General features: G+C 36.8%; 1 protein-coding gene across 6 annotated transcripts; it reads right to left on the reverse strand.

Annotated features, from left to right (window-relative positions):
* Positions 1-2114: 2114 nt before the first annotated feature.
* On the reverse strand, positions 2115-59619 carry PIK3R1 (phosphoinositide-3-kinase regulatory subunit 1). 6 transcript variants are annotated; one of them, XM_015814451.1, is made up of 16 exons: positions 59545-59619; positions 48263-48967; positions 29842-29934; positions 27093-27167; positions 25739-25870; positions 24572-24773; positions 24392-24468; positions 13414-13516; positions 12816-12914; positions 12539-12719; positions 11684-11809; positions 10109-10251; positions 9828-10004; positions 9670-9738; positions 8485-8655; positions 2115-6460 (listed from the first exon to the last, which is right to left on the reverse strand). In XM_015814451.1, the coding sequence occupies exons 2-16, from the start codon at positions 48594-48596 to the stop codon at positions 6271-6273; spliced, it is 2172 nt and encodes a 723-aa protein (XP_015669937.1). In that variant the 5' UTR covers positions 48597-48967; positions 59545-59619; the 3' UTR covers positions 2115-6270. The 6 variants fall into 6 exon arrangements, with proteins under 6 accessions (XP_015669937.1, XP_015669940.1, XP_015669941.1 ...); XM_015814454.1 differs by lacking the exon at positions 59545-59619 and adding an exon at positions 58119-58201; XM_015814455.1 differs by lacking the exon at positions 59545-59619 and adding an exon at positions 57932-58042.
* Positions 59620-72089: the final 12470 nt, after the last annotated feature.

Raw genomic sequence — 72089 nt, forward strand, 5'->3', positions numbered from 1 at the left:
TCACCTTAAGTGCTAACAATAGTTAGGAAAGGATGTAAATAATATTAGCAACTATAATAGATTCCTGTGAATGAGGCTGATGTCAAAAACATGTTCTTTGTTGCTGAACTATGTTTTATCAGTTCTTGTTATCTCTTCACATACTGTTCCCCTAGTTCCATGGGTAGGAAAAATTGCTATTTTTTCCTATATAGAAACCTCAGGAAAACAACCCTGGGGTTATTCTAGAATAAAAACCACTGTGATAGCTAAAAAAAGGCTGGCATATAGAAGACAACATTGATAGACCCAATTGGGGTATCTCTCTGCTCTAAAGCGTATGTCAACCCTGATAGAAAGTTGGATAGGGTTACCAAAATTGGCAGCCACAATCCAACCACATTCCAGCAAAGATACAGAACTCCTTCATGCCATCTAGTGATCTTCTGGATTTTTTTAGTCTATTTTTTTCCCCCAAGAATCTCTCCCTCCCCCACTAAAATACTAGTCATCATGTTATATACAATTTGTATGAAAGTTTGTCAAATTTCAGAAATGATTTATGTTGATAAATGCTAAAATTATTTATTATACCAAAAAGGGTTGGAAACATATTATCGAAGAGTTAGGAAAGGATGATATCCCACGATTCTAGATTTAATGTGATTTTAGAGCAAAAAAGAAAAGAAAAAACTTAAAATGTGAGTAAGTTCATTTTGTTTTATCTAAAATTTATTTGGGTGAAATGGTTGTCTAAAACAGGGCTTTTCAACCAGTGGTACGGGTACCACCTGTAGTACATTGGCACCTGGCAGGTGGTACGCGACCATCCTAGAAAAGTGGTAGCGGGAGAGGGGAATGAGCTGAACCGGTGGCAGTTCCGCACAAGCCTGAGCGAGAGATGGCTGGAGCTGCAGGGCTGTCAGGGCTCAGTGGAAGCGCCAGGTTCAGCACCAGGCTCCAGCTGGAGCTCGGCGCTGATCCTGGTGCTTCTGCTGAGCCCTGAAGAAGCACCAATCAGCTGGAAAGCAGCACTGATCCTGGCGCTTCTGCTAAGCCCAGAACTGCTGATCAGCTGGAATGTTGCATCTCCAGAGTCTTGAGATTTACATTCAGATGCTTGGCAACTGATTCATATTTATGACGGTCACAGTGCCCCAGGGTCATGTGAAGTGACCAAAACCTGCTGCAACCACCCAGCAGATGGGGGGGAATAAAAATCAAACACCCCCACCCCACCCCCGCTACCAATCCTCAACAGAAATGCTCACAATGAAAACCTTGGACAGGAGGAAGAGCACCGCTGGGGGGGCAGGCAGGTGTCTTGCTCGGCTGTGGCTTGGGGGGCACTTTTTCAGTGCCATTGTAACTTTGAACAGTCACTAAGCGAACTGTTGTAAGTCGAGGACTACCTGTTACTTTATCACTTTTTTCCTTTTTTTTTTTTGGTCATCAAATTTTTGACACCTTGCTAGGTGACTGATGGTACTCGGATATTGCCATATCCTAAAAGTGGTACAATGGGTGAAAAGGTTGAAAAGCCCTGGTCTACAATACCATTATATTATGCTTAAAATGAAAAGATGCACATATCATTCTTTGGAGTTCTTCAAAGTATTATGGTGTCAAAAATACATAGGAGAATCTTTGGCTGAAGAGCAGTTAAATCCAAAGTCTGTTGTGCTGACAATAGTAGTAGGTGGAAAAGAGAGACATAGCAGGAATGCATCTTTTTTTTTTTTTTAAGGGACAGTGAAGTTTCGTCCCTGTTCCAGGAAGGAGGTAACATTCAAGAAAACTGTAGCATTTTTGAAATGGGACAAAATATCCCAAATCCGACAGTATTAATTGAAATATGCCTGATGTGGCAAAGGAAATAGGAACTTATAGCTCTCCTTGATGAGGTAGGACAATATGGGGAGACTCACACCTTAGTATGGCCTTTGAAATGGATCCTAAGTTTAGATAAGGTTGTTGTACCAATGAGTTATTTTTTCTCTCATATTTGGAATTGAGGGAAAAAGGGAATCCTCTGCTATCTTTACTCTTCTATCTATTCTTAGAAAACAAGGATGTAAAGTATAAATATAAGGCAACCCCCTCCTCACTTATTATTGAGCAGTTAACACATAAAATGCAGTTTCAAAACAATCTTTATTCATGTTGAAGACCTAGTACAATTTTTAAAGCAACTTAAAAACAGGACACAGCTCCATCAATTTCAGAAAGCCAACAACATTTTTTTAGGAGGCGCATTTGTTAATATTGTCTTTTAAAGACAATGTGCAACATCCATTTAGCCTCTGCCTCCTTAAAAAAAATATAAATGTTTTTAATGTTTTAAAGACATTTAACAAAATAGAGCTTATTTTTTAAGGGGGAGAAACTAAGAATAAAAATAGCAGCATTTTGGGCAGCTAATGCAGTCTCATAGGGACAAATGGCACTGTAGCTCTTCCCTAATTTTGTATGTGACCTGTTTTCATCAGTTTTTACTAAAATTGTTTTGTACAAAAACTAAAAATATTATATTTTGAGCCATGTCCCATGGGAGGCATTGTGCTTGGAATTGCCCATTTCAAAAGCAATCCTGAATAAAAGTCACAATTGGAATTGCTTTCTCAAATGAATACCATGCATAGCAAAAGCAGTGTGTTAAATCTAACTGATTTTCTCCCCAGTGAAAAACATCACAATGATATTTTCCCCAAGCATCATAACTCATTGTTAACTACAAGACAAAGCAACTTTTTCTACATAACAGCTGACACTGAAACATAAGATTTGGCTTTACACATTAAAACAAATTCTAGAAACATGATCTTTTCCAAGCTCCATATACCTTTCAAATAAGATAAGGTCAAGTCTCCAATGAAACCAGCTTGATTCTTGGTGATTTTCTGGACACCACCATATATAACTTTCTTGACAATAATTTGGACATTTGCCAAAATAGTTTGCCACTGGAATTTTTTTTCTTTTATTACCCAGTCTAGCCTGCATACACCCATATATCATCAATCTTTTTTTTTAGTGAAGCTTTAGTTTGAAGATATATCAGTTTGCATGTTTCTTTTCAATAAAAGAGAAGTTAAAATATGCTGACTTTAATATGAGAATTGCACATACAGCAAACTTTCTCTTTATTCAAGTATCATTTATAAAATAAAAATTTAATTTTCTGAATTGAATTAAAATCTCCTATGATTTTTATTTCATTTAACATGAAAAATAAGATTACAGAATTCTTAAGAGTAATCATTAACATGAATAATAACTAAGCTTTGAAAGACCCTGTCAACGTAATTCCTTCCAGGCTATTTAGAGACTTAGGAAATTTGGAGAAAAGTTTCACTATGCATTTAGATTCACTGAAAACTGCAATCAGAACATGGCCCATTTATACACTCTCTCTTTCACAAACACATATACAGAAGTACATCAAAACCACAAAACTAAGCCTCAAGTTACAGAATCCATAACTTGTTTTGTCTGAAGTAGTTGTATTCATGGTATAAACATAGTAGTTCATATTTCAGAAGCCCTGTTATGTTATTGTTGTAGCTCAGAAGTTTTGGATTTGTCTCTCTGCATCCTCAGAGAGGGAGGGACATGCACACAAACAATTATTTTGTGCATGTACCAAATGTTGGATTGGTAACCATATATTAACGAGGGTCCTGTGCATGCAGTTCTCAAGACTTGATCACTATATTCAACCTAGCTCCTGAGGCTGCTTGTATGATTCTCAGTAGAAGAATACCAACAATGCACAGCACTAAATGGTAAATGAAACACTGCTGATCAGCTGGCTTTTGTTTTAACGTGGGAGGACAGAATCTAGGCCCCATCTATTCCTCATCAAAGGGACCTAGAGGTAATCAGAACTGATAAAGCCAATTAGATGATGACAAATCAGGTGTAGGACCCACTGATGCACATCAATCTCTCTGTCTCTGTCACACACAAAGTGCATGTTAGTAAATTAGTTTCTATTCAGTGACTGGTCATAATTTGCCCTTCCAAGAATAAACAAGAGCAAAATGCAGATTCCTTCCTCTTGAAAAATCTAGTGGGAAGAATAAACAAACTGATTAAATTGGCAAATTTGTCTTGATCTTTGCTCCGTGAAATAAAATGCAATTTTCAGTCTATTTCCTTTGGAGTAGATTTTGGGAGTAATTCCACTGAGTTTAGTGAGACTTTAGTGAGACTAAACACCAGGGGATTACTGCTTTATAGCCCACAAACAAACCTCTACTGGGCTCTCCAGTGCTTGTAAAATCCCCATTGGCTTTTGAAGTGTCTCAAGTCTGCATATTTCTCAGGAAATTCTAAACATTCGAAAAAAATGTTTCCAATATAAAATATACGGGTAAATAAAAACAAGAGGACTAAAGCTAATTTATTCATAGTGTTACCTAACAATAAAAATACATCTAGAATAGTCTTTAATGCCTCTTTAGAAACACAGATTGCCTACGGGATTGAAACCATAAAGAGCTCTTCCATAAGATCTACCTTCTTTTTGCTTATTCACTATATAAAAGTCTTCCAGAGTTCCTTAACATTAATCTGTGAAACTATAAAACACATCATGATTTTTATTGTGTTGGTCAAGATATGTAGAATTTGGTTAAATACTGTAACACTGAGGTTTATATTTCTTTCATTAACTTAATTACATGGGTACCTGATATATTTGTTCTTTAGGGTGACTTTTTAAATTTTTTTCCTTCATTTAAAATGTAAAAGTAACAGAAATTGATTCAGGGAAGTAAGTATCATAGAGACAGAGCTTCCTAAAATTATTCTGATTCTTTTACTCACAATAAAATGAAAATGTAAAAGCCAATGTATATCTAATTGTACATTTTTAAAGAGTAGCTGAAAAACAATTCTTCCATGGGATGCAAAATATATCTTGATGCAGTGTCTAAAATGGTTGTTTAAAATTACATGACAAATAACTCTGAAGGATTAAATTTGGTACTTTAGTAGTCAATGTTTTTCACCTGCTTATCTGCAACATTCAAAGTAGAATCTCTTTCCAATAAACACAATCAAGATAATAATCTAAAAACTAAATAAAATATAGTGGATACCATTATGTGAAGATATTTTTAAAACAATATTGTTGGACTCAAGTGATATTTTTGCAATAGTCATTTATTTTTATTGAATAAAGCAGCTTTTAAGCTTATCAGGCACTGCCCAACAAATATTTAGCTGAGAAATTAATCTTGAATTGTAACCTTGAGCTAGCAGCTCAATATGCTACCAAAAGGGGAAAAACCCTGTTAAAAATAGTTCATAGTTTTCATTCTGAAGCCATCTTTTGCCAATATCCTGTACTTTTATTTTAAAAAAAAAGGGGGGAGGGAAAGAGGACAACATGAAAACACAAAAAATATGAGCTATGAAAACATGTTGAGATGACATAAGAAAAAAAATAGAAACAGCTTATCCTTTAATTACATATGAAACAAATATAGCCTATAGAAAATCAAGTATTGCATAGCAGTGTAAGGATTCGGCTTTGGGGGGGGGGAATCCAAACAAAAAAGTGAATAGAATGAGTTGGTACTGACAGTATCCATCTATGATAGTCATCCCGAACTATGTACATATTATATACTGCTTGTCATAAAAGTCCAGTTCTCTTCAGTCTTAAATATCTTAAAACAAGATTTTAAATGTCTAAACAAAAACACTTCCTGGCACTTCTATTACCACGCTCATTTCTCCAACGAACACCCTGTCAGAGTCTTAAAGTGTCCCTTAAAATTGAAAGTGCCATTCTGCTACATATCATTCACCAGAAAATCAGCAATCCACAATGCCGGCAACTGCATCCACTGCACACTGCACACCGCATCATCCACGTCATGACTGAGAAATTCCGCTGCCATTTACATGGCTCCCGCTGCACGTTGGGGTCTTCAAAGTTCCAACTTTAGAGCTCGTAAAGCTTCAAAGGGATGGTCAGTAAGCACCATGATTAAAGGCCACTATGTCCCTGCAGGGAGACAGGTGTAGCATTTCTCTCTCTTTCGATGCATTTTTACTTTCGCTTAGTTTTTTTTAAAGCACTTTAGATTAGAAGTGTGTGTCCATAGCTCTCAACCTTGACCTCTCCCACTGCAGTTGTGAAGAAAGCTTCAGTTCCATTTGAAGGCTCTGACACCTTAGCTCCAACTCATAAGCCTTCTTTACCCAGAAGCCTCAAGACTGCCGAATTAACTTTGTGGGTATTTAATAAAAAGAGATAACCCCAAAGGATTAACATCTTCATCGCCTTTGCTGTGCATATACTGGATAGGCTAATGTGACATTGAGAGAGTCATTGTGCTGCACTAATGAAGTATGCTGATAATGTAGCACCAGTTCTTTCAGCGTGTTGTACAAGTTATATGGCTCTGCAAATCCATACCCAGTAGGTGTTTTGTTGATGACACAATGCTTCACTTCACTGTCCACACTAAAAAGGGAAAAAAAGGGATTTTAAAAAAATGTTGCTAAGAGACATTTTCTTATATAATTTGTTCTTGATATAACATTACAGCAATATTCTTTGGCCCATTACTGTAACCCTATCATTGTTTTTGTTTAATCAGTAATACTGCATTGCTCTGTCCTTCTATCATAGGTATATAAAGTTGCCTTTCTCTGTAATTCTTCCAGTATCATTCCACATATTTCTTATAGATCTCAGATTTCAGTGCTGTTCAAATTTACCAGTGCTTTGCAGAAAATTGGTCCCCTTGGCTGATGGAAGATTGTCTTTATCAGCAGTAGGAAGACAAGCAGTTTTGGCAAATGTTCCTCACTCCACAACCCTGCTCTTGCTTTGAAGAATTCCTCAATTCTCCAAAGAGTTTTGGCAAACTGCAAGAGGAGTCTGAGTGGGATGAATGAAACTGCTAAAAATCATCACATTCTGATGCAAGCCTCCACTGAATATGTGTCAGTTGGGGAAGCCCAACTGCACACAGCCCCTAAGGGCTTATAAAATCGACTGTTATTAAGGAAGCCAAAACCAAACCATTTTAAACATGAAGAAAGCTTATAAATTAATATTCTCTAGAAATAAATTTAGCCGCTAGGCGTAGAGCACAAGGCAGGGTTTGATGGGCATTCAGAGTTTAAATGCATGGCACCAAGCAAACAAATGCTTAATAAGAGAGAGGAACATTGCAAAATAGGGGTACAGTTGGATCTCTGTAATATTATGAACAAAGTTAGCTAGAGTAGGTTGGTGGAAAAAATACACATAATCCTCGTTCAACAACGGTTCAAAGTTATGAGATACTGAACAAGAGGGATTAATGAGCAGTCTATGAAGTTGTGGCTGTCTCAACATTCCACGATCATATGATCACAAACTCGGCCTTTGGTAACCAGCTTGCAGATGTTTGCAGTATCCCATGGTCATGTGATCACCATTTGCAACCTTCCATGCTGGTTTCTCACAAGCAATGTCAATGGTGAAGTTGGCAGGAGGTTTCAAGTTGTTCCCACTACTTTTTTTGCCAGCCTACTCACATTCCAAACCCAACTTTCCATGCTCTGCAACTCCTGCCTGTGGTGCCCACCTGTGGTCACTGGACATCTGGCTGCACTCTGTCTGTCTACAGAACCCACCTGCCCATCTATAGCTCTGTTTGCTTAGGATTTTCACCTCTTCCCATGTTAGTCATGTGAGGTCCTTGCTTAACAATCTGTGCAGTCCTAGAGTTACAATGGCAACCAAGTCTGCTGGGATTGCCATCACTAAGCAAAGTGATTGAGACTGTATCACTTAGCGACAGAAATTCCAGTCACAATTGTTGGACTAGTTCAGTGATGGCGAACCTTTTAGAGACCGAGTGCCCAAACGGCAACCCAAAATCCACTTACGCATCGTCGGGTGCCGGGTGGGTGTGGCCCATTGGCTGGGTGTGGCCCATTGGGTGGGCATGGCTGCGGTGGTAACAGCAGACTGGGTGGGACTAAAAAGTTCAATCAATCAATTCCAACTTTGCAAGATCTTTTTTTTTCCCGCGAGAAGTTGAAATTGACTGATTGATTGAACCTTTTTTTTTTTTGCACACGGCGGCGGAGGCCTAAAGCGAAAAGATTTTATAAAACCCAGCTGAAGGTCTAGGACTGGGGTGACGGCACGCGTGCCCACAGAGAGCGCTCTGAGTGCTGCCTCTGGCACCCGTGCCATAGGTTCGCCACCACTGGACTAGTTGTAATCTGGTAATTAACACACTTTGCAAAGAATATTTATATTTATGACCTTCACATAGCTTCACAATAACTGTTTGCTGAAAAGCTGTTGCCCATGTTTTGAAGACTTCATTATCAACTATTTCAAGCCAGAAAACCAGTATTACAATAATCCTTTGAAGAGCAATCCAATGAGATGCATGGATCCAAGCTTTGGTTAATCATCACAGAGAGGGAATGAGGGAGTTCAATACATTGCTGAAGAAACAGGGTAAACATTTGAATACATACATAACAGAACAGGCATAGCAACCCTGCTTGCTGCTTTCCCGAACAAGGAATGTTCCATCTCGTTTCCCGCGTAACAAATTTTCAGCTTGGCTTCTGTTGATATTTCCAACATTCCATGTACGTTCATCATGATGGGGCAAATCCTCATCATCTTCTACTATAGAATATTGGCTGTTCAGAAGCAACATGAGACAGTTAAAAACCAGAAATAATAAAAGACCAAGCATAATACAAGAATTTGTAACAAAATCAAAATCAAATTGTTTGACCCAAGGCAGTTTTGTCGACTACAAGGCCTATTTCTAGGTTTTCAGAGAAATCAATATTACATAGCTTGACATTGTTCTCTCTCTGTCTGATGTAAAAAAGATGTTGAGACTCTAGAAAGAGTGCAGAGAAGAGCAACAAAGATGATCAGGGGACTGGAGGCTAAAACTTATGAAGAATGGTTGCTGGGATTGGGTATGTCTAATTTAATGAAGAGAAGGACGAGGGGGGACATGATAGCAGTGTTCCAATATCTCAGGGGCTGCCACAAAGAAGAGGGAGTCAAGCTATTCTCCAAAGCACCTGAAGGCAGGACAAGAAGCAACGGATGGAAACTAATCAAAGACAGAAGCAACCTAGAACTAAAGAGAAATTTCCTGACAGTCAGATCAATTAATCAGTGGAACAACCTGCCTCCAGAAGTTTGAATGCTCCAATACTGGAAGTTTTTAAGAACAGATTGGACAACCATTTGTCTGAAATGGTACAGGGTTTCCTGCCTGAGCAGGGGGTTGGTCTAGAAGACCTCCAAGGTCCCCTCCAACTCTGTTGTTCTATTCTCTTTTATTCTATCCATAAATTTTAGATTTATACAAATAAATCTAACTGTTACTTTTTACTTTCCCGATATAACATATATATATATATTGGACAATTCACTATAATTCAATGAAAACTTATTAAGTGGCTCTTGTTCACTTGCCCCAAATAATTAAGGTTAAAACGCTTAGAAATAATACATTTAGATTTTGGAAAATAACAGGCCATTTAAAATAAGTAGGACAGTGCAATATTTTGGGCTTCATTTCAAAAAGATGCCTCAAAACATGTGGATAACCCACCATATTACCTCTATGCAATAATCAGAAACTAATTGAGATAACCTACACACACAAGAGAAATATTTTGGATACTCACTCTTCTGAATTTTCATTGCCAAGCCATTCATTCAGTTTCTTTTGCCGAACACCTTTCTGTGTCAGCCACCTACAAAGCAGTTTTGAAAACACAGTTAATCAAGATAACACTCAACTGAAAGAAGTGCACATAAAAGGCTGGAATTCACAAATACTTACATCAAGTACTGATCTCTAGTTTTTCGGAGCTGTATAAGATCTGGCTTAATGCTGTTCATGCGTTTGTCTATTTCTCTGTATTCTGCAGCCTGCTTCTTTAGGTCTTCTTCCAGTCGATGTCGACTGTCCACAATTTCACTGATTCGAGATTTCAGCTTTTCATAGTTGTGCATAATTCTGGACAAAATAATTTGGCATGTTTACATCCCATTCTGGTCTCTAGTTTTTTCTGAAGACATTTAGATATTAAATATATATACTTTTGAAGCACTCTAACCAACCTTTGTATTTCTTTTTCATTCCCTTCCCGTTTGAACTTTTCAATATATTCCTTGCTGTATCTTTCTTGTGTTTGGCACTGTTCTTCAAATATTTTTATGGTTTCATTAAATGCTTCAATAGCAGTTCTTTTCATTTGAATTTCCTGGATAAAAGGAAAAACTGTTTAATAATACTTTAAGAGTGACTAATTGTGTAATACTGAACCAGTTTTATGATATGATTTTAAAAAAAGAGTATCACTAAAGGATAGGACTCAAAAAGATGTCTTGTATAGCATTTATTAGTTCACTATTATCTTCTACAACAAGAGGTGACTTTCCAAGAGTTTAGTCTAGTCTAATGATGGCGAACCTTTTAGAGACCGAGTGCCCAAACTGCAACCCAAAACTCACTTATGTATCGTCGGGTGGGTGTGGCCCATTGGGTGGGTGTGGTCCATTGGTGGGCGTGGTCCATTGGGTGGACGTGGCTGCGGTGGTAACAGCAGACTGGGTGGGACTAAAAAGTTCAATCAATCAGTTCCAACTTTGCGAGATTTTTTTTTTCATGAAAAGTTGAAATTGATTAATTGATCGGACCTCCTTTTTTTGCACACGGCGACGGAGGCCTAAATCAAAAAGAATTTACAAAACCCAGCTGAAGGCCTAGGACTGGGCGATGGCGCGCGTGCCCACAGAGAGGGCTCTGCGTGCCACCTGTGGCACACATGCCATAGGTTCGCCACCACGGGTCTAGTCTATTCCAGGCCTAATTGGAAATAGTATAGATTGAGCCTGGAAGATTTTGCATGCAAAGGATGTGGTATTGCCACAAAATATTTGCTACACTTATAGTTCTTCTTTGTGATTGATGTACAGATACCTCATTATCCATCCTATTTTTAAAATCATTGGCATTCAAAAACAATCTTTTCTATGTATAACATGTATAGATAGCAGGGGTCCCCAACCCCCGGTCCGTGCCATGCCAGCAACCGGTCCGCACAAACAAGCAAAGCCTCATCTTCAGGATGCAGGCAGCACACAAAACCACGCCCCCTCTGGTCCACAGAAAAACCTCTCTCCATGGAACTGGTCCCTGGCGCCCAAAAGGTTGGGGACCTCTGATGTATAGTATGTAAGCATTTAAGGAATATCTTAAGAGAAATTGTTATCAAAATATTTGAAATAATTCTTTAGATCACTGTACTTCTCTAATTTAAATAGGTCTACATATTTGTATTTATATAGACATGATTTACTTGTAATATATTGTTATAATGTGAACATTTCAGCTAAATAATTCTAAGCCATTAGATTTTCTGTGGTTATAATGTGCTTGATTTTAAAGAAAATATTTATTACTGGTTTACTGCTGAAATTACTGTTGGAGACCATAGCAACGCATAAGTAATACTTGGATGGTTTAGCACTATTAATCAATCCCAGTTTTGCTTCAAACCAGTTTTTAAAACTGAAACTGAAAGGTCAAGATTTAGCTTCAAACTCCATCAAACTGAATTTCACTGAATTAATGGGTCTATTGGATGAACCGCTTTATATTTTAAATTGTAATTGACATTCAATACTGCTAACCTGAGATGTTCTTGTATAATCTTCATAGAGTCTGTCATATTCTCTGTTCTTTTCTTGGAACTGAATATTATATTCATGTAATTTCTTTCCAACAGCTTCAATACTATCTTCTTTAACCACTTGATCCTAGGAGGATAAATACATGGAAATACTTTCAATGAACGCAGATCCTTTTCATAAAACAGCAATCAACCAAAGTTCATAGTCTGCAAAAGAATGATCATGCTAAAGCTCATGGAATAGTTTCTGCACAGAACAAAAACCATTACTTATAATGCTGCCACCACAGGCAGGGCTCCAGGATATCTCTTGCTGTGGGATAAATGGATGAGTTTATTACACTAATAAGTTATTGCACGTGAACCTTTCTTTTGTTCAGACATTTTTATTTATTTGCTACTAAAAATTAATAGTGATCATTGTGAAATTAGGCTTGATATACAAATTAGCTCATAATTATCAACATAAAGATAATTTTTCACCCTTCACACCTGGAACACATATTCCAGGTGTGAAGCTATATCAGCTATCAATTTGCAAAAACAAAAAGCAACAACAAAAATCTTCCTTGGTTAACCTTAGAAAATATTTCATGACATGAGAATTTTCTTCTAGGCAGGAACCCAGAATTTGCTTCCAATAAAATGAACATATTAATTTTTAAAAATAAGAATTGTTTGCAGAATTTCAGTGTAATTTCCACAGCATTATTATTGTTCACATATTTTTTGTTATAATTTCCACAGGATTAACTTTAAGGGTTTGAGTTGCCACATCTACAAAATAATTTAAGGTTTTATGTAATTTATTAGTATTCACGCAGCAAAGAGAAAGGGAGTAAGATATATATGTTACCTGTTGATATTTGGATACTGGATAAAGTAATTTTACATCCAGTTTTGGATTATATTGAGCTAAAGACTCATTTCGATAGTGGTTTATTAGCTCAACCACAGAATTGAATGTTAATGGATCCGAAAAACCATATTTCCCATCTCGATGAAAGATTTTGATTAATTTATTATTTCCTCCTTTCCTGTAAAGTTCAGAAAAAAAGACTCAGCTATATTCATGATTATTTTTTTCTTCTGCAGTGTGATGTAAAGATGATACCTGATTCAGCTGTTTTTACCTTAGTGTGAGAGTGTAGTCACCATGCATTTTGGTGGAGGCATCTCGTACCAGGAATGTACCATCAGCAGTGTCACGAAGTTTCTCATTGACTTCTTCCCTATTAAGGAACCAAAAGCAACCTCAGATTTAATTTCTTCAAGAAAGAGCACCCTTTTGCATAACCTTCCTAATTTTTTCTGACTGCAAGGTAAGCATTAGAATTTTGAGTTATTATAATGGAATTATTCTTTTTGCTCAAAAAATTATATCATGGAAGAGTTTGATGGTAACTCGTATATACAAAAGAAAAGGGAAAAAGGATAGATATATTTTGTATTTCTAGTCTTATGCATTAACATAATGAGTTTTAGATGTAAAAATCTAGATGTATCTATTCTGGATATGCTTGCAATAACAGCAAAATAGCATAGAAATGTTTAATGAATCTCTGTTATTTTTTATTTTGGGCAATGTATGTGTCCAGATATTTTTAAATATTTTATATGTTGTGCACCCAGAAACTGTAGTACAAATGCTTTAAAGCTATCACAATATAGTGCAGGTTAAACACATGTATGTATAATCACCAAGATAAAAGATATTTTTTTTTCTCTCACCTTGAAATATCTCCCCAGTACCATTCAGCATCTTGCAAAGACATGTTATTATTCATACCGTTATTTGTTACAGTGTTAGGTTTTGGAGGCTTTGGAGGCAATGCTGCAATGAAATTTAAAAAGAAAATAGCTTAGCTGTAACCTGCAGGCAATATAATTTTAAATGCTTTAATGAATCTATGTTTAATTTACATCTATTAAATTATTGCAAGTTGAATTTTCATTTTTTTTTGTCATTTGCCATATTTTTCAACTTGTCATTAACCAGTCCAAATAGCATGCCTGCAAAATTAATTCCTTAACAAAAACAACAACAAAAAAGATACTAATTTATCAGACTTGCAGGTGATTTTTTTTTCTGGGTATAAGACTGCAGCCTCTGTTATCTGACAGTCTTATGCTTCCAAGTCAAGAGCCCCTCCCCCCTCCATCTAGAACACAACACAATTTAGACTTCCAAATGTATAAACTGAAGTTAGTCTCCTCCTCATGCTACATCCTTTGTTATTAATTTTTTTGTGCATCACTTTATATAATGCAATTATGTTTTAAGCCCTCCTCCCCCAATTTAATTACCCAGGAGGAATTGTTTGGCTATCAACTCCAGAACTGCTGTGGTTTAAGAACAAATCAGCAAATCATCAGTACTACTACATGTTTTAGCACATCATCTGGGTTTCTTATGCCTCCTTTCATAAGGTGCTGTCTCCAAACACTTTAAGGAAGCAGTCTGTGACCCAGATATCCCTTGCCTTAATCTGAGCAGTCTGTAGGATAAAACTCTTTCAAATGGCAAGATTGATTCAAGCCACATACTTCTCTGTTGCTCAATGTCAAGGCTGCATACATACACCCGTGGGTGGCAAAAAAAATACTGCAGCATTCCCTGGCTTATCAGCTAAAAGGGGTCATTATTTAAAATACATAAACATCAAGCAAGTTCACTCATGCCTTTGCCCACTAAACACATTTATAAAACATACAAATAAAAATGACAATTGCATTTTCAGAGGCTTAAGGAAAAGTAACAATCTGCACGTCCTGTGCTAAATGCTTGCAGATAAATAGGATCACATCTAATAAACTGTTACAGTGACTAACAATTTTAAATGCGAGCATTGTTTAAAAAAATGCCCCCTGATTGCATTCTGAGTCAATCATGATGCAGAAATCAGGACCCCCTTTTCTGTATAACCACAGACCTACAGGTGAAAGTACAAAACTAAAACAGAAACATACAACAATTGCAGTTTCATCTAACAAGGAAAAAAGAAATTTGCAGAAACCCCCTTCCTGACTCCCTTTTTCTGTGTACTAAACACAACTGAACAATATCACAAAATTCCTCCTAAACATTTCACCCTGCTCTAATAACAGCAACTGTAACATCCAGAATATGCTTGCCTTTTAAATAATAATGCTGCAGTATAATATTACCATTACCTGGTGGGTCCATTTCTATGTAAAAAATCAAGTCTGTGCCACAATTTACATCTGTCCTAGGATACTCTAGATCCACTTCTTCCATGTTCCAGACTGTGTTGTACATTTGTATGACTTTCAGCAAGAAAGCTCAGTTAAAACGAAACAGTCAGGATCTCTTTGTAATGGTGTCTTGGAATTCATTTTAAAACCTCTAAGGGGCTGCACTGTAACCTATTACATCATAATCCCCAGCCAATCATGTCAAAAATAATGTCACTGGACCACTCCTATTTCATCATTTTTTGTTATTCATTGTTAATCTTATAACAATTGTCATTTCAGAAAGAGCAGGCACTAATGATCGGCACCTGATCTTATTTATTAAAAAAGACTGAACGGGTTTTCTCAGTTTACACAGATTCCCCCCCCTCCCCCTTAATCTTTTCTGTCTGGCATTTGGTACATTCCACTGCTGGCAGGTTGACAAAGGGTGATATGCTGCAGCAGGAAACCTTCTCTTTCACTACTGTGGGATTCTTGGTCGATGGAGAGCTACTTCCCTCCTAGACACAGCAATGCAATACCAGGGCATTGTTTAGCTTGGATGGTGGAGCTTTTAAAGGAAGAGGCAGAAACCAGAAATCTCAAGAGGTATTGCCCAATGCCTGTTTTATGGATATTTGGTTGTGAATAGGCTTTATCCTAATAAAATGTTCTTAAGATGTCATTGGCTTCTAAGTAGGTTCGACATAGGTCATTATTTACAGGATATTTCAATTGCAAGTCCTAGCTTTAGGGGTTAACATTCTAAATAGCTTTATTTTAAAAATGAAGAACAAAAAAGACTCGGCTGCAGCAAGGGAGAAAAATCAACCACTGCCTTTTAGGTGACTTTCTAGCTCGTAAATGTTTGGGGAAATGAGAGAATACTCTTTCAATGTACTTGGTTTACATGGATTTAGCTGACTTGATTCCATAATTTGCCAGTTTTGCCATTCTTAAACAAGATCTTTGTGATAATCAGTTTATCAGACTTCATGTTTCCTCAAGCCCTGAAAAATCTCTCAGCTAAAACAAACCAAAAACAAAGTTCTTTTTTTAAAAAATAATAATAATTTTTTCTCTAGCCTTCAGAAAAGTCTCTGGTATTATACAACTTGTCATGAGTTGCATTCTGAATATGTAACAGTTTCACATGTGAAGGCCAGACACAGAGAGTATTGAACTCAGTAGTGCAAGTATTGCTACACAAATGATTGCACTGGTATTGTTACAGTTCTGTCCTGCAACAACAGAGCCAGGAATTTTACAATCAAAGCAGTGCATATATAAGAATCATCTCGTGACCCACTTTTATCTTCTGAAAGAACCAACATTTTGCACCATATTGGCAAATGCATGCACGAACTCATCACCCCTACCCTACCACAGCCATGCTTAAGCCCATCCTGAAGCCGCTTTCCTACCCTTCCCTGTCCAGTTAGGTGGACGGACTCCAGAGATTCCTTCCACTTGTTTCAAGTAACAGGACACTTCAGAGAATCCCAGACACAAGCCCGAACAGCGGAGCTCAGGGTTTAGCCCACCTGCTACCCAAATAGCTCTGTCGCCAAAGCACATTGCTTACATAGGTTGTGTGAGATAGAAAGCAACACAACTAACTATTAATCAGTTCTTTCTCTCTCTCTCTTTGTATTTCCCTGAAATAGGTTTCCGCAAAATACATCTTACAGGTGGGAGAAGAGGATTTTCTTATACTATTGGCTAAATTCTGGACAGCTGCACTTGTATGATCAAGTTACTGCTTAACCCAAACTAGTCTAGCTTGCTATGACATCACATGGCAAACCAGAAAGAGCGAGATTCTAACAAACCAGTGATTTTCCACAGTTCCAGCATATGTTGGACAGGTTTCATTAAAGCACATTTTGACTATTAAAGCATAACTATTTAATCTGCTTGACTGCAGCATATATTATTCTAATTGTGATCGACCGATAAATATTCACATATATGTAAATTTACACACAAAAACACACATATCTGAGTTCTTTCCTTTAAAGAATCAGTTTATCTGTCTCATTACTTCAAATTAAATCAAGAATTACTTACTTTGCACACTATGCATGGTGCACATTCACCCTTGTATATCACAATCTGAAAATTCCAGACCAAATGTGGTTTCAGATGAGCTTCACAGATTAAAATAGAAATTAAATCAGCCTTTTCTTGGATTCAAATCTTCTCTGAAACAACTAGGAAGAAGTTATCTCGAAAACTGTAATAAATTCGTCTGCTTGGCAAATCCAGAAGAAAAAGCTGCAGTGAGTAGAATCAGAAAGCTCCACGTCTTTTTCCTTTGGAAAGAATCAATCTCTGTTCTTGCTGAGACTATCAGCCCATTTCTGTTTCATCACTGAATTTAGCTGGCTTTTTTTTCCTTTTTTTAAAAAAAAGTCCTCTGTAGCTTGCACGTCTCTCCAAGATAAAGATCTCAGTTTCATGATTAACTTAGGCAGGTTCAAATATTTGCTGAGCAAGGGATCTCAGATGGGGGAGGGGAGCTGGAGTCAAAGTCAGAGTTGTCACTGGCTAACAAGTGGCCAATGCAAGACTAACCGGTCTCAGTTTAGCTAAGTAAATGAGAAGTCCATTGTAAGTAGCCTTAAAACAGTTTCTATAACCAGCTGCTCTGTGCAGTGTTGAAGGAGACTGTCAAGAAAAGCATTATGAGCAGCCAAATACAGGAAGTGGCTAAGCTAATTCAGGAGAGGGGGGGGAAGAGATAGAATGAAAGACATCCTTGTAAAGTTTAGTGTTCAAAAAGCCCACAAATTCAGAAGCTCGTTAGCATTCACGACACCATTTTCCAATAGACCACAATGACAGGTGCTGTCTGAGGACTCCTCAGATGAAGCCATATACTACTGAGTCAATTTAAAATCAACTTAAAATCTAACTCCTCCCCCACCTCTTGCTAGCTTCAGCTTCCACAGAGCTTTTATAAAGAACAATCTTGTGTATCTTTATTTGCAAGTACTTCCCACGGTGTCCAATGGGGCTTGTTCTCAAGCAGATGTACCATAAATTAGATCCCTAAACAAGGGCATTATTTTGGTCAAGAGAGGTCAATAGCACTGTGCAAGATAAAGATTTTAACATGAATGTTATTTGATCAAATCCATTTCACTATATCTGGGTAGAAAGGATGAATAAGAAATTGTTTACCTCCTTCAATCAGTGTAAATGGATGTTGAACCCACAAACTTTCATTAAAGTAAGAAATCCTCTTACAACCTGACAACAGAAAGGTGGTGGTGGTTTGGGGGGGTGGGGTGGAGGGCAGCAATATTACGGAAGTGCCTATATCAGCGAACCAGGCATACCCTAAGTACCTAAGCATCTATAAATCCATTAGTCTTGTGGCACTATTTTATTTTACTACTTAATGAGTGAATTTTATTTGGTTTCTTTTTTTTTTCTCTCTCTCTCTTTTTGGCAAACAGACAAGTATTCTTTGGAAATTAAACATATAGAATAGAATAGAATAGAATAGAATAGAATAGAATAGAATAGAATAGCTGGAAGGGACCTTGGAGGTCTTCTAGTCCAGCCCCCTGCTCAAGCAGGAGAACCTATACCATCTCAGACAGATGATTGTCTAGTCTCTTCTTAAAAATCTCCAGTGATGGAGCGCCCAGGATTTCTGGAGGCAAGGTGTTCCACTGGTTGATTGTCCTCACTGTCAGGAAGTTTCTCCTTAATTCCAGGTTGCTTCTCTCCTTGATCAGTTTTCAACCATTGTTTCTTGTCCTTCCCTCTGGTGCTCTGGTGAACAACCTGACCCCCTCTGCCTTCTGGCAACCCCTCTGATACTGGAACACTGCTATCATGTCTCCCCTATTTCTTCTTTTCTTTAGACTAGCCAAACCCAAGTCCCATAGCTGTTCTTCGTATGTTTTAGTCTCCGGGCCTTTGATCATCTTAGTTGCTCTTCTCTGAATTTTTTCCAAACTCTCAATATCTTTTTTGTGATATGGTGACCAAAATTGGCTGCAGTATTCCAGGTGTGGGCTTACTAGGGCTTTGTAAAAGGGTACTAGTACTTCGCGTGATCTTGATTCTATGCCTCTGTTTATACAACCAAGGATTGTATTAGCTTTTTTGGTTGCTGCTGCACACTGCTGGCTCATAGTCAAGTGATCGTCCATTAGGACTCCGAAGTCCCTCTCACAGTTACTGTTTTTAAGCCAGGTCTCGCCCAATCTGTATTTGTGCCTTTGGTTTTTCCTGCCTAAGTGTAAGACTTTGCTTTTCTCCACATTGAAACTCATTTTGTTGGATAGGGCCCATTGTTCGAGTTTGTCAAGATCTTTTTGGATCCTGAGTTTGTCTTCTGGGGTGTCAGCTACTCCTGACAGCTTGGTGTCATCTGCAAATTTGATGAGTTCCCCTTCAATTCTCTCATCTATGATATTGAAAATTACTGGGCCCAAGACGGAACCTTGTGGTACCCCACTGCTAACTTCTCTCCATATGGATGTAGTGCCGTTGAGGACTACTTGTTGAGTACCGTTTGTTAGTAGGTTGTGGTCTACTTTTACATTGTTTTCTTTCTTTCTTTCTTTCTTTCTTTCTCTCTCTCTCTCTCTCTCTCTCTCTCTCTCTCTCTCTCTCTCTCTTTCTTTCTTTTTCTTTCTTTCCCTCCATATTATTCTTTGGGACATGTTGCTCTTAACATCCACTCAAAGCATGCCTGAGAATGAAACAGTTGTAATGGCTGCTGAAGGAGAACTCCCCAGAAAGTGTTCACCAGCCACTTTTGCTTTCCAGAAAAACTTTCACCTCTTGCTCCTCTGACTATGCTTTTGGCTTGACATACTGAAGAAGAAATGGAGGCAGAGAATAAACACAGTATGTCAGTTCCTGTCTAGAATTTTAGATGGCAGGAGTTATGAAAAGGAAATTTGGTAAATAAGCTTTGAAAAACTGTATGAGAGAGAGAGAGAGAGAGAGAGAGAGAGAGAGAGAGAGATACATACATACATACATACATACATACATACATACATACATACATACATACATACACTTAAGAAATCTTCCTAGTGTTATTTCCGCGCTATGGCAGGGTCCGCATATACACACTTAATAAATAAATCGGGAGAAGATATCCCCAAACTATTGAGATTGACAACAGAAGACTGATGTTACATGGTAGTAATTCTCATGAATGAAGGTAAATATATGTGTCTCAGGTTAATGTTGCAGAATCCAATCTGAGTTGATCAACGGGACCAAAGATTTATTTTTCCAAGCTCTAGGGCTTGTGCTGGTACCCATCATCAGGGAACTTCTCTCTCTCCAAAATATATGCACTGGGCTGGTCTGAGCATTGCATTCATATGGTTCCTGGTTGTGTATAACTTTTAGTTGTTAATGGCCAGCTATTAAGTCATTAATTGTTGTTTCCTTGTACCACCATGCCCTCGACTCCTACCGTAAGTATCTGATAGGCTGGTAGCAAATCAGCACTCCTATTGATTGACAAAGGACCCGTTAACCAGGCTTCAATCATTTTTCTGGCTATTTCTCTGGTAGTAATTCTCCCTTGCATTTCCCCCTAAAATGGATTGGTTATCGTAGGTATGGACTTTGAGTTCCTGTCCTCTAGCCAAACTGGCTTGGATTCTTGGCCTCTAGCATGACTGATAGCTTAATAGTCCTAATTTTCATTCTGGCTGTCTTTATTTGGTTTTCTTTTTCCTTCTGGGCTTCCAATGAAGCCCACCAGTAGAAATAGAACTATTTGGACAACCATGTTTATTTCTTACACAAAAAAATTATCAAGCTTTAAGAGTGAGCAGGCTTTTTAAGGTTATTTGCTTTTTAACCTTCACTACAATCTGTTTGCTTATAACTGTATTTAACATCTTTTGTAATATTCTGCTTTGCAATACTTGGAACCCTACCCTATATATAGTCTACCATTATCCAGCAGTAAATGAATTATGGACAGAAACAAATTCTCCATAAACATTATTTTTCCACAATTTTGTGATTTTGGTGAAAGAAAAATTGGATAATTGTTGATTAAATAAGCTACTAGCGCTTTCCACAAGGTAGCAACAAGATATCTAGAGTACTCACTTTATGTTTCCTTTTAATAGCAAAAACCTACTATTTATTTAATTCCAATCTTGGCTAAGACTTTAATCAGGAGTGGGTAACCCACGATCTGCAGAAGCTATTAGTACAATATATTATGGATCCTTGCTCCATCTTTGTGGTATCTAGCAGCCTACAAACTGATTAGCAACCAACTTTTACTGGGATGAAGAAAGAAGAAACTACCTCCAAACCTAAATATTTATAAATTCACAGCAATAAATAACAGTGATTGCAGCATCCCAAAGATAAGAAATTGTTCCATATTTATTTATTGAAGATTTGTTGTCCTGTATACATAGATTTTATCAGGAGTGTTATAATTGGAGGTGGTATTTAATGTGCCCCCAGTCTAGCCCTTCCATTACTAGAGGCACTAGAGGCAACCCTCTTATATAGCTTTGCACACATAGGAGAGTAAATTCATGGAAGAACTAATTTATAATTTCTGCTTCCTTTCCCCCCTCTTTTATTAAGTACTGCAAAAGGCAGAATTTTGACATTTGATAAGATGACTGAACAAGTACACAGGGCCTAACATTCAACTGTGGCTGCTTCAATGATTCTATCTAAAATTTATATTAAAGAATAAGTAGCCTCTGATGCAAAATGCAGTGCCGGATTTAGTACTGAATATGTTAAAATGGTATGCACCTTGGTTATTATTATTCGCTAAAAAAGAGAGCCCTCTGCTGGACAAATATTGTAATACCAATTAGCTTCAAGTTGAATAAAGCCAGGGGTTGAATTATGTAATGTCAAATACATTAGATCCTAAGCAGAAATAATGACTTATGATTCATGTTGATACTGAGTTTTGTCTTTAATATTTCTCTATCATAAAATATGTCATGTTTTCATTTAATTACCATATCTTCTCTTCACTCTCAGCTATTTATTCATTCATTTCCAACCTTTATTATTTTTACAAATAACTCAAGGCAGCAAACATGTTCCTCCTGCTTTTCCGACAACAAGATGGGTTAGGCTGAGAGTGAGTGATTGGCCCAAAGTCACTCAGCTGGCTTTCATGGCTAAGGCAGGACTGGAATTCACAGTTTCCTGCTTTCTTGCCTGGTGCCTAACCACTAATTTGATACAGAACAAGCATCAATTTACACCCATGTATTTCCAATACAGATTTGGCAGTTTTGCAGCCTTATATAGTTCCTTTGTGTACTTACACAAAGTAAATCCGACTGTATTCCAAAGAGCTTATTCTAGATAGGTATGCATAACTTAATCTTTGGGGAGTTTTCCCCCCCTCCTTTTTGCCAAAGTTTTCATAAAAATATATTATACATAAATTTTAAAATAAGACTTATTTGTATGCTTTTCTTAATTTACTATGTACTAAAATAGATCTCTCACCTAAGTTTTATGCTCATATTCAGTAGTTAGTTAAAAATCCTGGAATAGTTAAACTGTATTGGCTACATTATAAGAAAGAAGAATTTGGCCCCCAGAGATCAGAAGCAGGCCAAAAAAGTATTCACCATTTTGTGTTTACCTATATATTCCCTGATTTCTAACTTTCCTATACTGAAGGATATATAACCGGTCTAGTAAGGTTGAGAAAACACCTTTGTCTGAAAACTGAGGACAATACTAAATTATATAAACCAATAATCTTGACTTGTTTTAAATAGGTTCCTGTCCACAACAGAGTAAGAACACTTTGCAGAGAAGAAAAGTATAACTTAAAGAATACATCACAAAGCAGAAGTTAAGGTCTCACTAAATACTATCCCGGTTTGAGAAAAACTATTAGCATTATGGCAGCATATGATATAATTCCTATCAGGCCTATACGTGGCATATGCAATTTTATTACGACCTATATTCTTAGCATTATTAAAAACAAGCTGCCCAATTAATCAAGAATTTTTGTTTAGTTAATTAAACAGATTGTTTTTACTTCATATATACCATTACCATGATCCGTATGATTTCTCTAGAAATTATAGCCCACTATTAGAATCTGCAATACAAATATCTAGATACAGACAACATTTATTTACAACTTATAATTATCAAAATACCACTGTTCTCTAAAATCAATCAAACGCCAATTCTGCTTTTAATAAAATATTCTGCAAACAAGTAAATGAGCTAAAGGAACATTTATGTTTGACACTCAAAAAATCAGATAAACCTTTATGCCGTGAAATGTGGCATCTTTCGCTAAACAGAGTTCATTCAGTATGTTTTCTAAGCATTGCATTTGTGTTAAAAGGAATCTATTATACCATATATAAATGTTTTTGCTGAAATAGGCTGCACATGTCTGACCAATGGCTTTAAGGAAATCAGTAACAAAAATGTAAAAATGATGAAACCAATGATAAAATACTGCAGTGTGCAATCATTTGAAGCACCCCATCGTATATTTGCCCTTCCTCTCCTCTGGGTATGCACCTCTCCCTGGTTATATAGCAGTTTTTCCCTTAAGTATTATTGAACGTCTATAAACCCTTCTATATCTATGAAAGGTTTGCCAAATATGCTGATGCCCCCCCTGTGTATGTGGAACTATCAGAGTTGCATAAGGATTGGTATTCAGAGGACTCAGAATATCAGCTGTGAACCCTAACTTAAGCAAGTTCTTTGCCATTGATGGCACTGGAAGAACTTTATAGCTTTTGCATGACTATCTAGGAAGTTCAAGTCAAAGAAGTTATTTGAATCCAACTTAAATTACTCAGTGGGCTACACCTAATATGTAGTCTACTAGCAGTTACTGTTGTGTTCTTAAGTACAGTATATAATAAATATTTATGACAATTTATTTAAAGCCACATCCATGAGAATACACATATTCATTGCAATATTATTGTAAAACGACTAATAAAGACCATGTTGTTGACTTTAAGTTGGGATATATCCACACACAAGTTATATTTGGGTGATAAATCTAAACCAGACTAGCAGGAAATACACAATCTTTACATACCACGAGAAATGGCTGTATTACCATTGGACACAGTCCAACACATCCCACAAAATCACCTTGCGGGCAGTTTTTATTCTCCATATAGCTTATAGAGAGGTTACAGCTACAGCTTTGAACTATCTTGTGCCAAGATGCACTTGCTGCTAATATTCTGATAAAAACAACTTTCAGTAGAGTCCTTGCTATTTCCCTTCTGCACACTATGACAAACACACCTAACTGTTCAAAGAAGCAAAGAAATCTTTACTGTGTATCAAGTAAAAAAGTGATAGATATTAGCCCCCCCCAAAAAAATCACACTGCAAATAAATATATTATTTTTGAAACGCATCCCCCATCTGACATAAACTTCATCAAATGTAGCAGTCGTTGATTGCAAAAGAAAACAAAAACACTGACTTCAGAAAGTTTACAAAATACATGTTTTCTTACCTGGTGCAGGTTGTCTCTCGTTCAATGCACCTGTAATTAACACTTCCAATATTTTTATATGTTGATCACTGTCAGAGCTGTGAAAAAACAACAAAAAATGACCATGCATTACAGGAAAATAAAACAGAAGTTGGAAGGAAAAAAATTATAATTATCAAGACTCAGGAACCTGCATCTTACCTGGCTACTGGAGATCTGAACAGCAAAAGGCTAAAAATTTCAGCCAGAGATTTTGCATTTAAAGGGTTTTTGGTAGAGACCTGGCAAAGTCTAGAGAGATGTTTAAGCAGATACTGGAGTGTGAGCCAATACTGTTGAGGTATGTTAGGAGATCTGATGAATCTTTTCAGCGCTTGAGCATATTCTTCTGAGTTCTGTACTTCTGGAAGAAAAAAAATGCCCTCGTCAACTTGAAATCACCAGCAGTTGTTCTAAACAGCCATGGAAAAGCATCAATTTTGCAAGAAGACATCAATCCCTTTAATATAAACTAAAACACTTTTCCTTCCTTAAAACAATGAAAAATTAAGCAGGCGTGGATGGGAAAAAATCAATTATATCACAGTCAAATTGAAACTGAAATATAATTAGACGAAAACCACTAAACGTTCAGTTAATGCTAGTAGAAATCTCCCCTTCACCTCACGTGACTGGGTAATTTCTGAGATGTAGCAGATAAGTCTCAAGAACTCAATTCTAAAGTTGAAAGTTGTATCCTGTCCCTATAATGAGCAACTGAATTTGAAAATTGAAAAGGTTAAATCCACAGTTTGAATTCATAATGAAGAGACAAATCTTATCTCTAAAGTCTTTATTACACTGCATCCCAAATTGCAAATGGACTTCAGAATCATGTTTAGCTAATACATTTACCTTATGCACACAGATAAAAGGTTAACAATTAGCTCTTTCTACATATGAATCCTTGATTGGTTAACCAGTGTTTGAACAAATATTATACTTGCCAGGTTACATGGAGTTCTTAACACTAAGATCTATTTTGTACATTATGTTTTTAAAATGTACACATACATTTTCAATCATGTGTATCCTACAGGTATGCATGCCAGAGAACAAGATTAGATGCAGATAATCCCAATTTATGTATATCATATAATGAAAGAAGCTATAATAATGTCCTTTTACATTATTATATTGGAAAAAGAAACAAAACTCATCATCAGCATCCCACAACAGACCAAAATAATATTCCCACAATGATGTAATCATGTAGAAGTCATGTCTGACACAATGACATGAGCTGTACCATTGCATCATGAGCATGCCCTGTAAAAATAAGACTCCTAAAACACCTAACTCTACCAAAAGAAACATTTATAAACATACCTTGTGTTACAGAAATCATTTCATTGTAAACAGATGCTGGAATGACAGGATTTGGCAAGTCGAGAAAGTATTTCTTCAATGCATCTGTTAAAATGTGAAGTTCAATTCCATCAAAATCCACTGAAGAAACCTCTAAAAAACGCAGAGACATCAACATGTTATGCACTATACATTTTGCCAAGAGCTAAACTTCACTCAGGGAGGCCCACACTTAAATGAATGATGAGACCTGGGCATTTTACGGCCCATGGGCCATATCTAGCCCTTCAGCTATCCCTGTCTGGCAGGGGATGGGGTAGTGGCCCTCCATATCAAGGGCCAATTTCTCAAGTGGCCCTTTGTGAACATTAATTGCCCATTCCTGATCTACAGCAACTTGCGGTTTTATCAAAATGTTGGATATGACTTCATGACACAAGTTTATTTGTGATTCACATTCTCCCCCCCCCCCAACAAACAGTGTTGAACAATATCTGCATTTAACTCTCACAAGAATTATTTCTAGGAAAGGAATCCTGTGTAAATAATACTTTTTGCACCATTTTTCTTTACATCCCCGCTCAGTAAATTCTGGAAAATACTACTATAGGCAGTCCTCAACTTATACCGTTCATTTGATGACCAACAGGAAATTACAACTGCCTCAGAAAAAGTGACTTACAATCTGTACTCCCACTTAATGCCCATCATACCATCCGGCAGTCACACGATTGAAATTCTGGTGCTTGATAACCAACTCGCATTTATGATCAGTTACAATGCTGTGCAGTAACATGATTGTGATTTTGCTGATTTTTAGCAAAAAAACGGCCATCGGGTTAGCTAGATTCACTCAACAAAAATTGTCATACAATAGGGTCCAACTTGACTTATGATTGCAACAACTTAGGATGGAAATTTTGGTCCCAATTGTGGTCGTTAAATTGAGGACTCCCTGTATAGTAGATGACAGTGGCTACTTTTGGGAATGCCTTGAACCTTTTCCTACTGTTTACAGAGACATTTGTAATGATGATGTGTTTTTACTATGACCGAGTTCCTCTGTATACAGATGATAGAGGCACACTATAATTTATTGGTAAGAATAGTGATATTTTCAAAGATTCTATGATTGGGTCTTTTATGATCTACTTTTTAATTTATTGGAATGTCATTAATAACAAGCACCCCCCCCTCCTTAGTCCATTTAATGAGGTTTCACTCTACCACTATTCCAAATACTATTTCTGCCACAGTATTTGATATATCCCACATAATGGAATTTAAATGTAATAAATGGCATTGCTATCTGAAAGCAAATTACAGTGAAATTAAATTATTACCCAGTTTGATTTCTGAAAATAATTGTGCTTACCACACTCAATAATTTGTCTTAATTCAACACTGCTGCTTGACCCTTGTGACCTATACAATGATGAACATTCCAGACCTTAAAAAAAAAAAGAATATATTAAGTTTTATGATGCTGAAAATCTCCTGTAGCTTTTGGTTGTTTGCATTTCCTCCATATTCTTGTATAATTATGTTCTCTATCTCTCCTGTGCAGACACAGTGTATCTCTCTTGCAAACTCTTGATTGTGTAACATTATTAATCTAGCTTTATATCCAAAATTCTAACCTGAGAAAGGCCAAAACAAATATCAAAACTAAAAAACAACCACCAAACCAAACCCTTAAAGCAGCGGTTCTCAACCTATGGGTCATGACCCCATTTGGGGTCGATCGACCATTTCACAGGGGTCACCAAGCAAGGCTATCCGCCATTTTTTTTCCCCTTTTCCGGCGGGTGCCTTACCTCCCTTGAGCTGGGCCAGCTGGTGGTCGGCCTGCTCCGTCTCTGCCGCTTGCCAGCTACGCCTCGGCTGGTGCAGGGGGCGGAACCACGCATGCACAGCGGTCCCGGGCAGGGAAAGTCCTCGACTTACGACTGGTTGGGTAGTCCTTGACTTACGACCGGTTTAGTCCTCGACTTACGACAGGTTGGGGTCGCGGCATTAAAAAGGTTGAGAACCACTGCTTTAAAGTTTATGAGTTCCTAAAAGGAGTGCTGAGGATCTTAAGTTAGAACTTAATGGTTCTAACCACTACAATAATACTCTAGTTCAGTTAGAAAGGAGAGGTGGGTATTTTATATTGTAATAGGTCGTGATTTAATTTAGGGTCTCCTGCAGCTTATTTTAACTTTTAAAGAACTATTTATAGCATCATAATTATGAAAGAGAAGGAGGAGGATCAGATCTCCTATATCAGGGTTCCCCAACTCCTGGTCCATGGTGGGTAAGCATACAAAGCTTCATTTGCGCATGGGAGCTAAGTTGAGCGTGAAATTATCCCTTTTCCCCACACCTCCACTGCTGCTGTTGCCGGTCCATGGAGCCAGAAGGATTGGGGATCCCTGACCTAGGTAATGTAGGACCCTCAATTGCTGTGACACGCAGGAAGGCCAATTTTGAGCCAATCATTCCTAGCGCTATATATCCTGACTAGTTACTAGAAATGGAAGTAGTTAAGAATGCTGCCTTGAGCTCCTGAATAAAGGATAAGGAATAAATGTAATACATAAAAAGTAGATAGAACTGCAAGTATCCAATCAAATACAGTAAGGCAAAGGGAACTGAGCACTGCAGAAAGTATTTCTTATAGTAGTTTCTGAGGAGCTCAGATTTAAGACATCAAATCAAATTTTGCATTAGGCAGCATTCTCATTATTTGAAGTTATAAAGATTGTTCTTTCAGTGATAATTTTTTTTTCTGTCACAATTAGCCTTCATTCATAATTTTGTAACTACAGCAGTACTGGTAGTCCTCTTACCAACTGCTTCTTTTAGTGACCACTCAAAGTTACGTTGGTATAACTCCCCCCCCCCCCCCAGTTTTGCAACCAACCATCATGTTTACAAGGTCACATCACTCCAGTGCCCCGTGATTGCCATTATGTGCTTCACAGCTGGGGTCTGATAAACAGAGTTGATGGAGAACACAAATAAAATTGCTACTCACTGTCCCATGATGTCTCATTTAATGACTGCAGCACTTAACAGCCAAATTGCTGGTCCTAAATTTGGTCGCTAATGAGGACCAGCTGCACTATCTGCAGTAATATTTTGATTGATGCGTAACATAATGCAACCTGAACATTCATTTGCATTGTTTCTATCTTTGGCTGGGTATTTGTTTGGAAAAGCTGGGAGTCCCTGATCTCAGAAGCTGAAATCTTATAAATTTTAGTTTATAAGAGTTGTTTTAATATAAAACAGTTTCTTGTGGCAATTTTTTGCCTTTTGTTTTTCAGAAACAACTGACTGCAAAAAAATTTATCTGTGCATTTGTTTCATATACCTTTTTGTATAATACACTTGGAGACAGAGAAAACCTAGGGCAAGTTGGGAGTGAATACCTTGTTCAATGTAAAACAAAGCCAAGCAAGATTTCTTTAAGGTACAATTTTACTATGCTGATGTAACTAGCATTGTGTGTGTTGAAAGTAGCACAAGTACTATTTTCTTATCAAAGGAAGTATTTGAGGTTGCTGCCATTTAACACTTGGCCCACGCAAGAGAAGTTGTGGGCAAGCACAATGCTAAGAAATCTCATCCAACTCCCTTACACTGTTTTCCACCATCACCAATAGTGAATGTTTTTTTAACTTCAGTATCAATTGAAAAACTTAGCAAAATAAGTTTTAAATCAAGGTAAGAATAAAGTGATAAAGTGAAATAATTTGGTAGAGAGGAAACAGTCTGGTGGAGTGGTTAAGGCTAGAAACCAAGAGACCATGAGTTCTAATCCTGCTTTAGGCAGGATTATATATATATAAATTAAGCAAAGTACACTGTCTTCAATTTTATGTCTGTTTCTTACTTGTTTTAGGAAAATATGTTAATAAACTCACTAACTGCATTTAATTCCACAGGTGTCATAGATTCCGGATTTTGGACACATTCTGTAAGTTAGCACAGTTGAGGTACCATGATACAAAAATTGTTGCCCTACAATGCATTGTTTCGTCCAGTGAAAAGTTACACATAGATAGATATGAATTTTAATAGCATACAGGGTACTATACCAATTTATTCAAATTTATATTCTACCCTATTCATACCTTTTCTTTCAATAGCTTCCACTAATTTCACAAGAAGAGGTGGTGCATTTTCTGGAGGTGAAAACTGCTCACAAAGATCTGGAAGTGTAAAAACTGTAAAACAAACAAACAAAATTTAGCTATACTTGGCAGTCTATAAAAAGCCTGAGATATAATGCACCTAGTTAAATTTAAAATACCGAACAAGTTTCCCTTATCAACTGGCAAAAGTGCATGTGTTTTTTTCTTCTGTGCTTCATATATTGTACATGATAACTTTGTTTAAAATAAAATTTGATGCTGCAATATCCAAGTTCATATTTAAATCAAATTATAGACAAATCAGTGGTAGCATGAAGTGGGCATTCCCATGTCATAATTTTCCTTCCTTTTTTTTTTTTTTAAAAAAAGGGTTTTCATGAGGTCAGATATCTGGCTTACAAATATTATTATTATTATTAACAACAACAACAACAACAACAACAACAACAACGATAGAAGGGACCTTAGACCTAGTCCAAACCCCTGCTCAGGGGGTTTATGTAGTAGTAATTTTCTTTCATTAGAGCAACAAACTAGCTAGTGATTTCTGTATGAACCATTAATGCCGTGAGGTTTTAAAGCTAGCATTTTTTGCAGCACCTATCTTTGTTTAGGAAAAACCATATATTAGAAGAATGTTCTAATACTTTAATAGCCATTCAATAGACTTCTTGTCATCAAGGAATGTGTTTAGATAAATGGGAAACAAACATTTTGAAAGAAATGGAGAAGATAAATACTGTGCTTCAGTTTTTAAAAACTGACAAAACATATGTATCAATATGATGAAGCAACCAACTTGCTTGGCTATTTAGAAGGGCAGGAGATGACCACTTGAAGATGCCCCCCTGCCAGCAACTTGAATCGTCTTACAAAAAGGTCTTTACCTGTATGGCTCATAGGCTGTGGAATGTGATTTCTAAGGAAAGATATGTTTGCACCTTCCCCCAGAGGTCCTTTATTTAGAAAGATGGCAAAAACACGTGTGTGTGTGTGTGTGTGTGTGTGTGTGTGTGTGTGTGTGTGTGTGAAACTCCATAATATAATGTGAATATAGTATATATAAAACTCTCCTTTTTCTCCATCTCCATACACACACCTTCTATATTAAATATATATAATAAAGCATACTTTGGAGGAAACTTTTTTTATCTTTTTGCATGCCATTAGCAAAAAAAAAAGATTCAGACTCAGAAATATTCTTGCAATCAACTTGGATGCTACAATAAAGAGAAAGCTGAGTTCTGAAATATGTCAAGTGCTATCCAATTTATATTTACTTGGATATAAATCCAATGCTCAGTGGGGCATTGTGCACATACTATGATAACCTTAATGTGCTGGACAATTTAATTAAAAGTCTTTCTAATTTCTTGCAAAGGAATGATTCCAGAGAGCAAGATTTTAAAAATAATATATTAAGAAGGAAAAGAAATAGGCATCTTTTCTTCCGAGAAGATGCTTGTAATGTTCCTGGAAATGAATCTATGTTTTAGATGAAATATTATTATTTAAAATACAACTAATCTAGGATTTTCTTACAATGAGAAAAATGCATTTGCTTTCCCCCCCCCTCATTTCATCCAGTTCAACATTCCAATAAGTTTTATTAAAATTAATTGAAACTGGATGGAAATAAAAGGCACTGTTTTCTTGCAGACGTTTCATTACCCAAACTAGGTAACATCATCAGTACTAGATTGAAATGAAAGGGTTAGACTTCTTTGTCCCTGTGCACTGCAGTTCATTATATAGTCTTCACTTTTCCATTTCCGAGAATTTGGTCAGTTAGATTAGTTTTGAGAAGGCAGGAACAAATTTATTTTACAGAAACTGCTTACAATGAACAAATATCCCACTAGATTCTACTCATAGTAATTAAACATATAATTAAATCATGATGAACAAATTATTATGTTACCACAAAAGGACATTTTAACACACTTTAATTTTTTTTAATGAACCTCTTCCAGGTGCAAAGCTTTTGAATAAACCTCCTATCCCATTACAAGTAGTCCTCGACTAACAATCATTCATTTGGTGACCATTCAAAGTTATAAAGGCACTGAAAAAAGTGGTTTATGACTGTTTTTCACTCTTAACAACCAATGCAGCATCCTCATAGTCATTTGATCAAAAATTCAGGCACTTGGCAACTGGCATATATTTATGATGGTTGCACTGTCCCGGGGTCGTGTGGTCACCCTTTGTAACTTTCAGCTAGTTCCCAAGAAGCAAAATCAATGGGGGAAGTCAGATTTGTTTAATGACTGCATGATTCAATTAACAACTCCGGTGATTTGCTTAACAATTGTGGTAAAAAAGGTCGTAAAAAGGGGCAAAACTCACTTAACAACAGTCTTGCTTAGCAACAGAAATGTTGGGCTCAATTGTGATTGTAACTCAAGGGCTATTTGTACACTACAATTGGGACTTTCAACATTAACTTTCCACCTTTGGTGGTGATGGTGGTGGTGAAATCAAATTTGTTGTGGTCATTTAGATTAAGAAAAAAAAATCAGGAAACATTTGTGTTCCAAATTAAACATTCTTATAACAAAATAACATTTTACATGATTTACAAAAAAGGCTAGATTTAGCGTGGTATGGTAACAGATTGGAATAAAGCTTAGTAATCCATCTATCAATGTCAAAACAAGCTTTGAATATGGATGAGAAACAATAGAGCAGAGAATTATATATTTATCGAAATATTATAATTAGAACTAAGCTAAACCAAGAAGTACAGGTTGCTTAATGACCGAAGTAATGAGACCTCCTTAGGGGTACTTAAGACCAGGTTCTGAAGTTCCAATGGCTGCCCCCCAGGACGTGTGACTGCATTTCGGGCCCTCGGCAACTGGCCCACATTTATAGCTGCCTGCAGTGTCCCATGGCCATGTGACCATGTTTTATGTAATTTTTGCTGAAAAACAGCATTTGTTTCCGGTTTCGAGCAAAACTGGCTTTTAGTGAACAATGGATTTGCTTAACAATTACTGCAAAAAAGGTCATAAAATTTGATCAGTCATGTGAGATGATCCATTATATGGCCATCACGACTTATGACTTTAATGGGTAGGCTCCATTATGGTCATAAATTGAGGACTATATGTAAATCAAACCAAACCATAAGAAGAAATAGTTTAAGAATATAGCTAACTAAATTAGCCTACAACTAAAACTTTATCAAGATACTATATTAATGCCAACATGCAATCTGTAATGATCATGCACAAATTAATACTAAAACAAAAATGTAACAAGTAATCATCAACCAGTACCTGACTTTAAAACTATCTTCCGTTTTGAAGTGCGTTGTAAAACTGCCCAGAGATTTGGAGCCCCAAGTTCACTCTTAAGAATCTGAACAACTTTACAGATTCCTTTGCTACAATCCAGTACCAATTTTTCACTTAAAGTAATCATCTTACTTTTCCCACCAGAAAAAGCACACTCTTCAGTTTTATTTTAAGCCATACTGTCTCCAAAATGTACAAGCCAGTGAAAGTGTCCTACTGAGCCTTCTTCACTGGTCATTAAGCATTCATCCCAGGTTTAACGATAAGGCAGAAATGTTAGTTCTATTTTTATCTTGTCACCGTAATAACCAATCAAATTAAAAAGAGATTGGGATTCCTCCAATCTACAAGCTCTCCCCTTTCACCAATGGAGACAGGTCTGAACAGCATTTAGCAACGACAACGTGTGAGCTGACAACATACCTTGTAGTTAAACACTGCCAACATAGTTACAAACTGCAAGATGAAACCAGCACACAGCTGCACATTTTGGAGAAGTTCTCAGTAAAAAGAGATCTTCAGAGTTATTACCTGGCAAAGGTGCATGGAAAATTAAAGCTAGAAGATTGCACTGCAAGTCCTCAAACCTTTCATTACTGCTTGAGGAAGCATGAAAGTGGATATAACAAAATTTATAACTTACAATGTAATTGGACACACTATGGAAAAAAGAGATTCATTTAACAGAAAGTATACAGGAGACAAATATTATGATTTATCTCCAAAGCCAAATTATTCTTTTATGTTTAGTGTCTTGTGGAAAACATTTTGTGTTGGAGGAGAACTCTTGTGAAAGGAATTATTTTCTATCTGCTCAACAGATTGTTGCCATATAGATAAACGTGACTCAGATATGTGAATTTTATAAGTCAATGTTCATACTGCACAAACACAAACCATACTTTTATAGCCAGCCACTTTCAATTAAATAGACAACTGAAAAGATGCTCAGGTTTACCTAATCTGGGAAATGATGATGACCAAGGAGGAGGAGAAAGAGGGGATTATGCTTCAGAAGAAAATTAAAGCTTCTCAAGAACATAGATAATGAGATTTGTACCCAATGATATCACAGGGATTCAGTATTTTAACATTCTCTCTGATTGTACCCAATTCGCTCAATTAAGAGGGGTGAGAATTTTAATACAACCATTTCCCATCCTGTTGCCAATAAAATCTGAACTCAGTCTTGATTTGAAGGATACTTTATTTTTTGGATTGACTCCATTTTATAAAGGACATTCCATATTTGTACATATATTAGGTATGCTTTTGTTTGAAAATGTCCTTTTTCAGAGCCAATTATCAGGGTGTGTGAAGTGTCTGACTTAGCAAACATTTTAAATTAGAATCAATGTAATATAAAGCAAAACAGATTTGGGAATGAAAGAAAATTTGGTTACTGACAAACACAGTGGTGATATGCTAATAAAGTGCATCTTCCAATAGCGAGTTCCTGATTTTGAATCACCTTTTGGTTACCGTACAGTATGATGGCCCTGTATTATCTTTAATTATTATGAATGCTCCAAAATATGTAGGGTATCAATTTAATATGCAGCACAGTATCTCGTGTTAAAAGGAAGTGATATTGTCTGTATGATAGGGAAGAGTTTTGTACATGATGTACTATCAGATTAGGCTGTGGTAACTTTATGAATTATGAGCTGTCATCCAGTTTTTCATGTGCTAAAGAATTTACTTCTTGGAAATGGGAGCTATAAATAAGGCAACAGATGTTTTTTATTGGCTCCAACTGGAACCTCTTTTTTTCCAACATGACTATGAGTGAAAATATCTGTTATGTGCTGGTATTCTATAAACTGCGTATAAAGTAGCGTTTTCATTCGCAAAAGTTATGACACTTTTTCTATCAGCTTTCTTTTATCAAAAATCCAAAAAGAAAAATAATAACATGAAGATGTAATATGCATTTTGGAGGAACCAAAGTAAGAATAAATAAATATGGTGAGCTTCCCAGGGCAACTGTGTGTGTATGTGTATATAAAATACTATGAACACAAATACTATTGTTAAAAAGCCAAACTGTATGACATCTTCAAACAAGTTTGGACCTGGGTCTCCGGAATCAAGAATGAGCCTTCAATAGCAGACACTACCTAGAATTCCTTTTGGTCTGCCAGTCATTACCTATAATGGTATGTGGGAAAGACCCTGGGCAAAGAGACATTGACAAGATAATGATCAGACAACAGACAATATACCCTTGTAACTGGATAATGGGTGGACAAGAAATTCAGAGAAAACCCTTTTTACTTTCTTCTCATTTTGAAATAAGTATAAACACCTCTACTGGAAACTATACTATGCTTATCCAAGATTATCTGACTATGTTTAAAAGAAAAAAAAAGCCTGCTCAGACATTTAGAACCATCCAATCTTTCTAGAAGTTAGAAATGTAATAAATCAATCAGTAGAGATATTCTTAATGATTCTGATTCAAAAAAATGTACAATTTACTTCTGCTTTACTTTACTCACTTTACCCTGTAAGATTTAAAGATCTCTAAACAGACAATGTTCCGGTTTTTCACATTCCCTAGCAAGTTGTAATATTATCAGCAGATAAGCTTTAATATGTTGATCTGCCAACTCAAATAACACTTTCCTAAGACAATCAAATAACGAAGCACACATACATGTACCTTCCTATAATCTGCCAGAACTTGCTCTGCTGAGTACAAATGGGTTCCTGCAGTAATTGCCTTTATATAAGTGTACATTCACAATTCCTTGACATTCAAAAATTATAGTTATTATTATGTTCCATCCACCTCTTGTTCACCGCTCCTACTTTCCCCTCCCTATTTTTTAAAATGTCAGTTTTAAAAGGCAAAGAAAAAAGGAACAAAAATAGGTATGCAAATGAAAGCATTACATATAGTGATGTCCCAAAGAAATAAATGGAGACCGTATTTATAAATGAAGTTAAGTAAAATTCTATTTTGATTACTATATATGTTGTATGCTATTATGAAAAGCAATAAGTTTTATTTTAAAAAATAAATGAAGTTAAAATTTAAAGAAATTGGCAAAACATTTTTAGAAATTTGAATTTGGGCAATTCTAAGACATAGACACACTATCTAATTTTGAAAAGATACTCTCAGGATACAGAAGAGCAGAAAGATCAAATAAATAAATAAATTTACTGACAACAGTAAATTAAAAATGCGCACCAGATTCACAGGCACTTCACATCTTGCATAAAGTTTAAATGTATGGAGGGACATTTTGGCTCCTTTTGGTGTATTTCCAAACATCTTTTTATATCTTTATATTCACATTATTTTTTTGTTCTGAACTAAAATCCACATTGTTAAAAGATTACAAACAGCCAATTTGATTAAGTTAAGACATCAGGCTAGAAACTTGGGAAACTGAGTTTTAGTCCACTTTAGGTACAAAGGCAGCTGGATAAACTTGGGTCAGTCTCTCTTTCTTTCTAAGCCCTAGGAAGAGGGCAATGGCAAACTACTTGCTTGTCCAGGCAATCTCCAGGAATCAACACTATTCTTAGCTTTGGTTATATGTTGGTGGACTTTATAAACTATATTTACTGCAAAAATGGTTATCAGAAGTTGTTCCCGGATGAAGTCAAATGATATGTGCATGTACTTGTATAGAGAGGCAGCCAAAAGGAGCTGCCAAAGTGGGGAGAGGAGCCCAGAAAAAAATGCAGGTATATTCAGGTATATATATTTGGAAAGAGTTTGTATACATTCCTGAGTATTCTGAAGCATCCAAGGAAATGCACATAGATTTAAAAAACTGTATTATTATACCAGCATTAAAAGTATACTTTGTTTCAGCAAGAGACAATCTTCTGGGGGTCATACCTGAAAGACCAAGTTAGGGACAGAGTATCATAAAGAAAATCTATCTAGATGATTGCTAAGAATTGCCCACAACTTGCTGACAAATAACCTATCAACTGTGTTGCTTTTAAGTATGATGTACTTATTTAGAGCTTATAACATAGTTCCTATGTATTTCCCACCTCAGAACTGTGGGAAACCATTGTCAGTTTTCAACAGTCATGGCCAAAAAAGGGGAACCTGGAGGCTACATGCTGCTCTGTGGCCACAAACTGTCTAGTTTCTCTCTCTATTACAAAATCTATAGCATATAAAATGAATTGGATTTCTCATTGTTACACCCAGAAACTCCTTATACAGGTAGCCCTTTACTTACAACTGTTCATTTAACAATCATTTGAAGTTACAACAGACTACCTCAAATCTACTTACAACCCTTTTTAATGACAGCCATACAGCCCCCATGGTCACGTGATCACATTTTGGGCACTTGACACATGGTTTACCATTATGGCCATCTGCAACATCCCACAGTCACGTGACTACAATTTGTGACTTTTTTTTGGCAGTTTGCAGTTTTTTCTGGTTTCCAGAAAAAAACCATCCACCAGGAAAATGGATTTGCTTAGCAATTGTGTTTTCTTTTAATGACCCTCATAAAAATTATTATAACTTTGAATCTAGTTTTTCGATCGCAATGACTTACAACCACAATGCTATATGACTTAGTTACAGGCATAAGATGAGGACTATCTGTACTCAACAGCACTGCGGCAACTCATAAATATCAAGGAATTTAGTTTCCACTTTCCAAAATCAGACAGGATTAAACCTGTCAGAACATTTCCATCAATTCTCTAAGACCTTTTGTCACTGGATGTTTCAATTTCCAAATGAAAAAGACAGGAAGAAGGAAGGTAGGTCATGGGCTACAGGAATGACCAAGAAAGAATGTTTTAAAGATTGTTTTAGAAAAGTCCAACATAGGGCTGAGCAGAGAAGAACATTTCAAGAGAGATTTTAGAACTATTTTCTTTAATAACAGCACAAATGGAAATGCAGACAGACAGGTTGCAGGCAGGAAAACCAGGAGGCCAACTCACAAGGCTTTGGAGAACTGACCACAGCAACAGGTAGAAGGATATGCACCACCGATGTAAGATCTAGTTAGAGTATATGGCACATAAAATGGATACCATAGCACTAACAGTCATTCACTTTAGTGACTTTGAGAAAAAAACAGTAGGTGATCAGTAAGCAGAATATCTCAAAAATGCTTGCTGCACCATGTATCTGCTCATGCAATGGGACTTTCCCTTACTTTGCCCTATTCTAGCAGAAGATCCCCTATGAGAGATGCATGAGAGAAGGAGAATTTGAAATGTCATGCTACACGTAATTATGGTCTTTTACCAATATATTTGAGGGGAGCCACAAAGATGATCTTGGAGCAAATATGCAGAAATCATTAGAAAAACAAATGTGTGTTAAGCTTTTTTTTAGGTCCAACAGCAATCCAAGGCTATTTTTGAAGACCTATTTTATGCTACATTCTCAGACAAAAACTGCAAATTTCTATGAAATAGATGAAAACAAAAGCAATAATCTTTTAATAATTTTGTGTTAAGGTATTTTAGCCACTGAGATTTAGGAAACAGAGAACGTCATGCTTGATTTTTAAAAAAAATATATATACAGATTCTTTCAACAAAAATGGTACATGTAAGATATGTTACATAAGCTTAAAAAAAGAGACATTTTGCCCTTTTCTTCAATAAACTGACTCTACATGTGTTTTAGAGGAAACATCTGGAGTTAAAAAAAACTACACCAACCTATATCAATCTTCCCCTTTTCAAGTTAGTAATGCAATCTGAATAAAGATCTGTTGATAGTGGTTTTTATTTTAATGGTGCTTTCAACATTATGTATGTATTAATGTTAAAGTACCTCAATTTGAAATTTCAAGTATTATGTTTCAATAAGAATAGTAAATAGAGATGTGTAGTTTCATTCAATATAAGAATTTTCTGCCTTCAGGCATAGAAAATTTACACAGGGAAGTTTGATGTGGAATTGGAACTTTTATGAATTATTTCTAAAAGAGATTTAATTTGGTCAATCACAAAAAAAGTATTATCCTGCCTCCAACCACACCTAATTCGCCATTGTAACATTTTATATTGGTGAAACAAAAGAGAGCATAACTTCTGCAAAACCTTAACTATATTAACTATATTAAAAAAACACACACTGCAGAACAGGAATTCTTGTTTGTCACAAACAAGAGAGAAATGGCTGCAGGATCCAGTCTGGGTTAGTCACTGGAACCAGAGGTTTTGTCTTCCGAGGTTTCAGACACGTGCTGGAGCCCATCCAAAACCTCTGGTCCCGGTGACTGATCCAGATTGAATCCTGCAACTTTATCCTGGGACACGTATGTTCGCCTTCATTCATGAGCTAAATGACTAGTTAAATCTCAGGAAGATAGTAAAGCATGCCTTATTAGAAAGCAGTGAAGGAAGGTCTCAGATGACAGACATGTTGATTAAATAGCAGCCAAAACTGATGTCTAGGCTATCTAGAACAGTCCAATGAACAGGGCTATTCTAGCCAGTCATTAGCACCATGCTTTTAAGGAGCCGAGACACACCTGCAGTTATCAGGATCTCTTCCAGTCTGCTGTGTTTCATGCTTTCCCTTCCTCATTCAAATTGTTCTGCAATATCTCACAACACTTATTTTAAAAGCTATCAAGGGTTAACAGATCCATCTTATAGTGTGTATAATTTAGCAGATCTGTCAATAATGCAGTGTAAGTTAGAAGTTCCATCAATAATGTACTAATTTAAAGATGCATTTTGTGTGAGCTCTGAAGAGTGAATCACCAAAGAATTGCCAATGTATTATAAACAGGAAACGTGTTACACGAACTCTCTTTTTCATAGTGCGTAATTAGAACAAGCTAAAGATGCCTAGCAGTTAAAATTATTCAGTTTAAAGAGGTTATTACTGTCACTACAAAAAAACTGTAGCAAAAAAAGAAACTGCAAAAAAACCAAACCAGTGCTTAATTTCTTTTTAACAATTTTTTAAAAAAATAAAAGCACAATATGCAGCATCACTGCACTTGAGCAGTCCCTTTACTTGGATGATTAAATATCTGATGTAAAACAAAACAACTCTTGCTATTTACCATTGTGCTAGTGAATGTGCATTCTTCAGCACTTTCTCCTACTACCAGGCGAAACTCTGAAGCCCAAAGAGAGGCCAAGTCAAAATTAAATGCTGTCAGGAAAAAAAAAAATCTCTCAATAATGCTTTTCATAAAATTGCTTATATAGGCCAATTACATGCTGCTATTTTGAATTTGAAGCATCACATGAATTTACAAGATCTCTATATCAATGCACATTCAGGTCTAGCTTAATATGTTCAAAAACTTAAGATGAACAAATAATAGTAATAGTAATAGTAATAGTAGTAGTAGTAATGATGATGATGATGATGACGACGACAAAAAAGTCTGGATAGTGGACGTGGCAGTGCCTGGAGACAGCAGAACAGACGAGAAAGAACTGGAGAAGATAACAAAATACAAAGACCTAAAAATAGAAATAGAAAGACTGTGGCAAAAGCAAACAAGGGTAGTACCAATAGTAATAGGCGCCTTGGGTGCAATCCCAAAACACTTGAACACCATTGGCATTGACAAGCACCACTTGAACACCATTGGCATTGACAAATTCGCCATTAGTCAATTGCAAAAGGCAGCCTTACTAGGAACTGCTTCCATCCTGCAACGATATCTGTAATACCATCAAACATTCACATCTGCCTACCCCAGGTCCTTGGGAAGGACTCGATAGGTAGACAAAAATGCCAAATCTGAACATCTGGCTGACTGTGCGATGATTAATAATAATAATAATAATAATAATAATAATAATGGATATAATAGTAAAATTTGATAAGCTGTACAATTTTGCAGTTTTGTTCCTAAAGTGTGTATTAAGATTAAAAAAATCATATACCCTTTTTCCGTTTATTAAAAAAGAAAAAACCCCATTGTTAATGACATTTTTATAATTTCATATAATCATCCCTATATGATTTTGACTTTGATAGGTTGATATTTCAGAGTGAGAAAGAATCAGGGCACCAGAAAGTAAACAGTAGAGAAAAACCCAAACGTTAGCATTATTCAGTATGTAAGGAAATATTGATAGCATCAACATCACAGCATCCTTATGAAAATTAGCATAGGCTTTCTTTTTTAAAATGGAATTTTTCCATTAATGTTTTAAAGAAAAAATCCATGACTAAGTTTGCATAAATCCACATTATTGCTAAGAACATAAAAAGAGAATAATTATTTTAAACAGACGTTCTTTATTAAACAACATTGAAGGAGGAAGCCTTAACTAGAGTTGAATATGGAACTTTCCGATTTGAAATCAGAACTGAAATCTCTCTTTCACTAAATCCCCGAAGACTATCTTGTAATGCAGTCCTGTACTGCAAGAACAAATCTCTGAGCATCCTAAGCTTTTTACACAAAGGGACAGAAGGTGGTGTTCATTGCTATATCTTTTGCAGCTGGTCAATGCAGGGGTATTTCCACTCCAGCAACAGTTGGAGTAGACTGCTAGTTTCCAAGAATTATCAGATTTCCATTCTCAGAAATAACCTTTGAGATGGTTACAGCAGGATCATGCAGTCAAAGGGGCAAACTTTGACTATTAATAAAATGAAATACAAATGCAAACTTGTTTACTTAGAAATCCTGAATGTATAGCTCAGTGCAATAATGGCAAAATTATCACCTAGAACAAAAAGTAATTAGGGCAGACAAATTGTGCTATTTATCTATTTGTCACCTATCAGGAACCTTATATAATATTCAGTTAGTGCCAATGATGAGTGAAAGATCTATGCTAACTACAGTGGCAAAGAATTTTGTATTCAGCCACATATTACAGTCCTTTGCTTCCTCAATGTGTATCTCATCTGGGCTTGGGAAATGCTCAGCCTGAAACTTGTCAATGACACTTCTACAATTCTGAATACAGAGGAGTTACTTTCACAAGGCTGGTAAATTACAAGAAATAATCTCCTACTTAATGAAAATAATTTATTAAATGTGTATGCCCCCTTTCTTTTTGCCAGACTTTCTCTATCCTGGTAGGATCCAAATCTATTAGGATTAAAACTGTCAAAATACCAAATTGAAGGGGAACTATATAAATCTTACTAAAATCACAAAGGGATTTGCTTTTGAGTGGTAATCTAAATGTGGTGGAATTTGGTGCTGAATTACGGGAGAGGAAACAGAAACATCAACTTTGAGTTGTTGCTATGCAGGAAGCAGAATGGAAGGGATCCTCCCTAATTTCTTCTCAGCATTTATCAGATAGTTATGCAGAATGTGCTTTAGTCTGGCAAAATTTTGTCTCTAGGTAATTCCCCTTCTGTTGTGCTAAAAATATTAAGTCAATTTAAGCAATGTAAGACCTTCATATTTAGTCAACAGAGCTTTTAAGCATTCTTCTATGAATTGTGTGTTATGTCTGTATATGTGTGCAAGGATACAATTATTGCAATAAATTTTGGAGTAGGACTTAGCAATTTTAATAATCAATTACAATATGTTACAGCCTTTCTTTTGAAATATATTTAAAATAAGTACTGTAGCTATACTGACACAAAGTACCCCAATCCTCCAACTGAAAGTATTACAACGCAACAGCTCTGAATCTATAAACTCTACTATTAAATATAACAGAAACACATTTTTCATTCCATTAACATTTTATAATTCCTCAGATTTTAGCCTTCAAACTGATTTCATGGTCATTCAACGAAACACAAAATTTTAAGCAAGCTACAGTGCAAAGGGCTTATAAGCAGCTGCAATGCAGACATCTGGGTTCTTTCACAAGAGGCAGCATATCTGTAAATAGCATTAAATAAAGATTTAAGAGAGCAGAATGGTACAGAATTATCATCCTTGGCAAGAATTCAGCAGTTACAAAAAAAGGTGTTCCTTTTAAATCTTTCTAACTGAAACATAACTAACCTATTCCAGCTTTTCCTGATAGTAAATATTATCTCAATTAAAATGTTTCTCTGATAATGATTAGGCCCTAAAGTGGGGGGAAAGGGAGGGAGATGCAATTTTATTCAATGTGTATTCAATGTGACATTAAAAAAATAAATCCAAAAACAGACAAGTTGAAAATCTGTGTATGTTTTGTTTCAGCAGGAATTACCAAGTTAAACACAATATTTACAGTGGTTGGTGAAGCATCACCAACAGTAATCACATTTCTTTCAAATCTGGAAAAAATATGCCTTTGTTTCTTTACTAATTTAAAATCCATTGATTTGGCATCACATGTATTTCCAGTATTATGAACATTAACCAGCAGGTGGAGTCAAAGAACAGTTTAAAGATAATTACCAATTTTACTAGTTTGTGCATGGAAAGTGAAGGATTAATTTTAGGCCTTAGTCATATCTTTACTGAAAAACAAATTTTACTGGAAAATGGTTGAACTAAAAAGCTTGTGTTAAGAATTAACATTCTTGCTTATTAAATCCAATCTTTCTTATCTTACTATACACATCTATCAATTAACCAGTACAAAAGTACATGCCACTCGCAAAAAAAACCCTTATTGTGAATGGCCTTTTCTTACTGGTAATTTTAACTCTCAACCTCCCACATGCCACAGTCTTAATATTTCCCAGCATCCTTCCCTCACCTAACTGTAGATATATGTCCAATGCTCTTCCTCGCCTGACTCTTGATATATAACATGAAATATATGTATGTCTTTAAGGACATTACATTCTATTTTGTTGAATAGGTTTTCTCATACTTGGTTGCTATTCAGATAGCAATTTTGTTGCTTCCTTGTATATTTAAAAAATACAGATAGTCCTTGGTTTATAATCACAATTGAGTGCAGAATTTTTGCTGTAAGTTGGAACAGTTATTACATGGATCATCATGTGACCTGACAATTTTACAATGGTTGTTAAGGGAACAATTCAGTTGATAAGTAAATCCAGTATATTCCATGGACTTTTTTTTTTTTTTGCTGTTTTCTGCTCTGTAGAGGTTTTGGACAACATTACCTACCATTATCATTACTACCAAAGCTAATGTAAGTTATAATCAAAGCATAAAAGAGGAATCTGCTGCCTTTTCCTATTAAATTCTTAACCTCAGTGTGCTCATTTTCCATTCCAGTGTGACAATGCCTCTGGAAACATCTTTCTTCTTTTTCTAATTCCTCCATGAATTGACCTCCTTATCAGCAGCCTATTTTCAGTTTCTATGTAGAGTATATAATTTTTCAGTTTTTAATTTGTACGCATTTGTTTATACTATTTTTCATTTTTTAACTAGCCCTACTGAAACAAACTACAAAGCATGTCATATTAGTAAACAATTACACTTGTAATGTAATATTCACACTTGTAGAAATGGGCAGCAATCTGGGGATCCTTTTAATATTCCTGTAAATTCTAGTGAGACTATGGATTGCAGCTACTGCATAAACAACTGTATTCTGTATTTTAGTAGAAGCGGCCAAATTTAAATAGTTATTTTTAATCTTTTTAAATTTTGTATTGTATCACTGTTTTAAACTGGCTGTAAGCCGCCCTGAGTCCTCCGGGAGAAGGGCGGGGTATAAATTTAATAAAATCTCAAATCTCAAAATCTCAAATTCTATTTATTGTGCCCAGGGAACAACGGACAAGATGTCATTCCTTTATCACAGGCTCTAATCATTTAACTGTTAAAGAAAAGTCAATCCATTTAGAAAACCACATAATTTCTCAATACTCTCTTTTTAAAGAAACAACTGTAAGGAAGATGGTGTTTCTATGAATATTCAATAGTATTATTGTACTGTATGGAGCTCTTCATAAATAGGCAAAAATTCTTTTGGTATTTTCTTCTAATATACAATTTTCAAACCACTCTTGATGTTACTTGTAAATTGATGACTTTTCCTGATAATATACATTGGCAATGCTTACTATTATCCACTCTTTATAAAGTTCCTAACTTTTTTGAATACAGTAATCCTTTCATCAGAATATTATAAAATACTGTGTTGCCTAGTTTTATCTATTTTATAAATAAACAAAACTAACAAAATATATGTCCTCCTTTTTAAAAAGGTAATTTTGAAAAATCTAGTTTTCATTTTTGAAAAATCTCATTGAATGGGCTTAAACTGCTTTACTGGGAAACAGATCCAATGTGCAATAACGTCTCATGACTTCCATATAATTATATTTAAGAGGAACTGAAGAGGCTTGCTAAGCATTTGCTTTTGCCAGCTTTTGCCATATATGATCATACAGCTAGGAAAGAACAAGGAAACACTGATATTGGGTATATGAATACGGAATGAGATTTACATTTTTCTCTAATTTCTCAAGATTGCCAAAATCAGCAAGAGCACATACAAAACTTAAAGGTCTAAAATTTTAATATAAATTATGATGTGGTAGAATTTTATTTAGTGAAGTCTAGTAGTTGCCACTTAGTACTGGCTACTTTCTCATAGTGCCTAAGAAAAGAGATCACAGAAAATAATTTGATTATTTCCAATTATTAGCATCACTGGAAGAAATGTGCTACTATTTGAAAGCCACAATATTTATGTACATTGTATGATACTTCTTTCAAAATAGGAACAGAACAGAAAGTAGTACAATCAAAGGAACTATAAGCTCCAAGACTAGAAGAAAATGAAATGCAAACAGTACAAACATAATAATTGTGTTACTGGCAATAAGTGAGTATCATTGGTACTAAACAATTTGTTAAGATTTTAAAGCTGCCACAACAGTTTTTGTTACAACAAATCAAACAGTTGCCGTCTCAAATTTAGTTCTCCATTAAAGTTGCACTACCTGGAATTTCTCTGCTGTAGGAAAAGAGAATAAACTGTTTTTAACAGCATTACTTTGTCAACTTTATGAATTAAAATGATCTCAACTGTAAATAAAGCTTAAGTGAAACATCAGCCTTCCAAACATGGGATTTGAGTTCCAATCAGATGTACTTGAGAAGTATTCTAAGTGCTCCTAAAAACAACAAAACACTTGTCTGATTAACCAAGACAACTGAACTAAGTGTCAACCTGCTTAGTTTGATTAACATAAGTAAAAACATAAGTAGAACATGTTTATAGAAAACCTTATATGTTTAGGAAAGCTTTGTAGAAAATGTATCATAACTAATGTAGCAGAGGGAAACCACAACAAAGATGTATTTTGTAAGCCACACAAACAAATGGCTTTTTCACTCTAATTCCAAACAGTAAAGAAAACAGTTTTTCAGACTCTTCGCCACTTACTGGCACACAGCAGTTCAAAACTGTGAAGTCTAGAAAATATAAACTTGACCAAATAGAGTCAAGCAATTCTGACACCACGCTCCTTATATTCAAATTGCAAAGCAAGAGTTTATTACTCTGGGAAGATTCCTTCTGGTCTGCTGCCCACATCCATCTGGACTATATAAACCATTAACCATTTTATTCTCTGGAAATTCTATTTTTATCATATTTAACAACTGAAGCTCTAAATGCAATGATTACTAATGTTAACATCTCAGAAGTTCTATGCTTTTTAAAAGATAGGTTGTAAGCATACTGGATTATTTGTTCATTATTTGCATCTCTATTGTATCAGCTAATAGATTAGGAAGTATTTTCTACACAGTCATTTCTGTTATTACTATCACATTTTTGAAGGCTAGTTTCTAGTCTATCTTTCATGGCTCATGTTTCAGAAGAACCTAATCATATATATGACATTCTGCAATCATACTGCAGCTAAGCAATAATCATGTTGGAAAAGAGCCATGGACTTAATCCGTGGAGTTGCAACAATGGAGAAGCAACTCCCACATATGTTAACAGTATGCTTAAATGCACCTATAGAGTTTTTATTTTGAGTGAAAGTCTGAAGACAAGCTTATATTTACCTTCAATAATCTGAATAGCTGCACCTATAGAGTTTTTATTTTGAGTGAAAGTCTGAAGAAAAGCTTATATTTACCTTCAATAATCTGAATAGCTTTCCTCCCAGCTCTAGAACACTGATAAAATTTGTAACTATAAAAAGGGCTCCAGATATATGCATGCCATATGACCTCTTTTAGTTTGGGAAAAATCTGCCTGCCAATGTAATGCTTCACATGCAACAGACAGATTCAATGGAGAGTCCATTTCTAGGTATCCTTCTCCCCAAACATTATTGGAAAACTTTCTGGAATAAATCTTTTCTTCTAAGAAGAAAATGAGGGGGAAATCCATTTTAGAAATCTGTTCATATACTTTGGGACAGGGTACTATTTTATTTTATAGCAGAAGAATGGTAGAAGAGAAACTGGAGAAAGATAATAACCACTTACATAAGTATATTGCCAATGACTTCAAACTGGGCACTGTTGACATATTCCATAATTAGTTAACTCTATTTAAATGTTAGGTTTCTTATCTTTTAATTGGTAATACAAAAAGCCACCCACATAATTTGACTTCCAAGTTTTCAACTTTAATTATCCCAGCGTAATTATCAGTCAAGTTATTAAAAGATTTTGAATAGAAACCAATATGCACATATTGTGACTGCAAACAACAAAGTTATAAGAAAAAACCTTTACACATTTATAGTGCAATAAAACCATGATTTTAAATAAATACATAAGCAGCCGTCAAATTTGTCCGAATTTTCTCCTTACTACAGTGGAAAACCATTTACTTGTCTGTCAGAATGTTTTAGAGGACTTGATTTTTCTGAAATTGAGCACTCAAGGATCCTGGTCAGGATCTGCCACCTTTTTTAGATTGATTACGTGCCTTACAATACTGTACTTCCTTTTCCTCCCACAATTGTATCAGAAATCCTGCCGCGTAGAAGGAACATTTTTAGAAGAGAATGGTAAATATTTCCCTACTTTTAATAGATGTTTGCCTACTTAAAAGAAATGTGAAGACAGTGTGAAATAATTTCTAGTCAGATTTGTTATCAAATGAACTTGCTTCTTTTACATTTACATTGTTTAACACCCTACACGATATTTAAATTAATTTCTTCCCAGCTGCAGTGTTAATATTCTACAGCATGAAGTGCTAAAGAATCTAAATTACCTGAGGAAAAAGAAGCAAGGTCATAGTATCTGGTATTCAGTTTGTTTGGCCAATTATAACAACAAAACACTAACCTGGTTGATCACTCTCTGTTCCGACTCTTGCAGGACTTGGTGCCATTGGCAGTGGTCGAACCGGACGAGGTTTTGGAGTAGGGGGAGAAATCTTTTTCCTTCCAATATATTCTACGTAAGTTCCTGGAAAGTCTCCCCTCTCCCCAGTCATTTCATTATAGCCATTCAACCAACCAATTTCCTCAGGTTTTCCTTCTTCTCCATCACTGAATCCAAGAGCAACTAAAGTACCTTTATTCACAGTTAAAATATCTCCCAAATGTAGGTCAATGTCTTCTTCTCGTTCTTTTTTGTAATCATATAAAGCTTTGTACTGGTATCCTTCTGCACTCATTTTGGCAATTTTTTTAGCACAATTATTCTAATGAACAGCAAGCCAGTGCTATTTGGATTTATTATATATACAATTAAAGGAGTTCTAAACACAGCAATACATATGAATTATGAGAACTGTAACTCAAATATGAAAAAGGCACCACAACCCGTGGTTGTGCAGGGATGTTATTGTTGTTTCTTTGTATTTAGACCAGGAGAAATTGTGATTTAGATTCCCAGCTAATTCTTTTTCGGATCTGTTTGGCACTTAATGGCAGAGTTTTTCAAGGTGGGATGAATGTTACTTTTTGCTGAATTTCCTTCTGATGGCTTTGCCATAATGTTTACTTTTCTTAAAACCTTTGCTGTAGAATTCTGCACATACTTTACCTATGAAGAAAAAAACATTGAGACACAAAATCAGTGCAATTATTCAGGCATCAATGATGCTTATCCAAATGCTCATACACTACAAATTTCAATATTTTTGATTTATGGATATGCAGGATAGTACTGATGGGAGTTAAGAGTTGGAGGATAACAATACTTGGATGGCCACAGATTGGCAATTTTTTTTCATGGTAACTTTTTCACAAATAGAACATTGCTGTAGATAAGAACCAAAAGAAAAGATAAAATTCTGATTTTTTTTTTAAAGTTTGCATACTTAATTCCAATTATGTCCAAAAAAGATTCTTTTGATTGCAAATCAGATAGGATAGAAAGTCTCTCTGCTGCTCTGAACATTAATATGTGTCTGCTGACATTTCCCTGATGTCAAGCTGTTTTAAATGTTTTTAATAAATGACCCGCTGTGTTGTGAAGCTTCCACCAGCTTTCAAGACAGGCTTTTGCCAAAAATTGATAGAAAACCATGTGTGATGTCACAGAATAATAGCTATGGTTTCTACAATAATGGACTTCCAATGCCCTCCTTGTACTAGACCAGTGATGGCGAACCTTTTAGAGACTGAGTGCTCAAAAACTGGCCCCGCCCCACTCCACCCCCTGCCCCGCCCCCACCCCGCCTGCCCGCAGGGCCACTCACCACCTCCAGGGCCCACCGCAGATCGCCCAGGCAGCCCAGCAGCGCCATGGCGGCCACACCCTCTGCCCACACTCTGCAGCATCAACTGTGCACAATGGGGCATGAGCCAGATTCTTGTCTATACTGCCGGGCTGCCATGTTCTTGGCTGCACTGCTCCGCATGGGCCACGCTCAGGGGCGACTCTCCTCCAAGGGGGCTTCTGGTGAGGAGGGGTCACGAGAGGAGGTAAGGCTGGGGCAATGGCACGTGTGCCTACAGAGATGGCTCCAAGTGCCGCCTCTGGCAACCGTGCCATAGGTTCGCCACCACTGTACTAGACTCTGAGATTCCAGACTGAGACTATAGAGCCACCTCTGTATTCAAAGATGAACTGCACAACATGTATTCTTCAAACCCAAAGGAATACCATATATATAATAGATAATTGAGTAGTAAATGTGCACAAAGCAAACATCCTAAAACATAATCTGTCTTTTCCAACAATGCATTGGGATCTATGTGGATCCTAGAGCAGAGTTCCCCAATCTTTCAGGTTTTGCAGACCAGCCTGGGGGGGGGAGGGAATGGTTCCATGTGAGCGCCAGGCAAGCATGCATGCAGCTCATTCATGTGAGCGCCCGCGCTTGCTCCCTGCTTGTGTAAGTGGGGATACGAGTGCATGCGCATTTGCCCGCCATTTCCGTGGCCTGGTTCCAAAGGGCTCAAGGTCCAGTAATGGGCCACGGCCCGAGCATTGGGGACCCTGTCCTAGAGGGATTCTTAGAAACTAAAATGGTGGATGGCTGCAGACCAATACTTCCCATATTTGCCCAGTTACCAAGAAAAGAAAGCTTAGTTAATAGAGACCAAACAAATAGAAAAGATGAAACAGTGAATAGCCATTTAAGTTTATGTCTTCAAGTAGCACTGTCTTCTGTAACTAGATATATCATGTCATCCCTTTTTTAAGAATGCCAGTAATGTGCTCTCAAAATTGCACATGTCCATCAACTCCCCCCCCCCCCCGGTGATAAGTTTGGGGAGACTTGTCTATTGCATATCAGCACCCTACAGATCCTACTCTCTGGTGCAATATCTATTCTTGATTTAAGACAAATTTCCAAGTTATTCTATATTCTGTGAGTAAAATTAACAAAATATAATTGGGAAGTCATTGAGCATTGAAGATTGTCTCTTAATGGCCAAGCCATTATTTTATCTATTTAATGCAATTCTCTTCTCAAGCTACAGAACTTCTGGTCTGCCCCTTCATGCAATATATAACAGCAGCATAATCCCATGGCTAATCCGCAAACCACTGACCATCTGATTTTATACACTGCAGCTAAATTATAAACCTGCAGCTTTTTCTTCCTAATTTTCCCACAAGCTAACACATTCCTTGGGCAGTGTAAGAAGTTGAGCTGTTGTAGTGTATTCCCAAAGGTGTCAACTCTGGATCACAGGCTGTCCACTTATTTCCCAACATGAAAACCCCAATCTTCCCCCATGATTATACAATGGTGGCCACATCTTATCTGCAGCCATGATTTAAATAGTCATATCTCATCACCTTACATATTGGAAAAAAAGTACTGTAGTTCTCACTTACCCTCAATCCAATATTTTTCTAGTAGTTTCAAGCTATATAAAATCTGTAACTTTTTGCTGACTATTAGTAGTAAGGTCAGGTGATTTATTGTATTTATGGTAGGAAATGTATTTTGCACAAATTTGGAGCTATTTGTGCAGTTTTGTGCAGCATTTCTCTCCTAAAATGTGTCCTCTCACTTTGGTCTTATTTAAGTTTTCATCTATCACCTACCCCTAACCCCACCCACTCACTTGTTGAAATCAACCATACTTTGGGCTTCCATAGAAAAGAGGAGCCCAGACCACACTACCCTTCTATCTGGAGAAAAGAAAGGGCATACTTGGGCAACAGCTGCAGCACACTCTTCAATATCCTAAAATAAAATAGCTCAGAATAATGGGAAATGTACTGAGTTTTGGAAAATTATTTGCCAGGTTTCTGTATCTGTGTGTGTGTGTGTGTGTCTGTGTCTGTGTGCATGTGCGTGTACACACGCAATCCTCACATAATAACTAGTCACTTAACAATCATTCAAAATTATGACAGATCTTCCTAAAGCTACTGATGACCCAGTCCCAGAGTTCTGATGGCACATACTGCCCCCCCTTGTGGTCATGTGATCACATTTTGGGCACTTGGCAATTGGCTCACATTTAGGTTGTTTGCAGTGTCCATGATCATGTGACTGTGATTTATGGCATTTTTTGCCAGTTTCCATTTAGCGAGCCCCACAACTTACAATCATGCTTATGGGCTCAATTATGAAATCCAAATTGCACTGGAATGAATGAATGAATGCATGAATGCATACATACTCTCCGGTGCCTTGGATGCTCAAATTTGGTGAGGACGATTAGGCCTCTATCCTTTTTTTTGGTATAACTTTTGTGTGTGGGGGAAGGGGGAGGAGAACACCTATCAGGCTCTCCCCTTTAGCAGGTCCACCCTGGCCTGGCAGCTTGCTAGTTTCCCCTCCATGGGATCTCTATTGAAATGCAACCAAAAAGAATGAGTACAAATATTTACTTGAGCTACCTGTAGCCTTGTTCTCTCTCCTCTTTTACAACAGATACAGTTCTTAACCATTTTGAAGCCAGCATGGAGCCCTAGAATTCTAAAGGAAATTTTTCAGTACTGGAGTTCTGGATATGCTTATCCTTTTACTCACTTCAACTCCCTTTGGGTAATTCAGCTTCCCAGAGCAAATGCAAATTTATTTTATGTGGACTCCTTCTCCCTGGATAATTTAGTTTTGGGGTTTTTTTTGCACCCTATCTGTTAAAAATATGAAATAAAGTACAAAAAATGAAAATATGTTTGGCACTGCTTGGTTAACTTTTAATTTTTGTTAAGCACATATTTATAATGGGGTACCTTATTCTCAATTGTTTCTTCATTTTTTTATAATTTGAAATTTAAATATAAATTTCAAAGTTATAAAACAATGCCAGCTTCACCTGATAGATATGTTTTCTACAGGATGATGAGATGTAGACAAGAAAAATGAAATCAGGGAAGGAAACCAATCAGCTTATAATATTAGACACATTTGCAATTTGGGCAATGGATGACTACAGGGGAAGGGTTAAGGACTGACAATTAAGACAACATATTTTATGATGGTGTTATTTTGCACTGACACAAGAGGTGCAGGCAGCAGTTTATATCAACAGGGACAAAATGGTCCCTACTTAAGTCTTCTTCAAGGAGTCAAGAAAAAAATGTTTTTCGCCTAAATCATGAAACTGTCAAGGCCAACAATTCTCTACATGCAGGCAGCCTCTTCCCCACAAAATTGGGTAATGCCAAACAACAAACATAACTATATCATAATTACTCTTAATCAATACGATTACAGTGATTCATATCTTTATTGGTCACCTGTGTTTGAACATCAAACTGACAAAGCCTTTTGCTTATATATACAAGAAAAATACACAGGGAGTTCTTTTGCATTGAACCATACTTAATAGCTTTCATATTTTTATCACACTCTAACCATGAAAATATTCATCTATTTTCTTGTCAAATTTCACTCCTATGGCTAGAGCCTTTATCTTCTTTTCTGTGGTAATCTTTTCCACAGAGCTGCAGTTAAAAGTGAGAAAAACCCATAGAACTATAGAGTTACTCTTTTTTTGTTTTCTAGATGAGAATAACATTTTTAACATTTGGCATCTGTGCAAATATGTCTTGTTGCTCTGAGATGAATCTTCTGAGAAGCAGCATGGTTCTCATACAACTGTTTCTCCTTAGATGAAGCCATATTCCTCCCTATCTTCTTTTTTATTTTCATTTGCCATGTATCCATCCACCCATATGCAGTCATATGCACACCTATGTACACTCATTCCCACCTATAAAGTAGTAGTTATTTGAAGAAATTTTGGGCGAATCTTAAAAACCCACTGATTTGATTATGGAATATTGAAAAAAGTTAAGAGACCAAATGTAAGTTGAAAAAAATATATACATCAATGCAAATATTGATATTATATTACTTCATTTGTATTGCAGCAATCAACAATGAAAGTTCAAATAAAAAAACGTTACATTGGAGAAAAAAAATAAACCAGAAATAAAGGAAGTTCTAGAAGCTTTTTTCTCATACAAATAATGTAACCAGACACACAGGAAAATGTCAATAGCATGTCATATGCGAACAAAACTTAAAAGCAAAACGAAATTATTTTTAATGGAGAAAAAAAATCTATGACCATTTCATTCATAGTGTTATGTATGGTTTGCAGATTCCAACCCTGCTTTTGACACTTTCATTGAGACACACAAAACTTAATAATTAGTTAATTCGTAAGCAACAACAACGGCAAAGACAGAACAGTCACACCAAAGAACAAACTCTGGAGATACATTTCTGTAAGGCAGCATTATTAATATTCAGTGGAAATGTTTCTATAGTTTCAAGGACCTGTTTTGTGTCCCAGCAGGTGGCAGCACATGGCTGATTTTACCTGGCTTAAAAGCTAAGCAGGGTCAGTCCTAGGATGGGGGACCTCCAGGGAATGCTACATTAGAGTAGTAGACAAAGCACATACACATACACAAACACACAGAGATTCTAAAAGGCTGGAACAGCAAAAGCCTCTGTCTTGTTATCAAAATATCTAACTGGTTGCATCCATCAAGCTCGACTGAAGGTAGATGTTATTTTTATGAATCTGCTTTATCAGTTATGCTAAAAGGAAAAATTAACTTTAAATTATAATCCAAGGTCAAACATAATAGCTTTTAATTTTCATTATCTTCACCTGCAACTTCTCTGAAATACAGATTTGGGGAGAATGGGCAATTAGTATTAGTTAACTTTCCCATATTGCCATTTATTATCAATTTTTTTTTATAAAACCCAATACAACTGCACTCACCATTTCGATAAAGCAGTTGTATGCCTTTCATTTAATAACTCAAGGCAGCATATAGGTAGTCCTTATTTAACAGCCGGTTGTTTAGCGACCATTCAAAATTATGACAAATTCCCCAAAAGGTACTTAACAACCCAATTCCGAAGTTCCAACAGCCACCACCCGTCACCTCACAATCGTGTGATTGGCCACTGCTCACATTTCTGGCCTTTGCAATGTCCCACAGTCACATTTTCACTGATTTTTGCCAGTTTCCAGTGTTTACTTCCTGTTTCCAGCAAAAAAACACTTCTTGGGGATAATAGATTCATTTAACAAGTTAACTGCCCCAATTACAACCACAATTCTGGGCTCAATTATGATTGTAAATCAAGGACTACCTGTACACAGCACTTTCTCCTCCAGTGTTCCTTAAATCGGTTCTCTAAAGCAATTTGGGCTGGGAGAAACTAATTGCCCCAAAGCTCCAGAAGATCATCCATCACCTGAAATTAATTAGAAACGAGCTCTAATTCAGTGCCTTAACCACTATACCACCCCAATTCTCCAAGCTGTTAAATCTAGAAAAAATTCCTATGAATACAAAATATCAGAAAGCACTTCTGTACCAACCACCATGTAGTTAACACAAATGAAAAGTTTGTTGCAGAAAATCAAAACAAACAGGGCCTGTTAAAACAAGTGTTAAAACAAATGGTCTTCCTTAAATGTACCTATTGTCCTTCTCTCCTTCCTGCAAGGTTTACTTTCTCAATCTAAAGAAGTCATCAGTAATTATCTATGTGCATTGCAGAATTTCTCTTCAATAGAGCTCTTTTCCATTATTTTTCTATGCTTTCCAATTGAAAGAATTAACATGCATTATTAAGATAAGTTACTTCCGCCCATTTCCAGACACTGCCTTAAGAGTATTTTGCTTAGAGACTTATGCATAATGGCAAACTGTGTACCACAAGAATCCAGAGTCAGTAACATACACAGAGGTATTGAGACCAAAGCACCATTGAAATCTCAAGAGATTGTCTGTTTAATTTTACACATGCAGAAACACAATTATACTATATCCTTATCCTATAATAATTATTTTATATTAAAGTCAGATACTTGGAAAATATTTCAGTGATTTGGGACTCATGATTAAAGTTGTATCTTAACTTAAATTACACCACCAAAGTATTTCACTTTAATTTGAAAGGCTTATCAAGCCACTGCTTATTTTAGAACTTCCACACTACACAAAATTGCATGACAAAAATTGGACACAAGGGGTGAGAATGTTCAAGTATTAATTAAATTGTTCTGAAGCCGTCTTAACTGCATTGTTTTCCTTCCTAACTTCTGCAGCAAACAAGAAAATATATTTTTAAATACACCTTGCCTTGAGATGTTGGAACACTGCCAACATTCAATTTAATATGCGTACACTATGTACCAGAAAATTAACACTTGCCCAAATATTCCAAATGCTTTGAAGTATTTATTATCTTGTAGAGAAATAGTTTTGAGTTCAATAAAGGCATCAGGAGCTATTCTCAGTTTATTTTTGTTGTCATATATATTCCGATAGTCAAATAGCTTCTCTAAACACTACAAAAACTAATTACTCGATTTTGTCCCCTAGTATGCTATAGTAGGATAAATTCAGTCCCCCCACATATTAAAACATAATAGGGATTATAATATAAACAAAGTTTATCAGAAACTCTAATCCATCAGGATCAATGATATATAATATGGAAAAAGAATACATTTTACTTTCTTAGGTACAAGTACTTTCTTACACCCAATCACCCATGGTAAATTTTAGTTATGTTCCCTACTTTGAAAGTACAGAACAAGGAGAATGTCTGTAGCTCAGAGTGAGCTACTATGAAAGATTTCCCTTCATGCTCTTTGTCCATAGAAGTTACCATCATTCTCTTGTCCAACTCCTCTCTGGTTGTTCAGCTTTATTTCTATATACTTGTATTTAGCACAGCTGGCAATACTGGCCAAGTTATCAGCTTTACAGCACTCTCTTGTCTGCAGTCCATCAGAGAGGAAAGTGAATTTCTCGTGACAAGCCCAGTTATGTTCTTGGGCAAGAGCCTTAGTATCAATGTTCTGTTTCTGGAGATATACTGAAGTACTCTGCCTAAGCACATTTGCGTGAGCTTATATTTAGAAAACAAAACCAGAAGTTTTTGAAAGAAGACACACAGACCTGTCCTATTTAATCCAAACCTAAGCCATTGCCTATAGCTATGATTACATAAACTGTCTAGAACTGATTAATTATAGAAGTCTTTACACAGCTTATTCATATACATGAATGCCAGATAATACATGTAGGATTATGGATTTAGAATAGTCAAAGAGCCTATTAAATAAATATGACTCACATTTTATATATATGCAGTTAACATGATCCTAAGTAATGAAGATCATCCAGTTGCATCTCTGCAAAGATCTGCTTTATTATCAGTTATTCAAAAAAAAAAAAAACCCATCAGAATACAACTGAAATCAATAGAACACCACCAGCTTAAGGTTGCAATCTTAATCTATTTTCCTGATTATAAATCCCAATGAATTCAGTCAAACCTATTTCCAAGAAGACAAGCACAAGATTGTGTTATGAGAATCACTGCTCACACCAGGGAGATATTAACTTATTTTTCATATACACATTCAAACTATTTTATATATATATTATATATTATACATATCCCAAGTAGTTACTTCCTTATCAGGATCCCTAAGATTATGATAGAGTAGAACGGAATAACAAGAGTTGGAAGGGACCTTGGAGGTCTGCTAGTCCAACCCCCTGCTCAAGCAAGCAACCCTGTACCATTTCAGACAAATAGTTGTCCAATCTCTGATTTTCTAAGCAATTTAATAAATGACAGCTCAGTAACACAAACTATGTTAAAGTACTTGACTTCGCTTAAAGTATTTTTTTCAATTCACTATACAACATTTTGCATTTGCCATCTTGAAAGCAAAAAATTGCATTTACGTTTTCAGTTGTTGCACTAGTCCTAAAACTTTTTCCTGATTGTATTCATAATTTAATCTAAAATAATTTTCAGAGCTTTCCGGAGTATGCAAAGCTTAGAAGATAACTACAAACAGGGAAGTTATAATAAAAAATCAGCAATCAGAAGAAAAAGATATATCAAAACAATGAAAGTGGATGGTTAATTAAAATTTAAAATCATCCCAATTCTAAAAAGTTCCTTTAAACATAACTCATAGGTCAAATCAATTTGCTTTCATTTACATCAATGTTTTGGATTCAAAACTAAATTATAATTAATTCTACAATAAAATAGAATACAATAATTAAGAACCATGTACTACTTACATTTCATTCCAGTGAATTTTTTTATAAAAGTGTCACAAGATAATCTGTCTTGGTATTGATGTGGGATTTCCCAAGAGTAAACATAACTAGGAATCCCAACAATCTGGATTATCGTACAATTCCTAGATACAGTTGAAATCACCCTTCTAATTTTTAGTTTTTGCCAACTTAGTTAGCTTATACATACTTTATTCCACCAACAGTCCTCACAAGATGTGCCGCAAATGTAGAGCATAGGGTCTCCTAACAGCCAAAACAGTGAGAGAGGCCTCTTGCTTTCCAAAGACTTTTGGCCAGAACTGGTATCACAACTCCTTACCTCACTGTTGTCAGACACAATTTGCACACGCAGCTAGCTATTCCAATGGTTGGGAAGAAGAATTTGGCATTAAAAACCCACCAGATTTTTGTCCCTCCCATGTGCTCAAAACCTCATTTGTTCTTTCAGAACTAGACACTGATTTCCAAGAAAGTCACAATACTCCTTAATAAGAGCTATTCTTCCCAAATGCCACTAATAAGAAGCAAAACACAAAGCAGTGTTCTCAGCAGCACAAGAAGTTCTCTTAACAGCTTACTAGGCTTTTTCACTGAAATTTACACAGGCCTCCTAAAATATCACTGCTATTGATTCAACCCATGGCACTTTCCAACTGTATACGGCAGCAATCAAATCTTTTCCACTCCCACCCCTTTATTGTAATGGTTATAATTGTGTGCAATTTTAGTGCCAAGCTTTGTTTAGCATTTACCAGTCTAGCACTTCGGTTTGCAGTCCCTGCAGACTGTTTCTAGGCAAGGAAGGGTCACTCACTTCTGGATTTGCTAATAAATAAATAAATAATAAAACTTAATAAGGTAGCAATGCGTTTCCTGGCCACTGATGCCCAGACGGGATATGTTGGATAAAAAAAACAAAAACGGGGAAACGTCAGAGAAGGGCAATTAATGTCTATCTTGAACTACAGAGCCAAAAAACCGAGGCGCTCAGACATTTACAGGATTCAACAGTTCGCCTACTCGTGTTGCAATTCAGGGCAAATTTACAGTGACTGCGGCCAGGACTATTATCTTCAGCGGACAGGAAAAAACGTGTTGAATGTGGGCATTCCTGCAATATCTTCCCCTCGGCTGCCAGCGCCGTCTGCCCGCAGTCTCCGGCAGTCCCGCGTGCCTGGGGTTACGAGCTGCCATGCACGCAACCATTATGACGGCAGCTGACCGCTTAAGCCCCATTTCTCCCCGAACCGCCTCCGCGTCCAAGCCGCAGGGCCCGGGGCTCCTCGGAACCCCATGCAGGTCGGGCCCCAGCGCTGCAGCGGCTCCTGAACTTCCTCTGCAAAGCTCGAAGCGCGGGCGGGGAGAGGCAGGACTAGGAAGCTGCTTTCCACGCGCCGCGCTTGCAGCGCCGAGCCCGCCGCGGGGGAAAAGCAGCAGCCCAGCCGGCAGCGAAGCCCGCGGCCTCACGCGTCCCTTCCCGCCCCGGGTTTGCAGGAGGCCTCGCTGCGCTGCACAGGATATCGCCCGGCCGTGGGGCGTCCCGGTCCGGCGGGGCGGGCCCCCCTTGGCGTCGCCCTCGCTAGGCCGCCCAGATACCCGCGGCACCCCCTCACCTTCGGCGGCCAGCTCTCCCGAGCCTGGATCCGCGCGCCTCCCCACCGAGGCAGGGAAAAGAGGCGATTCTGCAGAAGCCGCCTGCTCCTTCGCTGCTGCTGCCGCGCCGCGCCGCTCCCTCCCGCCGCCTCCTCCGTCCCAGCCAGGCAGCCCGAGCCGCGCAAAGGCTGGCCGCCCTCTCAGCTCGCCATTCGCTCCTCCTCCGCTCCGTCGCCCCTGCCAACCCGCTCCGCGCCTTGGGGACCCAAGCACCGCCTCCCCGCCTGGCTGGGCTGTCTGTCGCGCTGCTGGCTGAGGAACCGACGAGCTGGTTGCTGGTGCCGGCTCGGAGCGCTTCGCCTGCTGCTGCCCCTCGCGCTGCAACCCCATTTCTCTTTGCGGGGGCGAGCAGGGAAAATGGGGCGCTCGCGGCCCCGGAGAAGGGCGCAGTATAAGGGGCCCGCCGGGGGGAAGGCGTTGGAAAGCGTAGGGTTTGGATGTCCCCCCCCTCCACCCCGAAGGCCCTTTCTCACTCGCTATCGAGGCTTGGAACGGAACTGGCCAAGGCGACGCCAGAGCCTCGGTTGCTTCATGCGGGCTTGTGCTGCAGCCCCGTCCGCAAAGATTTTGGGTTTTTTTTTCCCCCTGGTGGAGCTCCTGCGCTGAAATTCCAATGCAGGCGGACACGTGTGCGCGCGCCCCCGCTCAGCCCGCTGCCTTAATCATATCAATTTAGTAATCAGTCTCGTGCCATGCGACGTTGGTCTCTGTGGCGGCCTGTCTTCGCATTAAAGTTTGGTGACTGGAAATAATACACAAGGGGAGCCTGGGCTAGGGAGTAAAAAAAAAGGAACAACCTGAACTTACTTGTATTGTGGAATTCCATAGGTAATGACGGCGCAAAACAGCCTTCCCCGAACTGCTTTTGGGACCTGCGGAAGGTACTCTGCAAATATGGCCCCAAAACACAAAGTCTAAAAAGCTTAGTTTTAACATGGCCTATAGCACTATAAATCTGAGAAAACGGAAGACCATTTTCACTTGCATCAGCTCATTATGACTTGAATCTATACTAATAATATGCAAACAGCAGTAGGGTGTACAAATAAATAAATCAAGCTTATTGGCTTCCTCATTCTCTTACTTTCCTCATACTAATTTATCACAACAGGAAGCCCCATTCTTAACTTTTTCATTTACTAAACCCCAAAAAGGTCTGCTTTTTTATGGCATTCTGCCATGTGATATCAACTGTGATATCAAAACTTCTACCCTGAAAAAAAAAGTTCTAGAGCTGTACCTGTTTGGGTTCATTCCTCTGATAAATTATTGTATATCTGGGAGGAAACCCTTTCAACAATTTGCTGGAGGATGAAGGGAAGTTATATTCCACCATTTAGAATGGGGAAAGAACTGAATGTGACAGCAATAGTGGACAAGGAGCTATTGAAAGATGCTGGTGGTGCATTCAACAGGGAGGAAAAGGCTATTTTCACCTGTTTGTTTATTTCATTTTATTCTTTTGTAGAAGAATCTCAGTACGCTTTCCATTTGCTTGTGTCATGGGCAGAAAATTGGGAGCCAGGATGGAATTCAAAAGCAGTAAATGTTTATTCTATGCACAAGAATCTGATCTAATAACAGTCAAGGCAAATTGGCACCGCAGGAATGGACGTCAAGGGAGGGGGGTAGATTTAGGTCTCTTGGGGGGGGTTATAGTTTATTTATTTCAAGTATGCATTTTGCAGCTGCATTAATTCTTACTCATTGCCATATATTGAAATGGTGGCAATTCTATAGTTCAAGACACCTATCTGTAGATTGTAATCCATTTGAGGGATACCATCCACTGATGAAGTCCGATATTTAAAGCATATATTTATCAGATGTATGGGTGCTTCTTAAAATCTTGACCCCAATGGAACAAATGAAAACAAGCCTTACAAAGAAAAATAATCTTTAAAAAAACTTGTCCATAAAAACATGCAATAGTAAATTGTATATGCACAATAATTCTGCAACATATGTTCAACTCATATACACATATAGCAGTGGTGGCGAACCTATGGCACGTGTGCCAGAGGCGGCACTCAGAGCCCTCTCTGTGGGCACGCATGCCATGCCCCAGAGATGGCAACCGTCCCTCTTCAACCAGCCGCCCACTAACTCGCCGAGGTCCCACATGGCTGGATGTATCCCAGAACCCATGCGCTCGCTGGCCTCTGTGTGCAGGGGCCAATGGTGTCAGGCAGCAGCCACCCCAGCCTCACCTTGCCCTGTGACAATAGCACCCCTGCCCTGCCTTGCCTTGCCTCACCCAGCAGGACGAGTCTCCTGCCCAACGCCCCACCTGCCAGAGACCCCCTGGATCTCCCCCAACCCTGCCCAGCCCGCACAGGTGTCCCTCCCCATGAGCAACCATCGAGGTGATCATGCCCACCTTGTCCACACCCATCCAATCTGCCATGACCACCAAAGCCATGCCCACCCAATGGGCCACGCCCACCTGGCACCCAGCAATAAATAAGTGGGTTTTGGGTTGCAGTTTGGGCACTCGGTCTCTAAAAGGTTTGCCATCACTGACATATAGACATACATGCAAAAAATCCAGATAACACCTTTGATCCAAACAGAGGCAACACTCCCTCAATTACACTGAAATGATACATTCACACTAACCATCATGCTATTCCCTTCTGTGATAAGCAATATTATGCACAGTGCATGAAAGGAGTAGGAGGTAAAAAGAAAAAGAAATTAAAAACAGGTGCTGGGAAAAGAAGAAAGAAAATCTTTACCAGTCTAATTTATACCAACATTTATTCACTATACAGTACCTCTCTATAGTCTCTGTTCTTGAAGCCCAATGTTGTTTCCATTATATCTAAACTTCTTTTAATCTTTAGACTTCTCACTTCTCTTTTTGAAGACCTCATGGATTCCATCCAATCATAATTCTTCCAGAATTTTTCTCAGTCCTATAGTTTTCCTATCTCTGTTTTGTAATTCCATAGCTTCTTTTTCTTTCACCAAACCACCTCAACATATTTCTTTTATATTTGTTTCTCAGTTTTCTATTCTATCCATATTTATTCATCTCCATTTATTCTTGATCTATTTTTGTTCTACCATTTGCATTCTTAAATAATTCACTACCTTGCATTCAACTTCCATTGGTGTCTGACAGTCCACCTCTCATCATCCTATAACAAAGTAGGCAGAAGTGTGCTTTTATGAATGAGCATTTTGACAGTTATCCTCTCAACAAACTACATGCTACCCATTACCAGTCTGCCCACTGTTATGAATGAATATCTGTGTGCATATTTGTGTGCATGTGCCTCCTTGTAGGAAGTAAACCCTGGTTTTCAGCAAAAAAAGTCATAAATCACAGTCACATGACAGTGGAACACTGCAAATGGCTGTCAGTGAGGGCTGGCAGCTAATCACCCAAAATGCAATCACATGACTTCCAGGGCCATGCTGCTGAAACAATGAATCTGGTTTGTAAGTATCTTTTGGAGCCTCTGTCATAACTTTAAACAGTGGCTAAGTGACTGGTTGTAAGTCAAAATCTATCAGTAGTTTTTAAGTTTGTTCATTTGGGATTTTGTTATATGAGTGTATGTAAACTGGACATATGAATGGACAGCTTATAATGTTTCAGAAATAAATAAACAAAGGTAAAACAATTAGGTACAGTATCTGCTGAATAAAAAAGGATTTTTTATTGCAACATGTATGTGTCATGTCTGATACATTACCAGACACAATTAGGCTTCCCTAACAGCATGATGCAACAGGCAAATTGTTTCCTAAAAACTGTCAGCTCTGTTTGAAAAGGTTTATGCTACAAAATCTAAAACACTAGTTTATTTAGCAAGTTTAGAATGAGTGATAGATGCTCAGACTTGTCAGGAACATTTAATTACAGACTAGTCTTGACAAAGAAGCAATATTAAAATATGAGCTATAGTTCTCCCAGCAAAAATCTGGATGACCATTAAAGGACAGTAAAGAAATGCACAAAACTCAGGTTCTCCACTACCCTCTAATGGTTGTTTTGGTTTTTTTAGCCTAGATGGAACAGCTATACTTCCAGACGTGGTTGTTTTTTTTTAAATTATGGCAAGATGACACTCTATAATTAAGTTATAACATGGTTCTCAAAGTTTGAATTACCATATGAAATACAAAAAAAGCATTGACTCCCTGCTCTTCTTGGCACAGTAGAATAAGGTAATAACATCCAACTTATCTAATCAGCAAAACTCAAAATCAAAGTTTCATTTTTTTCCATCTCAAGCACAAAGTCCAGAAGCGGTTTCCAAGTAGAAACAAAATTAATTGTACTTTTTTTCTTTAATAAAAGCAGTCAATTTAGCCATCTCTGCTAACTTCATCAACTTTTGCAGCCATCCGTCCACTGTGGGAAAAGTATCCTTCCATTTTTGTGCATAGAGTATTCTTGCTGCTGTCAACAGCTCCTTCAACTCCTAAACAAAAATTTGTGTGATCTCTAGCATGAACATAATGACTTCATTGGTGTTAGAGTTGGGCAAGAAATAAATATGCCACTTTTGATAATTATATTTTAATATATAAAACACAGGAATTCTCAAGCCCCTGCAGTATAGCAACTGCTCACCATAGATTTGCAGTCAAAAAAACAAGTTAAGCTTAGTGAGTTTTGAAAGTAGATCAGCATAGAATATCCATGTTTCATTTAACAAAACTTACAATATGCTATCTTTTCACAATAAAGATTCACTTATCTTTTTTATCAGGATAAAAATGCTCAGAAATTTTTGAAGGTTACTGCTTCTGGGCATTTTACACACTGATAACTGGATACAGTATTTGAACCTTTATTAGATGTATCAGTGCAAGTATGAAATGCAATGACTACAAACTTTATCTGTACGTATGACATCTATGTTTATTTTTCAGCCTTGTAAAATGGTGATAAGAGATCTGACTTATATATAACTGAAGGCTTTTTCTGCCAATAGAGTCATAATAAAACAAGAGTCACATTATCGGAGAGTTAATTAAGACCTGTAGATGTTTGACAATCACAGAGAAAAAAGTCTACTTTTTATTGTTATCTGTGACAGAAGAAGCATTTTTAAAAACCGCTATATATTATCTATTAAAGAAAGCATAAAGTATGACCTGCCAGAACCTTCTCTAGAAATTGCAATGTATTTTATGTCATTCTGCTGTCTTCTGTTATGGTTAAATTAAAATCTTACAAGCTGGGCATACAATGAAAGGAAGCTTTCCTCTCCCCCCCCCCCAAGAATCATGTGGCAGATGGAAGGAACATTTCATTTTTTCCAGACTTATTGTCCAAATACAATTTTATTTTATTGTGTGTATGACAATTTGTAGAGAGCCAGTTTAGTGTAGTGCAGGGGTTCCCAACCTGGGGTGCTCTCACTCCCTGGGAGTACGAGATGATATTCCAGGGGGTGCGAAAACTTGGGTTTTCAAAATTATAGTGTATATGCAAAATTTGTTGCCATTATTTCAAACTTTTGTAAGGGGTACAAGAATAGTTCAGAAGCGTTCTAGGGGTGCGGGGTATAGAAAAGGTTGGGAACCGCTGGTGTAGTGGTTAAGATATCTGTCTATAAATTGGGAGATTGGGAGTCCTAGTCTCATATTAGGCCTGAAGCTTACTGGGTGACCTTGGACCAATCTCTCTCTCTCTCTCTCAGAGACCATGGCAAACTACTTCTGAAAATGTTGTCGAGAAAATGGCAGGGACTTATCCAGGCTGTTGTTAGGAGTCAAAAATGACTTAAAGGCACAAAAAAAGAAAAAGAAAAAGAAAAACTATGGACACATAGTATGCATACCTAAGTGTGTGGATTAATGAATTAATGTATTGCAGTTTTGTACCGTGGGTTACTAGAAACTTAAGGTGTTTAGAATAAGCGTCATGAAATAGTATTGTCTGAGAAAGAGAACAAAGCCACCATTCATATTTTATACCATGCACAAAAGGGGCCAGTAAATGAATATGATTTCAGCTTTGTAACGATGCTGAGTATTCTGCACATATGAAAATTCAGTTTTCCTTTAGACGTACAGAGTGAGCCATGTGCACAGATAATGTATGGGTGAGCTTCTGTACCACATCTGAGACTGGAAGTTCTTTCTCCATTTAATAATTAGAGCCAGCCTTTTGTATGACATAGAATGGATTCACTCTTCTTTGTAAGCTTTATGTCTCTTCTTTGTCTCCTCCACTCATAGTCTTAACAACTGAGGTTTGTTGAAGGTTTTTGCAATCTCACTGAGAAGCATGTCAGGTAATAAAAGGGGAATACAAAATGCAGTTTTTCCCAAAACTGGACATTTTCCAGAACTGTGGGGTTGAACTCCCAGAATTCTCTGCAACGGCCATTCTGGCTGAGAAATTCTGGGATTTGGTCCAAATATCTGAAAAATGCTCAAATTTAGGATGACTGATACAGGAAAAACAGGCAAAGAAAAAAAGAAGATTGAGATAATGTTCATATTTAGTTGCTCTAGAGCAGAGGTCCCCAACCTTTTGGGCACCAGGGACCGATTCCGTGGAGAAAGATTTTTCTGTGGACTGGAGAATGCATGGTTTTGTGTGCTGCCTGCATCCCACGGATGGGACTTTGCTTGTTTGTGCGGACCGGTTGCTGGCATGCCGTGGCCCGGTACCTGTCTACAGACCAGGGGTTGGGGACCCCTGCTCCTGAGGCTTCTCATAGATAGTAAAACCTTCATTTAAGAGGCCTCAATTTAATAAATTTCAAATTTAATGGACAATATTTTAGACCACCTCCATTTAGCAGATGATCACCACCATTTAGAAAACAAAGTTTGCTAAATCCAAATTAAGTTTCAGACAACTGGTTAAATTTACATAATTATGAAATATAAATGTATATGAATGATATAAATTTGAATGTAAAGGACATTCAGACTTAATGAGGACCCCTTCCTGCAAATGATTCATTAAACTGAGATTTCGCTGCATTAATGATGTCTACTATATGTAACTAAGGCTACCATATCATCTCACAAACTCAGAAATTATAAAATAATGCTCTACCTAGCTTCAAAAATATGTGTCACTGTGTATGTACATAAAACATGCAAATTGCTAGATGGAATTTAGTAGTTACAGTTGTAAACAGGAAACACATGTACATGTGAAACAAATATTTTAAAACTATATATTGCTATGAAACATTGCAAAGTGTTGATAAAAATTCTTTAATTGTTCATCATGATAACTGTCAAAATGGGAAGAGAACATAAATAGATAGGATAAAGACAAAATAATTAACTAGTGCCAGTTTTATAAGACTGCTGTAGTATACATTTATAAAGCCATCATTTTCAAGATAACTGAATTTAGGATTCTGCTCTGATGGTTTATTTCATTCTTTGCTTGTCTTATTTTGAAAGTTTACGGCAAGTAATACAGTTTCTATTACAATAATATTAAGGATAAATTCACGTCACTTTCAATAATATTAAGGATAAATTCACGTCATTTGATAGTTTGAGCAACTTGTTCAGAATAGGAAAATAATCCAAGAATACTAAAATGTTGCAATAATGGCGAATATCTGTCGCTCAGGTGTAGGACGAAGGTGAAGGTTCATTCTCTGAGCTTGTGGTTTGGTTTCTGAATGTTTCGTTACCAGGCTAGATAATATCTTCAGCAGAGTTCTCCATTGAAGATGTTACCTAGCCTGGTAACAAAACGTTCGGAAACCAACCCACAAGCTCAGAGGACGAACCTTCACCCTCAATATTAAAATGTGTTAACCCATACAATATTGTCCAATACTTAGTAGTGTATTTGTAAACAAACCAAAGCATTGGAAAATGAATTTTGTTTCCATTGTTCCATTGTTTTCCAAAGAGAACCATCAAAGCCAGATAAACATAGCCCCAAAGAATCTCAATATGTATTGAAGTGGGGAACATATAATTTAACTGTGTGAACTAAACAGAAAAGTAAAAACACTTTTTTTAAAAAATCCAAATGTTGCCTAGCTTAAGAGTATTGTTTTTAAAATGATAATAGTTGAACCAATAGACAGGAGAGGGAGGTCAAAAGCAGCTTTTAACCAAACAGCTAGTCATTTAAATATGTTGGACTTAATATTAAAAGTCTGGACTTAATATTAGAAAATTCCTATGTATTAAAGCTATGTTGTTAGAATGAATGTGAAAAGAGACTGCAAAGCCCAAGAAAGAGAAGGAAGAAAACTTTATATCAGAACAAATACTGGAAGTTGCCAAGAAAAAGGAGTAGCCAAAGCTAAGAAAGAAAAGACTTTAGGAAAGGACCTAACAAAGAATTTCAGAGACTCCTGAAGAGTCACCAAATAATATTACAATAACAGCTGTAAAGATATTGAAAATGGAAACAGACATGGAAAACAAGTAAAGTCTTCCATAAGATCTCCACACTCAGAAGATGGTTTCAGCTTCAAATAGGCATACTAAAAGATGCCAAAGGAGAGATAGTATTCTGAATCAAACTGTACTAATTAGATCAACCAAAGCTAGGAGAAGTATACTGAAACTCTGTACATTTGGGTTGTCAACAACCAGAATAACTTAGAAGATAGGTCCTATTTAGAAGAATCTGTAGTATTAGAAATTATATTATCACTCGGGTCATTGCCAAGTAGACAGCTAAAAAAATTGATGGACTGACTGTAGCAATATGATCCATAATGGGAGAAGGATTAATAAAGGTTTTAACCAAACAAAGACATCAGTCTATTAGTAGACATCAGTCTACTAATACCAAAGAAAAGAGATTTAGTGTATACAAACTATTGTACAATATCCTTATTTTCACTATTAAAAAATAATGCTTAGGATTATCCAATATAGATTAGAGCAGGCATGTCAAACTCGTGATGTCACGTGACGTTGCGCGACGTATCGCCATTGCCAGCAATGGGATGGGCGTGGCTCCGGTATGATGAAACCGGTCCGCGGGCCGGCAGTTTAACACCCCTGGATTAGAGACTACATGGAAAAGGAGATGCCACATTATTCAAATTGGTTTCAGAAAAAGCCAAAGAATAAGAGACATTGCTGATGTATGTTAGACAATTGAGAAAGCCAAAGAATATAAAAAAGAAGTCAATATCACTATGTGCTTTATTGATTATAATAAGGCCTTTGATTGTGTTGACCATATCAAGTTGTGGAATGTCCTTAGGAAAAATGGAAATCCTACAACAACTCAATGTCTTCCATGAGAAATATACTGATTGATTGATTGATTGATTATATGCAATCAAGTCATTTTTTACTTCTAGCAACTACATAAATGGATCTTCTCCCCGACAATCTATCCCTATCCTGTTCTTTCAAGTTTCTCAACAATACATTCACCGCCCCTGTTAACTGAGTTTAGCCACCTTGCTGCTGGCCATTCTCTTCTCCATTTTTCTTCTACTTTCCCAATGTATCATTAGGATTTGATGCTATATGATCACATGTTACTTGATGTGAACCTCATGTTCTGACTCTTTCAATAAGTTCCATGGCCTATACTTCATTCGAAAAAGATAATTCCTATCTTCATTACCCTAGTTACTCCCTCTTTGAGTCCTAATACATCATCACTGAACCACTGAAAGCAAGCAAAATTATAGAGCTAATGTTATAGTTCCAAGTAAGATTGCATAAGTTTGCTGGTCCTGTTACCTTGATCATGCATCCTCCTTCTAAGAATTATATACAATCATTTAGTAAAAAGTGTGAAAATGTTAAGTATTATTATAGTAGCAGTTCATTCAGCGTTACATTATGTAATAGAACATGGTAGAGAAGTTTTTCACTGAGCTCAACAGACCACAAATATTTTGTTTTCTTTTTAATGATAAACTGGGAGTAAAATTATCCCCATAGTTCAGCTGCTATTTCACAATATCAGCAAAGCACAGCATAACCAACTGATTTAATGCTTTTTAACACATACAAAGTAGTACAACTTCCTACCAGCTGCTTTTTATCAGTCAAGCCACAAAAACCGTAATAAACAATAAAGAAAAACATGGAAATTGAAAGATAAGACAGAAACTCTGTCCCTTACTTTTGATAATGTTCCTTATTACTGTTACACTGTACTGAGCTCCATATATTTGTAAGGAAATGTTGCATAAAGTCACCTGCAGTCACATCTTTGTTTTTTTTTAATGTTGAAAACACAAACGGGGGATTATTAAAGGTAAACATAATAAGAGAAAAATAGGGGAAAGGATTAGGTACCGTCTTTGCATTACTAATAGTTGAATATAACCCTCATGCCTGTATTTTTTGTAGCTCAGCAAATCATTTGTAAAACTCCATCATTTTATGCAATTTTCATTTCACCAGTTTTATTAGTTGTATTCCATCTCATCTGTTTTGCAGTGTCCATGTTTTTCTGTACATTTGACCTAAAATGTGCATTTTATATACATTATTCCTTAACAATAAACTTTTTATAAACTTTTCTTAATGTCAACATGACTTGAAATAATTTCCCCATATCTTCTCCATGCAACCTTAATGTATACATTTTGTGAACACTTCATCTATGTACTTAAGCATGCATTCTTAAAGTTCTAAGCTGATTCACCAAAGTTGCCATGTGAATCATTCTGCTTTTCAAATCACTTCACAAAATGTAAATTGGAGAGGTTTGCATTCTGATAAAAATAAATGTTTTCCTTACCCTACTGTTGGCAACATTCATTTGTGAAATTAATTTAAGATTTAGTTCTACTTTTTTATAAATTACTAGATTATACTATATAAAGCTCTAAATACACACAAAGTGATATAACTATTATGATAACAATGTCAATGTCTCATTATTTGAAAGATTATTGTATTTGTTCTCAAGCACTGCATACTGGGAATTGTTCTACAGTATTTTTTCCTGCTTCTTTATCCCTTTCAGTCAGTAGACATGGACTCGTGCAAATGAAAGTCTGGGCTGAATCTTATGTGAAAATTCCCATCAAATTTCTTCCCAGAGAAACCTTCAATATCCAAGGTCTTTACAAAAATGTTTGTGATATGATTTTTGCCAAGGATGAAGCTGAAAATGATTATTTTGGCAAAAAAGAGGCTGAGAATACTGAGGATTGTAGCCACAGCACATCTAAAAGTTGCCAGTTTAGGGAAAGCTGCTTTATTTAAATAAATCAGGGATCAGAAGCACTACAAGATTTGAGTGATCTTCAACTTCTGGGCTCTGTTCCCCTAGCTAGGTTCCAAGTGTTACCCCCTTCCTTATCTTGCATGTGGGAATGATGATGGCAAAAACTATGGGAGCATCACTCCTCCATTCCTTATAGGGGTGGATTACTGCCAAACAGTAGAAAGGTTACTATATGGCAGGGGCTGCAGCTACTTACCATTGAAGGTAAGGTCGATTTTTCAATATAACACCTGACCTGAAATGATCAATCCTTTTGGGCTGCCTAACTAATGAGGATAGAAAATGTGAGAGCGATGCCCTTATTTGACACCAGTCCAGAGGCAGCATCTGATTCTTGCTGTTACTCTTGGATGTATGCAAATACTGGTGCAGGCCATGGAGAAGAACTGGGATAGCTTTCTGGGGGATCTGAAGATCAAACAAATAATTCTGTTCCAATGTAGTATGTACATTAGCTATTATAAATGTGCGATAGAAGAAATAATTTATCTTTTGTTCTTTGCTCTTAATGTTTTCTTAGAGCAAGAAAATGTGTGTGTGCATTGCTTCCTGGTTGGATGGGAACCCTAGTATCAAGAAGATTGTCAGGGTTGTTTGTCAGAGGATGGAAGTACTTGATTACAGATGTATTAGAATTCATCTTTCATAAAAGGCTTGTTTCAACAAGGACTTAATAGTTGGTATCTCTGTTTCTCTCATACATAAAAAGACACAGTCACTTTGGTAGCTATCCTGTTTGTTTTGATTTTGTTTCTCAGAAAGCATATCATGTTCAGTAAGGTGACCTCCCAATTAAGGCGAGAGACTTATGCACTTATCATTATTTAATTACTAAGTGTTTTTTTAAAAGCCTTACAATGAAAATAAACAACTGTAGCTGCATATACTTTTTAATGATAAGAAAGCAACCGTTCAACTGTTCTGTAAAATGAAGTGCCCTAACTTTTCATGAGAAACAAGAAACATTTTCATTTTTGATATAGTTCTGATATAGTGGTATTTCCTTTGTATTGAAATTTTCTTTCTGTCATTTTAGCAATTCTCTCTTTAAAAAGCTCTGCTTGCTTTTGTGTAATAGAGTGTGAGAACAATTAATTCTGTTGCTCTGATACCAAAGTACAAAAGTGTGAAAAAGAAAGACTAATTTAGTTATTGACAAAGAACAGAATATTAATTTATTATGAGAACATCAAGGCTAGATTTACAAGTACATTTTATCTCAGCCAATTAGTATTCTGTAAGGACTATTTTGACAAAAAAATAACTAAACAGAGAACTAGTTACCATTTCAGATGTGAGTCATCTTCTATAGCAAAGACAGGCTGCTTTAAC

The sequence above is a fragment of the Protobothrops mucrosquamatus genome, unplaced genomic scaffold (assembly GCF_001527695.2).
Source record: "Protobothrops mucrosquamatus isolate PMUCROS unplaced genomic scaffold, P.Mucros_1.0 scaffold252, whole genome shotgun sequence".
Taxonomy (NCBI): domain Eukaryota; kingdom Metazoa; phylum Chordata; class Lepidosauria; order Squamata; family Viperidae; genus Protobothrops; species Protobothrops mucrosquamatus.

What these genes read in the sequence shown, in the direction of transcription:
- PIK3R1 (XM_015814451.1), bottom strand. Translation starts at nt 48,596, where the DNA reads ATGAGTGCAGAAGGATACCAGTACAAAGCTTTATATGATTACAAAAAA. An exon ending in CGAGAGACAACCTGCACCAG is followed by an intron (nt 13,517 to 24,391) that starts GTAAGAAAACAT and finishes ATTTCATTGCAG; the next exon opens with CATTGCCTCCAAAGCCTCCA. An exon ending in ATTATACAAGAACATCTCAG is followed by an intron (nt 10,252 to 11,683) that starts GTTAGCAGTATT and finishes CCTTTTATCCAG; the next exon opens with GAAATTCAAATGAAAAGAAC.